Source organism: Schistocerca americana, chromosome X (assembly GCF_021461395.2).
Source record: "Schistocerca americana isolate TAMUIC-IGC-003095 chromosome X, iqSchAmer2.1, whole genome shotgun sequence".
Lineage (NCBI taxonomy): Eukaryota > Metazoa > Arthropoda > Insecta > Orthoptera > Acrididae > Schistocerca > Schistocerca americana.
Genome location: NC_060130.1, coordinates 917490948 through 917563036, shown reverse-complemented (window position 1 = coordinate 917563036; position 72089 = coordinate 917490948). Strand labels below are relative to the sequence as shown.

At 38.4% G+C, this 72089-nt stretch overlaps 1 protein-coding gene and 1 long non-coding RNA gene across 2 annotated transcripts; one reads left to right on the top strand and one right to left on the bottom strand.

Moving 5' to 3' along the window:
* Positions 1-27772: 27772 nt before the first annotated feature.
* Positions 27773-28526, bottom strand: LOC124556393 (craniofacial development protein 2-like). Its single transcript, XM_047130356.1, has 3 exons — positions 28467-28526; positions 28261-28383; positions 27773-28210 (listed from the first exon to the last, which is right to left on the bottom strand). Exons 1-3 carry the CDS (start codon positions 28524-28526, stop codon positions 27773-27775), a joined length of 621 nt encoding a protein of 206 aa, XP_046986312.1.
* A 16096-nt stretch (positions 28527-44622) lies between these two features.
* On the top strand, positions 44623-61694 carry LOC124554747. Its single transcript, XR_006968430.1, has 3 exons — positions 44623-44758; positions 44837-44932; positions 61366-61694. It is a non-coding gene; the product is annotated as an uncharacterized LOC124554747 (long non-coding RNA).
* Positions 61695-72089: the final 10395 nt, after the last annotated feature.

The window sequence follows — 72089 nt, the reverse complement described above, 5'->3', positions numbered from 1 at the left end:
TTTATTATACAAAAAATTAAATTTTTTTGCATTTTCAAATATGCGTCACGATGATGTGTTGATGAAGGACTGTTGACGATGATGTGCTGACAAATGAACATCGACAATAATGTGTTCATGACAATGTGCTGACGAAGGAGTGTTGATGACAATGTGTTGACAAAGGAGTGTTGATGATGATGTGTTGAAAATAATGCGCTGATAAAGGAGCATCAACGATGATGTGTTGACTATGATGTGCTGATGATGGAACATTGAAGACGATGTGTTGATGAAGGAGCATCAACGATAATGTGTTGACATCCTTTCATACAAATTTAGTATGAAAGTTACAAATTCCATCCATTATTAACTAAATCTAAGCATAAACCTAATTTTCGTTAGCCATACGTTATACCAGCTACAGCAGCTGCAGCTGTTCTTTCTCCTAGCGAGGCACTGCTGCTGAAAATGCTCTCATTTGCCACCTTTTGCAATTCTTTATCAGCATGCTGTGTATTTTCCATCTCTTTATTACCTCTGTCTGCAATATTGTGCGCTTTGAATGCTTCATCAGGTTTGTTTATTCCTTCATCCAATGCTCTAATCTTTCCTCTAATTTAGCAAAAGGTCCACAAAAGTTGTAGCCAGGCAGATGCATCACTGGCATTAGAAGGTTGTTTAACGCCCAGTTGACCAATCCTTTTCCATGTTTTTCTGACTTCCAAAATGTATGTGAGAGATTATTTAGAAAGCGAATCAAGTATGGGATTCCTTTTGGATTGTTCACAATTAAGTCGTTAAATTTACAAATGAGCATTTTCGTTATTACTACTTTTTCGTTGTAATAGCTATTTTTTCCAGCGTTTTGTTCACCATGAGTAACGATGAAACTATGAATCAAATCTTTAACATCATTCATTCAAACGTATTTGCTGTTTTTTTTTTGTATGTTTGTTAGTGAAACCAGCACCATCATGAACGATTTTGCGCTCTTTTTTAATATACATCCATATTGGTTTAATAATAACGTTCTGTTTTTCAGTAGCATTTGACTTTGACTTTTTTATGCTAGGATCATTGTTCTGAAATATTGCACTAGTCATTTTTAACGTAAATATATATGAATTGAGATCATCAGCTGTATAATCATCAGCTGACAAGCGATTTCGTGTCATAAGCTTCATCAGTCCTTAAGTGACTTTAAAGTCGTTTCCATCAACAGAAGTATCATCACTGTTAAAACTCACTTCAGAATTACCCATATAGTGTTTCCCACCAACAAATCTTAATCCAAATATTTCAGCTTCGAGCGAACCTTAGTATTTTGATACTATTGGCCCAAAATATGCCATTGAATATTCATTTATAGCCTTCATCTTCTGCTTTTCTTTACCCTCAGTTTCCTGCAACATTGGCTCGAGTTTTTATGTGTTTCTAGTGCAATGGCTTCATCAACAAATAAGCTTCTCGCAGACGATGATTCCATAGGTATGGATGATATTAGAAACATTTCATCAAAATTTCTGTCGTATGGTACTAGCTGCTTTTCAATCTCTCGATTTTTCTCTATTGCATCAATAACTTCTTTACCTGAAACATCTAATTTATCCATAACTGGTTGATCTTCTCTTTTATACTTCTTGTATTCAGTTATAAGTTTAACCTTCCACTCTTTGAAATGCTCTTTTAACTGCTCCAGTTTCTTTCTGTTCCTTTTTGCTTGCTTAACAAACTTCTGATCGTACTTTGCAAACAGTTCTTTATTATCAAAGCATCAGAAAATTTTTGTGTTGACATAGAAGTGTTGACATTGATGTGTTGATGTGTCGACATTGGATTGTTGATGTTTTGACATTGATGTGTCGATACTGATGTGCTGATGTTGATATGCCGACGAAGGAGTGTCGATGATGATGTGTTCATGATGATGTGTTGATGTTGGTGTGTCAACAAAGGAACGTTGACAATGATATGTTGACAAAGGAAAATAGACGATGATGTGTTGGCGTAAAAGTTAAGCATCCACAAGTGTCGAGCCCATAATAGCGAGTTGCCTAGGATTGTCTTCTTTTTTAGTAACCTTTCTACACAATGGACAAATAATTTGTTTTATCAACCATTTGTCAATACATTCTTTACGACAAACATACTTACAGCTCGTCAACACCAATTGAGACATTTTTTTCATCATCTAAGCAGACAGCACACTTATGTCGTTGTTGTTCTGTTGATAAAATGTCGTATGGTCTAAATAGTTTTCATATGAATGCTGGTGATAAATGGTGTTGATATTTTGTAATTACATTAAAGTCAACTTCATGTCGAAATTCCATTATGAAATTTTCTGACAGTTTTTGATATTTTGGTATTTCATTCCAGTCAACCTCATCTTGAAATGCCCCCATGAAATCATTAGACAGTTTTTGATTAATTGATATTTCCTCCCACGTTAATCTGTCTTGATATTCCCTCGTGAAACTTCCAGATAGTTTTTAATGTTGTGATATATACAGTCACCTTAATAGTCTTGAAATTACCCCATGAAATTTTCAGATAGTTTTTTCATCCTCGATACTGCATGCAAATCAACCTTATGTGCAAATTCCCTAATGTAATTTTTAGACGTTTTTTGACACCATGATAAGCCATATCAATATAATTTGTCTTGAAATTCCCTCATAAAATTTTCAGATAGTGTTTGCATCCTTGATATTGCATGCCAGTCATCCTTGTGCACAAATTCTCTAATGAAATCTTGAGACAGTATTTATCATGATGATATTTTAGACCAATTTATCGCTGAAATCTCTTATGAAATTTTCAGAAAGTGTTTGATAATGAGAAATGGCAAAACAATTAAAGGGGTGTTCTTTATTGCTGTATTGTTCAACCACTTCTTTGTGTGTTTTATTTGATAAATGCAACCCTTATAGATGAATAAATTTTTTTAATGCTTTGCAAAATGAATACAAGCCTTGAATATGCTCTTCTTCTACACTATAATTTACCGACTCTTTAGTCTTTGCTTCAGTAATAATATCGGTAAGTTGCTGCTTTTTCAGCTTTGAACAGCCTTGTAAGCCCATTTTTTGCTTCACTTTTTAGTGTTTGCATAGTTACCATTTATTATATAATATATATCACGCTCACAAACAAACGAACACACACACACACAAATACACATACAAAAGTCATATAGCCATATGGAGGAGTTGTTGCTTTTCCTTAGTGCACCAAAAGTGCGACAGCTTTTCCTTCATATGCCATAAGAATGGTAGTCTTTTCTTCCTGCAGCACAAGTGCGACCGCTGTTTCTTTGTGTGCCATAAGAGAGGCGGCAACCATAAGAGTGGCGGCTTTTTCTTTGTGCACTAAAAGTGGGGCCACATTTCCTTCTTCTTAATATTCCATAAGACCGACGGTTTCTTCTTCTTACTCCATAAGAGTGGCAACTTCTTCTTTCTGCACCTCAAATGTCATATAAGCATATGGAAGAGTGTCAGTTATGTCACCTTTTTCTTCTAGTAGCACACACTTAACATAATTTATTTAAACTCTTTTTCTATATATTTAGTGATTAAATTTTTTGTTTTCTTGTCTCTACTGATCATATTATTACTTTTGTTTTCTTGTCTCTAGTGATCATATTATCACTTTTGTTTTCTGGTCTCTAGTGATCATATTATTACTTATTAAGACAGCAACTTTTTCATTTTGTATTATTTCAGCTATAGTCTTGTCGTTAAGTTTCAGAGAAATTTCGTAATTTAGAGTAAAGTGTTTGATGTTTGTCTGTACATTTGCCATGCATACACCCTGTCTGCACAGCGTTTGTGCCATCATCAATATATATAATACAGTCTGTGTCATAGTATACAACTTAATCGGCTAATTTATCGAGCATGTCATACAAGTGAAGGCGAGCGTTAGACGTCGTAAATTCAGATGCAAATATGTTAGTACTTGTGTAATCTTCGACATAGTGATCACCGAAGCAATATGTCACTTCAAGTATTTCTTCGTTTAGCGTCAACACATTTGTTATTTCTATTTAGTTGTCAAGTAAAAGTTCATGCCAATGGTCGACACTGTCGATAAACTCCGTTTTTGTTGTGTTTTATCTTTGGCCAAACTTCCCTCATAACGTATTGAGGTAAATTTTGGCTATGGCACGGTTGCCGACATTAACATCGATATTGCTAATGTTGAGCTCAATGCCTTGCTTTTCCTTAATTACTTGTGCATATTCTTCTTTTGACTTGTAATCAACTTGGCATGCGCTGCATTCAAGCTTCATTTTCATATAGGTGCTCGCTACTTGCGCTTTCAAAATCGCACACTTTATAAATGTCTTGTATTTTATAACCTATTTCTATAGCCTTGTTTATTTCTATTGTTGTCCACATGCCGGTAAATGCTCTTTCTCCAAATTAATTTGATGCGGCACCCATCATGTAGGATATTTTAGTGCTTCTTCAGTTAAAGAGGAGATTTATGTGTTAAGTTATCGGTTCAGTCAATGTGGAGAAAAACCTATCGATTTTCTAAACACTGGGACGAGAACAGTGAGTTCCTACTATGAGAGCGACATTTTTCCCTTCTGTTATGATGACGAGATTAAAAGCGAACAAACAAGCAAAATTTTTACATGTAGAGTTTGACGTCAGTTTGGTGAAGTGTCTGATCAATGAATTTCCACACTTTGGATCCAAACGTTGTTTTATTATACCTCAACACGGAAAGGTGACAAGCCATAACCTAATAATCTCCACCCAGTATCTCTTGTACCGATTCTTTCAGAAGAAGTAGACTTCTCCATACTTCTCCAAATCTGTGAATAACTGTCTGCAAATAACAGTCAGAGTTTGGTGGATTCAGAACCGGTTTATCAGTAGTGACCAGTTGAAAACATTGTTTTCATTTATATTTTCCTCATTGGAATCCAGGTTATCCGAAAACGGACGCCTTGTGGGTTTCTACAAGGCACTTAACTCTGTCAGTCACATAATTCTGCTCCAAAACTACGGCTATGGTTTTAATATCTCAGAGCTGTCTTTGATGAGAGCACACCTAAGTGAGAAAAACAAATTTTGCAGGTTAACAATATAAAATCAAGCGTTTTGGAAGACACTCGGGTTGTGTCACTAGGTTTTGTATTTCGACATTTACTCTTCGCATTATATGTAGATGATTTACCTACAGTTATAATTCGCGCATCTACATTCTATGCAGGTTACAATACAGTAGCTACAGCAGCGACAATCGTAGGAGCTTTCAAGTAGCATATAATAGGGATTGTCTCAGAGTAGCCAGTGTTATTTTGGAGTCAATGAACTGCTTGTTAAACTACACATTTTCTCTTAAATTGAACCATTAGTGATGATAACAATAACTTTGCTCTTACTACATTTATTGGTATTCGTCTAGATTCAAAATTAATGTGGAAAACCCATAACGAATAACTAATACAGGGCTCAAAAACCTTTAAGGTGAAGCTTGCTTTTCCTATTACAAAGTGCAGTAAAGTTAAGAATATTCATTACTTGTTAACTTAAAGAGATTCAGTACATCGTCTGTACTGAAAATATGTTTTGCTTTCGTTTGTTTAGAGGATATCTCTCGATTAAATGTAATTCTGGTTCACTGGCTTTGAATCTTAGTGATATAGATTTATTCACTCGGATTATATTATGCACAAAGTTAAGACTATTGTATTTCACGTAAGCAGTTAATAAACTTTGTAGCATATCGGAAACTTTAAAGACTAGGACTAGAAGCTGTTGCAATGTACTACTTAAAAATGTAATCAACTACTTTCTCGTCTTAGCTTGGATCCTAGCAATTGATTCCTTCACCGTTCCCTCATACAATACGTTCATTCATGTATAGACAACTCTGCCACACTTTCTTTTTCGTTACACCAATTTGTTACAATGAAATAAAGTAAACACTAACGTTAGATCTTTCTTTGTATACACAGAACAATGAAAAACATCTTCCGCCTGCTGTGAGGCAGGTAATGTCCAAGGATGATTGCCTATCCAACATACAGGGAGAATCACCTAAAACTAGCACCTCAGATATTGCAGAAATGGGAATTGCTAATGATGTGCAGTTTTCACACAAACATACTTTTTTTAAATGGAATAATGCCTACTGAGATTAACAAATTAAAATGTCAGTGGTGTTTATTGCAGGATTCCAGTGTGAGTCATTTATTTGAAACTGTATTGTGAAAAGTTTCAACACCGACACCTCTATGCGCCATTCAATCTGGATAGTTGCTAGGTACGGTATGGTTATCTTTCCTTACGGTGTGCTTATGTGTTGCTTGAGCGCGTTGCAACTTGCTGCTAGTCAGTTAATGTGTGACAGTCCAAGTAGAAAATCGTGAGTGGACGATGGGATTTACCAATGCATAAAAACTAGACATTCTCGTGGTGTGTGGAGAGTGTAGGAAGACTGCAGTTAGTTCTTGTGCTTTGTATGTGGTAAGATATCCCAATACACATCAACCATCTCGACAATCATTTATCAACCTCTTCAATCAGTGATGTTAAAGTGATAGAGTAATTCCTAGGCCGGCCGCGGTGGTCTTGCGGTTCTAGGCGCTGCACTCCGGAACGGCGGGACTGCTACGGTCGCTGGTTAGAATCCTGCCTCGGGCATGGATGTGTGTGATGTCTTTAGGTTAGTTAGGTTTAAGTAGTTCTAAGTTCTAGGGGACTGATGACCTAAGATGTTAAGTCCCATAGTGCTCAGAGCCATTTTGAAGTAATTCCTAGACAACGTGACAGAAGGAAACAAGTGACGACATAGGAGGGGAAATTAATGTTGCAGCTGATCCACACGTTAGGTCCTGCTCAACCACATGAGGAAGTGCTGTGAGTCAACATGACATAGATTCCATGCCTATCACATCTCTTTCCATCAACAACCGCATAGAAACGATTATGGAGATTTTTTTATCTTCTGTACACGAGCATTAAAAGACAGGATACTCCAGATATATCATGTATCTTGTTTAGTGATGAAGCCACATTTGCCAATCATCAACAGGTAAACTGCCGAAACGTGCATTATTTGTCAGTTGACAATACCCATTGGCTTCTTCAGGTGGAACCTCAGCATCCATGCAGTGTGAGTGGTGTGAGAGTGTGTACCATGAGCTCATAGACCTGTTTTTCATAGACAGAGCACTGAATGCGCACAGGTATTGCAGCCTCCTAACAGACGCTCTTCCATGGATGCTAACAGATGTTCCTCTGTAGACTAGTAGGAACAAGTGGCATCAACATGATGGTCGTCCATCCTATACCGCTCAAAGTACTGTAGCATGTCTTTATGAACTGTTTTCAAGACGTTGCACTAGATCCAGAGGACCTGTCTCTTGGCTAGCCCATTCTCTACATATGACCCCTGTAAACGTCTTTCTGGGGGAAAGCTGAAAGACGCTGCCTACAAGGTCATACCTAACTACAACCGACGATATGCAACCACATATTACTGGAGCCTGCTCGGACATCTCCAATGAAATGATAGCACGTGTGCTGCATTCGTCCCATACCAGCCTGGAAGCATTTACTGCCGCTACCGGTGATCATTTTTAACACAACCTGTGATGATCAATTGCCTCGTTACTGGTCAGACTCCACAAACTTGTGTACGCATTTGTGTTGTTCTTTATTGTGTGTTGCCATACGTATTGTACAAGTGTCAGTGTGGGAACTTCACAGAATACGATAATTCGTAAAGGACCTGCACCTAAAACATATTACAAAAACCACTGACATTCTAATTGGTGTCACTTTTAGTTTATTAACAGTAGGCATTGTTCCATTTAATACAGTGTATGACTGCACAAAAAATACACTTTCTAAGCACTATTGCAATCTGTTGATTGGATAACAATACATTCCGCTGACTGCCAATTCATTGTCATAACCGCACGTGAATATCACTTTCCACTTCCGCAATATTTGTGATGCAAGTGATAGGTGATTTACCCCGTGTATCGAACGTGCGACTCGATGTCGACCACACGACTCTGGTAACTCGAATTATGGCAAGGGAACATAGTTTATCATTTTCGGTTGTGGATAGCACTGAGTAAAATCGTTGCAGTCTGGACTGTAGATCGTCTCACATGGTGAATCTAATTCCTAATTTATGTATTGAGAAGAGCGTCATTTTGGTTTCTTGTTGGATAAGAGACCATATGCTACAAGCGACAGCTTCCGAAAAACAGTCGTCCACGAACACCATGCACGACTACTACGGTGTCTGCCGGGAAGTCTGTTACGTCATAGTCACGAACAAGAGTGTTTCAATTGGTGGACAAACCATGTTGTCGAAACAGACGAATCACGTATAGCTAACAGAAAATGCCAGAGAGGAAGACTGATGAAAAGCGATGCTGAACATATCTGAATATTTACCAGCACTGACAGACAATCCCTCAAGTGCTTTATGGTTAGAGTTTACTGAAGGGGGAACAAAACTTAAGTGTCTCTGATACAGAACTTTATATTGCCAGGTACAAAAGTAATAACAGACGGATTCAAGTCATAAAACACCGTAAAGAAAGAAGGATGTCAATATGAATTTCTGAATCAGTCTGTTGAGTTTGTGTCATCGGACGATCGATCTGTCCACACACAGAATCGAACTGTTATGGAAATCTGTGAAATCGTCGACAAAAAAAAGAGAATCGTCCTGAAGATAGGGACTAGCTCTATTTCTTCCAATACCCGTGTTTCTACAACTTGAGGTTACGTGGAACAATTTATCCTCCTGTTACTTCCTGATATTTCTGACTGACATGGCAGGAGTGTACTCGTGTTAGGGGAATAAAGGGTTGCTGCCCCTGGCTTATCCAGCATGAGGAATAGTGCGTGAAGAAGATGTGGCAGACAAGTAAAGTTACTGCTTTCATTTGTTATTAAATGTAACTTAGAAAACGTTCATGTTTTGTCGTTGCTCTAGTAAACGCTATAAAGTGTATCTATAGTTCGCGCCACCAAAGTCGTGTGGTCAACATATATTATTAACGGCCAGTGCGTTCGATAGGCAGTCATCATCGGAAATTACCGTGGGACTCGCCTGGGAACTCTAACTCAAATGAGGTGCAAAATTCATAGCTATTTTTCATTTGCGTAAGTTACATTCTTATTAACACAGAATAAAGAACATTGATTTCTTACCAGATCCCAGAGACTATAAAATTTATGCAATGTAATCGCAGATGACTGCTAGAACGATCTTTGGCGCAACAGTTGAAGTACTGCCTCTTATTTTTGTAACGTTGGAGTACAGAGGCGGGACTGGCGAAGAAATTAAAGCATTGACCTAAAGCCAATACACGGAGCTTATTGTATCTCATGATGGCGACAAACAAGGATGATTCGGTAAGAAACATGTAGACTATAATTTGTAATTATAACTGTTTCAGTTTTTACGGTTGATAATTGTCTCGTTTTTTGCAGCCTGACCGCTTCATGCAGGAGTACGCGAGAATACGAGATAGATGCTTTAGTGATTGCAAACTCTCCACAGGATTGTATTCGGAGCTAACCCCCTTAGAGGTGAGTACAACTGAAGTAATTAATTAGTTGACGCGCAACAAAAGTTTTTAGTTTCAACTTCCTTTCTATGGACGTAATGACTGATACGATTGAAAGCCGCATCATTCCTTCTGCTGTCGTAAACAGACGTATTGCAGCACTGTTTTTATATTTACCAGCTTTTGTCAACTGAGTATATTACTTCGTCACTTCAGTAATGTCCACTGCGAGTCGTAATGGTTAATTATATACAGCATATTCGGAACTGTTAGACTCATTAACATCAAGATAATTAGGACTAGATAATTTCTAGCAATAAACAGAAGAGATCGAGAAATGAGCGTCAGTTGTATATCACAGAGTTATTGCTGAAAGTAATCTATTTCGGTAAAATGGTTAATCAATCGAAAAATATAGGTAATTCATAACCATTGAAATAGGCATAATTCAGCAATCGGAAAACATAAAATCAAACAGGGTAACGTATGTACTGCAACACAGTAATATCAGTCTCGTTGCAAATGAAACCCAAACTTCCCAAATTTGAAATTGAGCTTGTATACCACCAGATAAAACAATTGAAGTACTGCAAATAATTATCTTTGCTTCTAATCATTATCGGTGCTTCCTCTGTTAACGACAGAGGATAAACACATCCAGTACCAGTAACGTTGTTTTCATGTATGAACAGCGAGTTTGCAGTTCTGTTTTTCGGAAACATTTGCAAAACAAACTTCTGTGAGGAACCTCAAAATCTCATGGGGTTGGGAGAAATCGTTGTTATTACACTGTCTACCCAGGAATTCAGCATACCGTATCATTGGCTGTAAGAGAATATGAAGATAAATAGTTTCCTTAATGAGAAATCACATTTCGAAATCTTACAAACTTTATTTAAAAATAGTCAGTGTTTTTGACCATCACTTACCGGTTGGTTTCTTGGAACACTGTATTTTTTTTCATTCTCAGAATGAATAATTCCTGTAATCCTGTTTATGTAACTTACATATAGTTCATGTTCTTCATGACAGTATGGATAGCTATTGCAGCAAATGGGAAATCTTTCTTTTGGCAGAAACAAGGAGGGTAAATAACCATTATTTTGCAAATAATACGGGATAGAATTGTGTCCTTCATGTAAAGACGTACTGTACTGTATATAACTTAGGCATCTCAGAGAAGCTAATAAGGGGGCCAATGGCTGCCATTGGTCATGCCCTCACTTGTTCTTATAGAAAAGACGAATATACGGTATGAGAGATGTTAGTATATATGGGTGCCTGAAGTCAGTGAAGCGAACATAAGTGAATGAAAAATTTTTAAGCATTCACATGTCATCACCATCAAGTACATTAGGAGTGTACAGACTCAGACAGACGAGGACAGGGGTGAAACTTGCCTGTAAGTTTATGATTTATGCAAGTCATGGGGACAGGTCACAGGATGGCAGATGGTAAATTTTATCTGTCATTCTCTGAAGTGCAGTTACACATTTTAAATAACTGCATCACCTCTCTTCTTTCCTGAAGTACCTGTTTGGTTGTGATGGATACAAAGTTTGTTGACCAAAAATTAATGGATGGTGAAACTGTTGATGTATATTCTCGAATACTTTGCACTAGAACAGAACCATTAATCCCCTGCAATAATAGTTTAGAGTAGAAAGTACCTAATGAATGATATGGTGGGTGACACTGAGTGAACTTTGAGACACAGTATTGTAGTTAAATACCGGCTTTATACCACTCTATCCAATAGTTCACTGACTTTTCATCCAAAACTTTCCTCTGCATGTTTTCCTAATGTTTCTTGATTTAAAAATGACATTTTCCTCTAGTAAAGGAACTATTTTTAAACATCTGAAGTCTTAAAAAAAGTCGTCTGGTTTCTGTACCTAATACATATATATTTATTATGGCTATGTTTCAGAAGTTGTTAATGTTTCTACTTATTGGCAGGTGTTCTATGTCAAGTGGCCATTGGTTGGACCTCTCACCCAGTAATCGGTGGTGAGGAACTGGTGCTGAATTTTGGGGAGGGAGAAGTTAATCTCATATTTTGTTGAAGTTAATGTATTGGGAGAAATTATTACTGTAAATTTTCTCAGTAAATCACAAGAGGTGTCAGTTTTGGAAGTTGACACTTTTTCAGTTTCACTTGAGAAGGCTATATGTAGGATGAAAGACCCTACAAGGTGATATCATTGTCTACTGAAATGTTGAGTATGTCAAACACAGGGTACAGTGGAATCTGTATTCATATTAACGCTATGAAAGATGGACTACTATGTAATGCTCACTTGGCACAAAGAAATGCAAATTCTGCTTTCATTCAAATGACGGGAGTGGTGAATTTTGCTGACTTGAGATTGGATGATGATGCCAATAATTCTAATATCAATCATTAATAAATGCAACCCAATATGGGAATCTCATTAGACAGCAATTTTATGTCAAAAGGCAGTTATTCCCTTTGCAGAAAATGGACAACTTAACCTTTAAATTGTTCTTACCCATTGTTTCATTTTACATTGCCACTTGCAATGCTTTCAGTTCTGCCTAACGCTCCATGACTTCGAAATTTGTTTAACATATGAGTTACGATTTACTTACGAATGGGGTTCCTTTATGTGTTGTGCTCATGATACACTCTTGTTCCTCTCTCTCTTACGGCTAGTCTTTTAAGTATTGTGATGCTTTACTTTTATATGGGAAAACTGCAGTTTATTATTAATGAGCTTGCTGTTTACATGTCACTTTAATACAAATGTTTTTACTGGATGTTACAGTCCATCTGATCCAGGTTCTTACTGATTGATCATTAAGTCACTTTATTTCTCTATAGAACCTGAATGCTTTTGAACTAACATACATTCATGCTTTAAACAGAGTTTTTGAGGGATTTATTAAATGTGATATTTCTTATTAGTGTAATCAGATATTCAAGACATAACTTACATACATACCGGAAATCACAATTCTGTGCATCAGTTAGAATATCTGGCCATGATTGTTAAGTTAATAACGTTACAGAGAGTCAGGAAAAAGGGAAAAATATTTCCACTGAATATCATCAATAGTAATTCACAAAAGAGCAGAGGTTTACCGTAGCTTCTAAACTGTTTCTATTTGTCTGAAAGAGGTCATGCTGAATGTCATCACACACTTTGCACGTAAATTAGTCTGTAGCTTTTAATTATTGTTTGCAGGAAAATGCTAACTGCACAATGATACAGGTTTGAAGTAAAATGATGAAGAGGAAGGTGGTAATTGACACTTCAGAGTGGTTGCAGGCAGAAAGAAAATTTGTCCACATAACTGTAGACTGAATTTCTGGGAAAAATCATAGGATAATCACCAGTGAGATTATAGAAATTTTAAGTTGTTTAAAGAGATATTTTTCACCAGTTGAATTCTGAATGCTAGATCCTGCATATAAATTTCCTAATCTAGGAAGGAGGAGTGGTCTAAAGGGGCAATGAACAAACTAATTTTTGTTCTGTGGGGTATTTACTGCCAGCTTTCTGATTTTGTCTAACCCATAGTTTAATTTGTGTATTGTGAGACACGCAAATAGACAGCTGGATTGTGATTTATTGGAGTAAGAGTAATACATAATGTAATACATTAGTTGTCTGCTTTGACAATTGCACTAGATTTAATGGTGTATAACATATTCAAGAGAGGAATGGGTCAGGGGTAATGACAGTCTGTATGTTGTGTATGCCTTGACCCATCGTTATGTATGTAGCAGGATTTTTGGAGTTCAGTATAGATTAATTAAGCATGGATAGATTCAACTGGTGGTAGAATACAGCTAAGCACCTAATTCTGTTAAAAACACAACAAAAATTTTGACAAGTAGTGCTCTTCTCATATTGACAATTACAGGAATTACTTCCAAAATTATTTTATGTGTGAGTGAGTATATTAGGAGGAAAAATCCCAGTATTCCTTCTCTTACAGTACTCAGCAGCCTTTTGTGTACACTACTTATTATTAGAAGGGACCTATAGCCTTTGTAGTCTGGTCCCTTTAACCCCTACAAACCAAACAACCAACCAACCAACTCAATACAAAGTTTTTATGCAACTTTACTGGTGTCAGAAATCACTATACCAATGTATGTGTTGGAGTATTAAAAAAAACTGTTGAACTGAACATTAGTGTTAACTGGAATGAGATTTTCACTCTGCAGCGGAGTGTGCGCTGATATGAAACTTCCTGGCAGATTAAAACTGTGTGCCCGACCAAGACTCGAACTCGGGACCTTTGCCTTTCGCGGGCAAGTGCTCTACCAACTGAGCTACCGAAGCACGGCTCACGCCCGGTACTCACAGCTTTACTTCTGCCAGTACCGCGTCTCCTACCTTCCACCTTGGTAGAGCACTTGCCCGCGAAAGGTAAAGGTCCCGAGTTCGAGTCTCGGTCGGGCACACAGTTTTAATCTGCCAGGAAGTTTCATTTGTGTTAACTAATCATATCCAGTTCAAACTAGGTTCAACTAGCTCATCAGGTAATGACATGTCAATGTGCACCTGTATATCCCCTTTTCAGCAGTCAGCTTTGCACTAAATGTGGTACTAAGTGAATGTCTTACATAAACAGTTCAGCTCTTTACTACTGAACTTCACTGGATTCAGACACACATACACACGCACACACACTGATATATATCACCCCAAACTATCTGTAAGGTCACATTATATTCTTTATTACTTTATTATTACTAGATCTGTGTCATTTTTCATGAATGGAAAGACTGCTTCATGTCAAGAAAAATATTCATATATATAAAAGATGAAAAGTATTATTTCGTCCATTCACAATTGAGGAATGCTACAATGGAGCATAATGGGTACTCTTTCAGGTCCTGTCCAGTTTTCCATTTGAGTAGTCCTGTTGTCAGGGTTTGTACTTCTCAGGGCAATTAATTGAACATTTTTAAAGTAACCATTGGAATACTATCAGATAGTCAACAGCTTAGTATATCAGTTTTCCTACTGTTGTGAGTGTCATGATTGTGTATGTCCTCTTACTTGAAACTCCTTGGTTTTCTTTTATAATGATGAAGCATAAAAACACTTACTGCCAGAAGATTGTCATTATACCCAACTGGGTGAATATGGGCTTCCAGTGCTCGACTCTCTTGCTCGGGTCAATGATTGTTATTGCTATATTTTGTAGCGTTAATGCGGTCTTGCAACCTGCAGAGTGTCCCCTTAACAGTAGGCCATAATTGATTTGGCAATGAAATAATTCATAATACACGGTTTTAAAGTATAGGTCAGTTAATACACCTCTAAGTCTCCTCAGAAGGTATATTATGTGTGAGAGCTTGGAGTACACATACACTGTGTGCTCATTCACTAATATTTTACTATAAATCATGAATCCCAGCAGTTCGACAGTCTCCATATTATCGTGGTATTCCTTCGCTGATATCTTGAAGCTATGACTTTGAGTGTTTGCAAGAGATACATGTACTGAAAGTAGATCAGCTACTCATTTTTTTTCAGGTATATCAAGCTAATCTGCCTGCAACTCTCCCTACGGTCATTGACTTGTGTGTAGCAGAGGACTCATACAGGAGGTGTGTTCAATTACCCAATAAACTCATTTGCACAAGTGGTTCCCATATGTTGAAGAGCGCTAAGACCACGGAATCTGAGCATGCAAAAAGTCGTTTTGACATCCTGGTGGTTATCTTCGGTCTGAAACAGGTCTAGACATGTGGTTAGTCACATTATATTGTTTTAACGTCATATTCTCCCAAAGAACTCATTGACTGTCGACAAGTGAATGTTTTGGACAGATCTGCAATAAATTAAGTTCAGAGTATCTTTGGTATGTTCTGCAGAGCTATAAAGTGTCCCATTCACGTTTTATTTTTCTGTCAGAGCCATCTCATAAAGCAGAAAATGTGGCTCCTAATTGGAGGCTATCCTACACCAAACACAAGTTCTGTTTTGCTACAGCTGATCAAATTCAAGCAGCAACAGTGTTTGTTGTATCAGTGTGTTTCAGAGCTTGCTGACATCTGTGATGGATTGCAGTATGGTCGTCTTCTGATTGATTTGGATGCAGAACTCTTTGACTGTACTTTGTTAATGGGCCTCATTCACTACTGTAAGTGAAAGACAAGCAGAGTTTCACAAGTTCCCGTTAGAAATATTCGCATTTGTATGATAACATTACGCTCGAAATGCTCTCACTGCAGTGGCATGTGGACATTAAATGTAGTCTGCTGTTTCAAGTAAACCATTTTTCTTTGCACAAAATCTGGTGATCATCTCTTTTCTATACTATTTAAATTACTTCCGTCAGCTGGGATTGAATAATGTCCACCCCACTTGCTGGCACAGAGGGGTTGAAATCAAATGTGCACTCTGTTTGTATATCAGGGGGGGAGCCGTCATCCTAGATGTCGAATGGGTCCTTCCGGATGACATAAGGAGCACAGGTCACAGCTAACTGCAGATGATGGCTCATGCTGGTACAAACGCTGTTCGTCGCTTTGGATTGGTAGAGATGCTGTCTAGTTCCTGGTGGCTATGTTGACTGCAAGATAAAAGAAGAGGTTACCAAATTTTGCATCGTTGCCAGGGGCTAAGGCTCAGACTGTTCCATGACCACATAGGCTCAGATACCTTAACATGTGCCATGGGGTGGAGAGGTATTGGGATCAGTTTAATGTATCAGGATTCCATTACACAGAGAATATGGCTACATGGGTAGAGGGGGCTGTATGAAGTGGACTGGAGCCAAGAGGCTTTTGGAAAAATACAAACTGGTTTCAGTCTTTGAGGGTGCAGGTTAAACACAGAACGAGGGTAAACCCAGGAATGGTTGGTGTTATAATTGTAAAGTGCTGTAGTTATGTCAGGAAAGAATTGGAACTTCAACCTCTCATAGAAAGCACCGAAACAAAAATCTTCATAGGTGTTGAAAGCTGACTAAAGCTAGAGAGAAGTTCAACTGAATTTTTACCAACGATCTAACGATGTTCGGAAAGGATAGATTAAATTCAGTTGCTGGTGGTGTCTTTGTCGCTGTTAGAAGTAGTTTACCTTGCAGTGAAATTTAAGTAGATAGATAGTTCCTGTGACTTGGTATGAGTAGAGGTTATTCAAGAAAACCGAAGTAAACTAATAATTGGTTTCTCTTACCAATTGCACAGCTGAGATGATGTAATATGTCTGACTAAAATAACACCCTATACATGTACAAACCACTGTACCAGTATGTAATTCTCCGTGACAGGTACATCGGCCACCAAAATGTATTAGCATTGTTTGTGTTTAGCATTGTTACCAGGCCTGATAGCATAAATAAGGGGTGTGGGCAGCGTAAGATGTTAAGGGATCTCTGTGAAGGGCACGGGCTACCACATACTTGTGCTAGACCTGGTATCGGCACATGACAGAGTTTAAAAGGGCCTCGTTGTGGGTCTACATTGGGTCAACTGGTCTAGTCAAGCATGTGACCACCACAAGGGAGGATCGTCGTTCTGTGCGCCAAGCACACCATAACCCTTTCCTATTTGTACCTGCCTTCTGAGAACAAGTAATGGACAGTCTGTCATCTCTCACCATTGGTTGGAGACTAGCAGCAACTGTATTAGGAGCTTAGTGAGAGATGTCACCGTGAACTATCTATGTGATGTTGAGGTACTTAAATGGCCAGTACAGTTCTGAGGTATGTCCTCGAGAAACACGTGTGGGACTGGCTAGGACATCAACTCTGTCTCGGTGCCAGTATCCAGAATATCAACGACCATTTACCACAATTGTAGATTATAGTTTTATGACACCCTTCCAAACGGAAGCAGTGCATGCATCTGGACCAGACGGGGCGCAACGTCATACTGTTGAGTGAGCCCATAGTGCAAAGTTCTTTGTAAATTTGACATGATTTTGTAATCTCTGAAATAACATTATATATCCTCTCAATCCATAAAGTTCCAATTCGTTTCCTCCTCCACTTCTGTGTGCTTCACAAATGTAGTTTCTGAAGAGTTCAAGGAAAATTTGTGTCTCATTTAAAATAGTTACCAAACTCATACAGATATTGTTGTGGATAACTTCGTTCCACCCGTGATATTACGGTGAAAATACATTTATTTCTAAAGTCGGTGGTGGTTACAAAACATGAGAAATTGTTGTAAACGCTTTGTCAGAAAATTATCTTGAACTATTAGTTGAGGTGCCCTCATAAAGTACAAAATAATGGATATGCTAACATACTAGACCTCTTAGCCACAAATAATCCTGAGGAAATTCAGAGTGCCATCATAGATACAGGGGTTAGTGGCCACGAGGTCGTTGTAGGGAAACTACATACTGTAGTATCCAAATGCAACAAAAATATATCTAAATTAGCACACAAAATTTGTTAGGCACCTTCATAAGAGCCAATCTCCACGCCTTCCAAACTATGTAAAGTAGAGCAGGTACGGCTTACGAAAAAAGTTGAAGAAGGTCAAGTAGAATTCGAACACGATAAGGGTCAGCCTTCAGGATTTAGGAACATATAGTTTGCTCGAACATTATGAAATATCTCGAACAAAACGGTCTATTGACGCACAGCTGTCATATTCAGAAAATATCATTCTTGTGAATCACAACTGGTTCTTTATTCACGCGAAGTAGTGAGTACCATCGACAGAGAATCTCATGTTGATGTATATTTCTAAATTTCCAGATAGCCCTTGACATGGTTCCTCACAAGCATCTTCTGTCAAACAGTGTCTCAATGGACTATCATCCCAGTTGTGAAACATGTTTTGCAATTTCCCGCCAGAAATATCACACTAGTAATTCACGAGATGTCACTAAGGGAAACAGAAGTGGTATATGGAGTTCCCCAAGGAAGTGTTATAGCCCCTAGAAGCTCTTAATCTGTGTAAACAGTTTGGAGACGAGCTGAGCAGCCCTTCTAAATTGTTTGTAAATGTTGCTGTCATTTGCCCTATAGTAAACTCGTCAAAACATCAATTCGAATTTCAAAATAGTTTACGCAAGATACCTACATGCTGCGAGAAGTGGCATCTGACGCTGAACATCATAAGGTGTGAGCTGCTAGTACGCATCATTTGTGCTAAAAAAAATTCCTTTAAATTTCGGTTACTACTCAATTAATAACAAAATTTAAAGCTCGTCGTTACATCTAAATACCTTAGTGACTGTAATTATGAGAAGCTAAAATTGGAAGCTGAACCAAAGACTGTGGCCGCGCCTTGTAGCTGCGTTGTCTTGGGCGCCTTGCCACGGTTCGCGGGGCTCTCCCTGTCGGATATTCAAGTCCTCCCTCGGGCATGGATGTGTTTGTTGTCCTTAGCGTAAGTTAGTTACAATTAGATTAAGTAGTGTGTAAGGCTAGTGGCCGACGGCTTCAGCATTTGGGTCCCATATTAACTTACCACAAACTTCCAAATTTTCCAAAGACTGCATTTTATTGACAGAACACTTTGAAGATGCAACAGATCTACTAAAGAGACTGCCTACACTATGCTTGCCCTTCCTGTTCTAGATTATTGATGTCTAGTATGCTATCCTCACCAAACTAGATTTAGGTAGGACATTGAAAAAGTTCAAAAAAGGGCAACTTGTTTCCTATTCATCGCGAGAACAGGGGCGAGAGTGTCACATATATGGTAAGCGAGGTGAAATGGCAGGCATTATAACAAAGGCGCCGTACGTCGAGATGTTCTCTTCGAAATTTCAATTACCATCTTTCTCTTCGAACACAAAAGTATTTCGTTGTCTCACAACTACTTAGGGAGAAATAACCTTATTGAAAAACTAAGAGAAATCAGAGCTCGCACGGAGAGATTTAGGTGTTCATTATTGCCATCTGCTGTTCGAGAATTGAGCAGTAGAGAAGTAGCATGAAAGTCTCTGTTACGCACTAAAGTGTGAACTGCAGAGTACTCATGTATCTCCAAGGTGTTTATAGTAACGTGATCTCTTATTTGAGTAATTTGATTGATGTTTGTAAAAAATTAAATTGGGCGCTGTCGTTTAAATATCTTAAAAATATTCCTTCAATCTTTACTATATAGTGTGGAATTTAAGTTGTAAAATGTGCAAATAATTAGGTATAGCCCTATTTCTTTCTTCTGTTGTGACACAATCACTTGTCTGGTAATTACTCTCACCACAGAATCTGATGCTTCAAGTGTGTTTGCTCATTGGTGGATAGCCCGAGTCTATGTTTGTAAAACAGATGAAATTCATATAATAATACCTATCCTTCAGGATATTAAATTGTCCCTATTTCTTTCTTACATGATCATTTTGCAAAACTGACTCATCTTAAAAAACACCTTATTCTGTCATTCGACATCCACTGCTTGATAAAAATTATTCTTTGGACCTTCCCATCACTTAGAGTCTACATTATTCTTGTAGCCAACCACAAAGTTTGGACCGTTTTCCGAAAGTGGTCTCTTAAGTAACTACTATGGCCTGATGCACCCAATTAAATAACAAAGTAGTACTCTGTAGACAAAAATCCGAAACAGAATATTTTTACGTATGACAACCAATACAAGTCACCATGTATTATATATGTTACATTTTTTCCCACTAGTCATTCTGCATCTTCTCTCATTTGATAAAGGGATCCATTAATATCTCTAGAAAAGTGTCCAGTGTTATTTCCACTATAGCTCTCAAATTGAGAAATTGTTTTCTGACTCTAATTCTACCTCCTCCCCCCTCTCAAATAAGAAAAAGCTCGACTAGTCCGAACCTCACCAGCATAACAAACAACTTACATTTTTGCAAAAAACATTTGCTTAATGATCCTGTAAGTCTGGATGCATTAGCTTTTAACACAATCTGCATTTGTTGTGGAACCCAGATAAAGGAACAAACGAATGTCCACTTGGGTAATTTATCTTCTATCTGTGTTTACACTTGGCTCATGGCGTTACCAGTAAAATGAGGATGAACGTATCCCTTTCTTCATAACTATTCTGCATTTTGGGTTTGAAACAAGTTAATGGTACAGGCAGACACTGAACTAAAGAACAGAGTCAATCTATCATGAACTATAAAATACGAGAAAAACCTGAAAATGTAATAGTAAAATCGTTATGCTCAGCACCACGATCTAATCATTATCGTGTGCTTGATATCGTAAACATCACTGTTTGTTTGAGATTGTTACTATGTTAGGATACTGGTAATGTGAACTTTGGTATCCCACATCTCCAAAGGCGATGGTGTAATTGTGCAATCTCCAAAGAAGTTATACAATAACAAAAATTATATAATGGCAAAGTAATAGAGAGGCCTAAAAATTTATTGTAAGAAATGAGACTAAAAATAAGCGTCACAGTATAATAAAAGTTTCAAAAGCAAATTTATGCGGTTGTGACAATAGACCCTAAAAAGTTGTTTCATTTCGTGGTATTTCGGTAAAATTACTGAGGACCTAGCAAACGCGAACTGTCATAGGGTAGGTGTCAATGTACCTGCATCACATTTCAAGCACTGATGTCCTCACAGCTAAAACAACACGACTAAATAAGTATCTACTTGATTTACTTGTAATGGAATGTGAGAAATATACTTAGGTATATTCATTCAAATAGTAATTCTTCTCTTTGTAATGGAATTTTCTCTTATCTCTTAAAGGATGAGAAAGTTACAGGTCTATATGCTAACTCAACTCATATCCAGAAATAGCTAAGAAATTGTTTTATTAGAACTGAAAAGCTTTATTGATAAATTCTATTTAATATCAAAGTAACAGCATGATTTCATAAAAGTAAAATACAAGACCACAGCAGACATGAAATCTCAGCACAACATTATAGTTTTGCATTATAAGAATTGGCACTGCTTCTGTTTTGGTCTGTCAATATTGTGGTGATTCTTCTGGAATAGCTGGAATTCTTGGGGGATTACATTTTAGCTGGAAAAATCAGGAAAATCTCAGGGAATTTTGTACAATTTTTTACCTAGAATTAGAATTTAACTATATTGAGTTTTATAAACCACGAATTTAAAATACTTCACATTTCAAAGTGAGTTAATTATGTGAGTATTATTGCATAGAAATTATTTATGTTTAAAAACTGCAGTGAAACTGTTGCTGGTAATGTTGTTGCTTGTGGAAGTATTGGGCCTATTGGAAACTGGCATCCAGATTTTGACTATTTTGGTCTTAGCATTATTGTTCACATTTACATAGAAACCTTTTAAACACAGATCAATAAACTGAAAAAAATTGCTCAGTGTATCTCAACTTTACTGTGAAATGACACCCCCTCCACTCAATGTTAATTTATCACAGACTTCTTACGATGCCTTGTTGCTTCACATACCTGGAATCCTCAGAAAAATTGTTTTTCAAGTTTTGAGTAGACACCCTGTTCAAAATGCTTTTATAACTGTGGTTCTTCAACTACTCCTGACAAAGTTTATGATGAAATAGTCCAGTGGTGAATCTCTGGAAGCCAGTTTCCAACAAGCAAAATATTTTGACAAGCAGCCACATTGCCAGCCACTGGCTGAATAATTCAGTGAGAAGAATGTCTGTTAAAATCTACAGAAAACAATGAACGCCAGTTACTGTTATATTTTTTGTATTAATGCACAAGCCCCTCATGTGACACCTTTAGTAATAAAAATATGTCTTTCATTTCACAAATTTAATATGTATGATTTATTGTCTCACTAAAATACAACATATTATATAAAAATGCTATATGTTCTTCTAAATAAAACAGCTTCAACACGTGTGAAAACTGCCAAAGACGCAGTCACAAAGTTTACCATGATTTTTATGAACATTATACCTATGTCATCATGAATGTTACCCAGCAGGATATGACTGTCTGTTGGGCTGCAGTCATAATAACTTACAGATTTATAGTGACACATTAAACAAAATTCAGTTTTATTATGTGTGTTTACTGTTCGTCAAATTCGGTAGAAACTACCTGTGGTACTGGGTATTTTTGTCAGATGTAACCTACACACCATCCAACACATCTGACATCTTGTTACATGTATTTTATAACATTGTAGGATAAAGTTTATAACATATTATTTTGCAGTATGAGAATGAGTGGTGCCTATGACTGTGTTGTGTTTGAAAGAAAGATTTTGACACTCTGTTACTACTGGTTATATTTGTTTTCCAGGTTTGGTGTATAAAACACTGCATAATAAATCGATTCCGAGAAGGAATGAAGGCAAAAACCAAGAAATCAGGAAAATTAGATAATTAACCCACATGTTACGTGTCTTAATAAAAAAAAACAGTGTTTAAATAAAATATACTTCACAGTTATCTCACTCTTCTGAGTGGAATACGAGTAAACTGTACACTCTGCAATGTTTTCAAAAAGTGTACTACTAAAATTTGTTCAAAATGTTTTTGTGTTCTACATTTAAGTATTATAGTGAATGTTTAAGTAAGTATCTACTCAGCACATTACAGAAGTATGTAATGTAATTATCTGTAGGCATAGATATTTTCTCATTCTCCTAGAGAAAAGAGAATTGCTCCTTTAAAGACTAACACCTTGCTAAATGTAATAATTATCAATAAATGTTACTTCATACATGTGTAAAGTTGAAGACTTTATTTTCATATTTAAATCTATAACTACATTTTAGCATACTTTCAGAGGTAAGGTATCAAGTATCTGCTACGGAAATTCTGGTAGTAATTGTTAAAAACTACGATAAGTGTGATATCATGATAGCAAAATTTTAAGAAGTGTAGGATTTATTACCAAATTAGAAAAAAATACAAAGCTAATGAAGAGTGAATAACATTGTAATTGTTTTCAGTTCATTAGTGTCTTGTTATGTTTTGCTAGCACTGTGCCCTTGTGAACACATACATTTTTATAATGCAGAAACAATGTGTCATTTTTATAGTTCTTCACAATTTCATAATAATCTTTATATTTTTAACTTGACTCAATCAGATAAATCCTTCCCATGTTGTAATATGGTCTTTAATGTTTAACTCTAAATTCTTCAGCAATCAGTAGAAATCATATGAAAATGGATTCATTTCTTCATAGAGTATTTTCCAATTTAATTAATACCATCAAATTTTTGTAGGTGAAATGAATCCACCTGTGAAATACAATTCTTGAAAGTCTGCTCCTACAGTGCTTTCAATGCACTCACATTTTACAGGCACAAGTCTATTTTAGTGTTCATATAGGTGGAAGTCAGTTGGCAGTGGCTGATTTAGGAGAAGGGACCAAACAGTGAGGTCATCAGTCTCATCAAATTAGGAAAGTATAGGGAAGATATTTGCTGGGTCATTTCAAAGGAACCATTGTCGCATTTGGCTGAAGCGATTTAGGGAAATCATGGAAAACCTAAATCAGGGTGCCCAGACACAGGTTTTAACTGTTGTTGTCGCGAATGCGGGTCCACTGTGCTAACCATTGTACTAGCCCACTCAGTGAAGTCAGGAGGAAGTAAATATGAATAACTCGAAATTAAAACAATCCATAGATAATAAATAAATCAATATGTCCAACTATTTACAGACCTTTACATATCTATAAACACTGACTGGAGAATGTAGAATCACCGTGCCATTTTTCAATGTATCTGCTCCAAGTTTTGGGTAGGAGGGCTTTACAAAATGCTGAAATACAGAACTATTATCTATTCAATAATAACATAAAAGACATGGTATTGGAGTAAGTTAATTTGGATATTCTGTAAAGTAGTTATTTTGAATAAACAATAGCAGTACATTCCTTGAACGGCTTTTATGCCAGTCTCTGTTTTTAAGAGTTGATTTGTGACTGTGTTCTTTTCTCTCCATCTGTTATTAAAACCTGTTAAAATTTTTTTGGAACCTAAATTTTACATTTCAAATATTTCGCCAAGAACCACACTTTCATTCAGTATACAGTTCTGAACACATAAAAAGTAGGACGAGACATAGTAACACTGTATTGTGAGTTACCTGTATTGTGAAATCGGAATGATAATACCACTACATCAGACGGTAGTAATATTTCCTGAATTGCAAAATTTTGAAAAAAAGAAGAACTTGCAGGCTAGGCTCTACTAAAGCTGCTTTTTGAAAATTTCAAATATAATGTAGTTAGGGATCAGATCAAAGGAGGTACACACTTACCAATAATAGCTATTCAAAAGAACTGGTAATTATTTTTCCTTTTACTACAAATATCTAGTGTTAGTTATAGAAAAATTAAATAAAAGGAAATCTTATGGTAATTTAATATGTGGTGACTTTAACATAAATTTTCTCTCTGAGGACACTAGCCATTTAAGCTTCAAATGTTTTATGAATAGCTAAAACTATGACTAGATGTTCACATTTCCGACTAGGGTAACAAACCATAGTAATAGCAGTCAGGAGCTAGTTGTAAGTAATATCAATTGCACACTATCCTCTATAAACTTGGGATTCTCAGGCTATAATGCATTAATTATTCAGGCTACTGTGCCATGAGCAGACTTCAATCCAAAAAAAATTATTGTACAGATGAGAAACTTCAATAAAAACAATATGCACACTTCGCTCTCTGATATGCAGTTCCGAAACTGGCAACCTGTAGAAGATGTTCAAACTGTATACAACAAATATGAAGCATTACTAGACATTTTCTGCTAGTATCTGAACTATCACTTCTCCTTACAAACAAAAAAATATGAACAGGGGTGGAAAACCCTCCATCTGGATCACCCTAGGAATCGGCAGATCATCTGAAAGGGAAAGAGAACTTGTCTCTGTTAGCAAAACTGAACTTGACAGTGGTGGAGAATTTAAGAAATACTTTACTTCAGATAAACAGATATTTAGGGTTGTAGTTAGTGATGCCATAAAGCTACAAAATGGTAACCTCCTCAAACAATTGTCAACTAAAAGCAAATGCATGTAGCATATCATTAATTCGAACACTGGTAGAAGAAAACAACAACCAAGTGTCATTAATGTAAAAGTAAATTGAAAATCATTTTTCAGTAATAAAGTAATATCAGATGTATTCAATCACTACTTCACAAAACCAGTTGAAAACCTGACTCGGCCACATCAAGAATAATCCTCTTCTTCCATTGCCATTACAACCTGGGTTGGGACTTGGCTTCCTCAATAATTTTCTGGCATTTCTCTCTGGACTTCGCCGTGGACCACCGGTTATGGCAACCGACTCGGGCAGCGTCGTCTCCAGCCGTCGCTCCATCTCAACCTTGGTCACCCTCTTGCTCTTCTTCTTCCAAGTTCACTGCAGCAGGCTTTCCTTGTGGGATCTGCCTCATCGAGTCACATTACGTGTCCAGCCCATCTCAGTCTACACAGCTTCATGAACTTGACCACATCATCCTCCTTATGATAGCCATAAAGTTCGTCATTTCTTCGCCTTCTTCAGGTCCCATTTTTCATATACAGGTCCTAAAATTCTCTTCAATATACTTCTTTCATGTGATCTCAGTTTGTTTTCACTCTGCTTTGTAATTGTCCATGTTTGTGAGCCATAAGTAAGTACTGGGCATATCAGCGTTTTGTAAAGTCGGCCATTAGTCGCTCATGATAGAAGCTTGTATTTAAAATGCAACTTTCCAAAGTAGCATCGATTAGAAGCACTTATGCGAGACATAATTTCAGTAACGGTGGTGCCGTTTGCTTCTATCTTTGAGCTCAGACAGGTGAAACATTCCACTCGCTCAAATGTCATCCCATCAAGGGGTATCGCGGGCTGTAAGGGTTGGTTAGTGCCATTATACATATTCTTCGTCTTTCCTTCATTAATCCTCAGGCTCATCTTATCTGCACTCAGTTTTAGAGCTGAAAATGCACTTTGTAGATCTCTAAGTGTTCTGCTCATTAAATCCAAATCATCTGCATATCCCAGGAATTGAACAGACTTATAGTAGATAGTACCTCTGAATACCCGATTCGCGTACCACTTTCTCAGGTGCCAGGTTGAAAAGTAGGCACGAAAGCCCATCTCCTAGCCTTAGCCTAGTTCGAGTGGGAAACTGAAGTGATAGCCTTGACAGTACTCGCACGGTACACTGGGGGCACTTTAGGGTGACCTCTATTAAACGCACCAGTTTTCCAAGCACTCGAAATTTCCGCATTGCCTCATAAGGTTTGGCCCAGTTTATTGTGTCATATACAGATTTAAAGTCAATGAAAGGATGGTGCACACCAACATTGAATTCATTGGTCTTTTCTACTGTTTGGCGGAGAGTAAATACCTGGTTTACAGTTGACTTTTCTGGTCTGAACCTGCATTGATAGCTTCCAATAATATCTTCTGCTATAGGTGAAACAGGATATTTGATAGTACTTTACATGTAATATTTAAAAGCGTTATGCCTTTGTCGTTGCTGCATTCAAATAGATCTCCTTCCTTATGCTCCAGACGCACTATCCCTACATTCCATTCTTCTGGCAACTCTTCCTTTCTCCAGATGAAGCACACAATCTTGTAAATCCTGCGAGTTAGCTCAACTCCTCCAGCTTTCAATAGTTCAGATCTTCTAGTGTCAGTTCCTGGTGATTTTCGGTTCTTGAATTTGGCAATTGCTTTATTGTTCACTTCTCCTTGGGAAGGGGGAGGTACTATGGCAGCATCTTCTGGAGCGACTGGGATATCTTCAATAGGGGACTCTGAAGATTCCAACAGTTCACTGAAATACTCTACCCAACGCTCCAATGCCTCTTCATCATAGGTTAGCAGTGTCCCATTTCTACTTTTACACAGGTTGATGCGCGGCTTAAATACTCTTCTTTCACTATCAGTTTTATGATAAAATTTTATAACATCATTTGTTTTTCCAGCTGTCTCCAGTTCTTAAATTTGCTTTCTTTTTCACTCCCTTTTCTTTTTCCGATGTAGTTTCTTCCCTTCTTTTCTTTTATCTTGATAATTTCTTACCGCTAGACGAGTATACGAATTCTCAAGCATTTTCCTGTATGCCAAATTTTTCTCCTGACTTATTCTCTTGCATTCTTCATCAAACCAGGAATTCCTCAGCTGTTTTCCTTCTTTCCCTAGTACTTCTGCTACCTCAATGCCTGCATCCCTGCAAGTGTTCCATCCTGATCTAGATTATCACTTACACTAGAGGTATATAATGCAAGATTGTCAGCAACCTTCTCAGAGTACATTTTAGAGTTGTCTTCATATTGTAACTTCGATACCATATACTTACTTTTAGGTGTTCCTTTGAATTTTTTTGCATTGGATATTCGAGCTCATAGTTTCGCAATTACAAGGTAGTGGTCTGAATCTACATTAACTCCTCTGTAAGTATGCACATTTACTACGTTTGAGCAATGCCTGCCATCAATAATTACGTGATCAATTTGGTTGAAGGTAAGCTGATCAGGTCTCCACCATGTTGCTTTATGAATCTTTTTGTGTGGGAACGTAGTGCTACCTACAGCCATGTTACGCGACAGTGCAAACTGAATCACTCTGTGGCCATTGTCATTTTGGTATTCGAGGAGGCTGTGCTTTCCTATTGTTGGGAGATAATCGTCTTCTTTACCGATCTGTGCATTTTTAGTGTTATAGACAGGGTATCTGTCATAAGTTCTCTCGAGGTTCTCAAAGAAGTTGTCTTTATACTGGTCATCTAATACTTCTGTGGGTGCATGTACATCGATCAACGAGTAGTTTGAGAATTGGGTCTTCAATCACATATGTGAGATTCTATATGTATTCCAGTGACTCCACTTACTAGGAGTTTAAACTTTTGTCTTACCGTGAACTCTGTACCAAATTCATGGTGGCTCTCTGAACCATGTAAGAAAATTATCCAGCATCCCATATCAAGCACTCCATGTCCAGCCCATCGTATTTCCTGTAGGGCAATTATGCCTGCCTTTGTTTAATCAGTCGATCTAGTAGTAACCTCAGGGCCACCACCCTATATAGTGATTGTACATTCCAGGTTCCAATAAACACATCAATTTTTTCATTTTCATTTGCCTTTAACAGTGCCATGTCGTCGTCCATAAACCCATCTGGCTTGTTTATTCTGAGGTTTCTGAACAAGAACTTTTCACAGGGACGGGTTGTTAGCCGCTTGCTCAACCCCCAACTCGGAGGATCAGGATTTATACGAGATTTACTCATTTAGCTGGCTTCACTATGCCTATAGGGCCCACCCTGCCCCATATAGTGCGATACAACTTGTCTGTCTCCTTTTTCAAGACCCCTCTGGCTTTGGTGACTCTGCCAGTAGCTACGCTACCACTGACACAGCTTTTGACTTCATCAGAGCACGCAAATTGTCCCGCCCGGCACTGAAGGTGCCTTCAATATGGCGGTGTCCCATGGGAGGGACCTCAGGAATAAGTGTCTCCTAAAATTAGAACCAAATTTACGACCTGACACACTGTTCTTAATGCTAACATCAGAAACAGAAATAGACAAAATAATTCTAAGCAAAATAAAGTAAAAAACATCTACTGGATGAGGACAAATCCCTCCTTCAGAACTGCAGTAACCTTATCAATAAACCATTGCCTCACATAATAAAACCTTCATTCCTGGATGGTACGTTTCCTAATAAGCTCAAAATTGCAAAAAATATACCTGTTCATAAAAAGGAGAGTAAAGAAGATCCAAGCGAATACGATGGCAATCAGACTTAATTCATTTCCAAACAAAGCAAAAATCTTTTCACCTCTTCAGTTCAGATTCCAAGGAAAGAAAACTACTGCTAATGCAATACATGAATTATTAACTCTTACTCTGGAGCTCGTCAACAAAAATCTTCCAGCTATAGGCATTTCCCAGACCTCACATATGTCTTTGACATGGTTAATCAGAGCATCTTGCTACAAAAGACAAATCATATTCCTATGGAATAAGAGGAGTCACCCATGACTGGTTTGAAAGATCAAGAGCAATATGTTGAATGAAACGAAATCAATCCATCAAGAAGTGCCAGCACTCCACATTCTTCCACACAAACCATAAAGCAAGGTATTTCCCACAATTCAGTATTAGGCATCACGTTGTTTTTATTTTACACATAACCTATCAGAAGCCAAAACCATTGTGTTTGCTGATGACACCACTGTTCTCATATCGGCTACAGAAGAATCTCTCCAGTCTGCTGTGGAGAGAACCGTAGATCAATTAAACTCATGGCTTAAAGTTAATGTGCTGATTCTTAATGTGGCAAAGACACTCAGACTAACTTTTCTCACTGCCAAAATGGAAATCTAATGGTACCAACTATATCACTGGACAACAATAATGTTGAATTTTAAATGAAACTAAATTCTTAGGGGTTTCCAGAACTGATACCCTTACTTGGAAAAAGTACATTGATTTAACTATCAAAAAGTCTATAAAGTACGTTTTATGATAAGATCAATAAGGAATGTATTATGGTCTTTTCCAGTCGATACGTAATTATGTAATATTTTCTTCTGAAAGTTCTGAGTCAGTAAAGTTATTTAAACTTCAAAAGAAAGTAATCAAACAATTTTATTCAATCAGCAAAGAGAAACATGCAAACCACTATTTAAAAAGTTGAATGTATTGACCCTTCCATGCCAGTAAGTACTAGAAATATTACATTCTACGAACAAAATATGAAGCCAACAATTTATATTATCTAGAGTAGTAGAGTTCAGAATATTCAGTCGCTTTTGATTTAGAGAAGTTCAGAAGATACCCTGAACCGAAAGTTATTTTTTCGCCAATTCATAACATACGCTGTACTGAAAATTAATTTTTTCTTCTATGTTTGAGGGAATAACTTTGATAAAATACATTTCTGACACATTTGAGTGTGCATCTTAGTGATCTAAACATATTCAGCAACCTACACTACGTAATCAAAAGTATCCGGACACCGTCAAAAACATACGAGTTTCATATGAAGTGCACTGTGCTGCCACCTACTGCCAAGTACTCCATATCAGCGAACTCAGTAGTCATTAGACATCGTGAGAAAGCAGAATGGGGCGCTCCGTGGTACGCTGTACGCGAGATTTCTACATTCCTAAACATCCCTAGGTCCACTGTTTCCAGTGTGAGAGTGAAGTGGAAACATGAAGGGACACGTACAGCACAAAAGCGTACAGGCTGACCTCGTCTGTTGACTGACAGAGACCACCGACAGTTGAAGAGGGTCGTAATGTGTAATAGGCAGACATCTATCGAGGCCATCACGCAGGAAATCCAAATTGCATCAGTATCCACAGCAAGTACTGTGAGACTTAGGCGGGAGGCGAGAAATGTTGGATTTCATTGTCGAGCAGCTGCTCATAAGCCACACATCACGCCGATAAGTGCCAAACGACGCCTCGCATGGTGTAAGGAGTGTAAACATTGGACAATTGAACAGTGTAAAAACATTGTGTGGAGTGACGAATCACGGTACGCAAGTTGGCGATCCGATGGCAGGGGGTGAGTATGGCGAATTCCCAGTGAATGTCATCTGCCAGCACCTGTAGTGCCAACAGTAAAATTCGGAGGCGGTGGTGTTATGGTGTGGTCGTGTTTTTCATGGAGGGGTCTTGCACGCCTTGTTGTTTTGCGTGTCACTGTCACAGCACAGGCCTACAATGATGTCTTAATGACTTTCCTGCCCCCCCCCCCCCCCCCCCCCCCCCGCTGTTCAAGAGCAATTTGGGGACGGCTATTGCATCTTTCAGCACATTCGAGTACCTGTTCATAATGCACGGTCAGTGGTGGAGTTGTTTCACAACAATAGCGTCCCTGTAATGGGCTGACCTGCACAGAGTCCTGACCTGAATTCTATAGAAGACCTGTGGCACATTTTGGAACTCCGACTTCGTGACACGCCTCACCGACCAACATTGATACCTCTCCTGAGTGCAGCACTCCATGAAGAATGGGCTGCCATTCCCCAAGAAACCTTCCTGCACTGATTGAACGTATGCCTGTGAGAGTGGAAGCTGTCATAAAGGCTAAGGGCGGGTGAACACCATATTGAATTCCAGCATTACCGATGGAGGGCGCCACGGAACTGTAAGTCATTTTCAGCCAGGTGTCTGGATAACTTTGATCACATAGTGTATATCGCTATGGCGTATTCGTAATCAAGTCAAAATCGGACAGCAAGGTCGTCACTAAAGTACAATACTTAGAGCTAAAAGCGCTTATATTACTGACACCAAACAACAGACAGAACATAACAGAACAGAGCTCCTGGTTGGAGAATGGTGCTATTCACACAAACATCGAGTATTCCAGAATATACAAATATTACAAGCATAATAAATTCGTAGAACCTTCCAAAAATGAAGAATACTAAATAGCAAATAAATTCTGCTGGTCGGTTGTTTTTTTTTCTTTCTTCTCAAAGTAAGGATTGTGGCAAAGTGAACCATGGTCGCAGACTGTTCCGATCCCTCCCCCCACAGCAATCGAGGAAACTGTAGGGAATATGGAGAAGAGATAAAAATAATATCAATGAGTTATTTGTTTATGCTTCCTTCTTTTCCCTTTTTTAAATTATTATTAATATTACCGAAAATAGCAGGAAACCGACAGTGCAGGGAGGAGGGAGCAGCAAGTCGCCAGACTCAGTGAGACTATCAAGACATAGGTTGTCCGGCCCCGGTAGCTGAGTGGCCAGCGTGACGGAATGTCAACCCTAAGGTCCCGGGTTCGATTCCCGGCTGGGTCGGAGATTTTCTCCGCTCAGGGACTGGGTGTTGTGTTGTCCTAATCATTACCATTTCATCCCCATCGACGCGCAGGTCGCCGAAGTGGCGTCAACTCGAAAGACCTGCACCAGGGGAACGGTCTACCCGACGGGAGGCCCTAGCCGCACGACATTTCATTTCAACACATAGGTTTACAGAGAAGAACATTCTGACGACCAGAGAATAACCGGTTCTAACGGTGGAAAAGGAATTGATCAATTCCTCACTCCAGTAAAACCTCAACTCTGCGGTGGGTTAAGAGCGACACTACAAAGGAAATCGCAGAAAAATTGCCTGTATTTCGGATTGCGGATAACTGCACAATGGCGCTCATCAGAGAAATGCCAAAAATCAAGGACATTTTTCTTTTCATCACCAAACAAGTAGTGAACTGCGTGTCCATTAGTGGGAAGTAACCCGAGTCCAGCAACAGGAGCAGGTGTGAAGGTATCTGACGAGAAGTCATATGGATAACTAGGACCAGCATCTGTTGCACCAAGAACCAAATATCTATTGCCGATCCACACACCAGGCGATGCTCGTCTGTGTCCAGAACATCACACACAGTGGAATGTCTGCAAGGTGAATCCCGTAAAGAAGGGGCCAGCATGCTTGCTTTCCACTAACGGTAAGGTATCATGCAGAATAGATGTTAGTGGCAAGATACGGAGTACACACCAATCGCCAAGTGGCACACTAGTCGATGTGGGATGCTTCCTCTCAGTCACATTTACTGACCAGTGCTGCTGAAGAAAGCCATAGATCCCTTTGTGGATGTCAAGAGTGTTGGAAACATTACAGTACAGACATAGCTCAGTTCGAGGAAAATAAGGCAGAAGTAAAAGAAGGGCAGCAGGACGTCTGAAAGCTGGATAGGGCCTGAGAGAGAACATGGTTCAAGGATTTCCAGCAGCAGGTTGCAAAGCCACATAGGACAACGGCAACACAATACTGTCTGAGAGCTGACACAAAGCGCTGTCGTTCCATGAAGGACATGATACTGAGCCAAACCGGCCCTACATAATGGCAGGGCGAATGTCTCCTACCTTATCTTGAACAGCAAGCCATGGCAAACATATGAATGTAGTGCTTCTAGGATGTGGTGGGCCACGGACGGCGGAATAGGAAATGTCTCTGCCACGTGGGGGGTATGTGACGCCAAATAGACATTTACATGTGCTGTCCATTGCAAAAGATCGATGACGTGTGAACGATGATCTAGGAGCCCAGCTCGTATATGGGCAGTTGGCGCCGGCAGTTGAGGTCAATGGTGCACCACAGATCACTTGTGAAATCGAGTCCTAAGCTTTGGATAATACCAGCTACACGCAATGGAGGAGCGCTGTCTGCAGGAAGGCCTGCACCTATAGTCACGGTGCTCAATTTATTGACGTTAAGGCACGTAACAGAAGCTCTGCCATAGGTGGTAGCCATGTCAGTCATTCCCTGACCTTACAATCACAAGAAAGAACGATGGCGAGGTCATCCGTATAAGCAGTGCAATTGAACATATGGCCACCAAGAGACATCTCAGACACACGTTGATGGAGACCACAGAGCAATGGTTGCACGATGAAAGCACACAACAGTACAGAGAGCAGCCAGCCTTGATGCCCCGAATGACAGATCAAGATGGGAGGAGTGAGTCAGCCAGTCTAGGGTACTCGGATGAAGCACCACGAAGGAGACGCATTACGATGTCGATGGTACTGTCAGAGTATCTTGTGTTGCTGAGCATCCCTCCCAGGCAGCTGTTATCGACCAAATAAGACACCTTGCTGGATTCAGGAGCTGCCAATAGTCCAGGCACATGACAAGCAGGTGCAGAAGTAATCAAGTCCAGATTGCGACAGAGTGCAGTGTAAATGTCATTGGCATCTTCCAAAGAAGTTTGGTCAGGGGAAACAACATATCAGGCCATTCATTTAAGCTGTGCAGGCACAGATGGGTAAATATCTTTGTGTCGCTATTGAGCAACGTCAGGGGCATAAGGAAGTAAACTTGTCTATGACATTGTCTAGCATTACTGTTTTCCATTTTATTTGCAAATAACATGCGTACAAGTTTACATGTACTGTGCTGTGCTGTTTATTTACATGTGCATTCCTTGTTTCCTGCAAGGAAACAAGGAGGATGAGCCTGATTACTAGGAAGTCATGCTGCAGGATTTATTTACTTCACTTGTTCATAATGTGGCTCTGTTGTTCATATTTACATTGTCACATGACAGAACGTGCTATGAATCAAAGACAGAGCCATTCATTACTCAGTGTTATTCAGAGATGAACAGTACAATACGTTGGAGCAGTACTGATACAGTGCAATTTACCTGTATTATTCTGCGACTGTTCTCTTGAGTGTAAATATAATATTACTAATTGGGTTTAGAAGAAGCTACTATTTCGGAAGTGTTTACCATTTTTAATTTCCCTACTGCAGGCCATGCTGCTGTTTGTAGGCTCTAATAAAGTCTTGTTAATTACCGACACAAAGGACTTGAAACATATATCTAATTTTTCATGGAGGCTTCATATTAAATCCTAAAGTTGATCAAAACCTTTTGTAAGCATCTTTTGTGATAACTGTTGACTAAATTGATATAGATCTGTGGGTACCGTATTTGCAGCATCTTTTGCATGACACACTTCTTTTCAACAAAAGCTATACCTTAAGGGTACGTTTCGTACTAGATGAGTGTAGCAATGACAATGGTGTGGCTATTGATTGAAATTGACAAGGATGCTACTATTCCCAAAGGTCTAAGTTTGCTTTGGGGTTTTACTTGATTCAAGTTTACACAGATTATGTTAGAGTAGCCTATAAGCCCTTGACATAGGAAGATTTGTTTACATTTTCCAGATCACTTTCGACCACACTCAGAAACAGCACTCTAATGGTTGAGTTGTGTTGATGAAACAACATAAATAAAGTGAAGTCTCCTTACAATGAGGCCACACAGTAAATATGCTGTGAGGATGATCAGATGAAGGCATGTGTAATATTTAGCAGCAGGTCAATGGACTAACTGCAAACTCAACTATTACCATTATTGTATTTTAGATAGAGTACGACATGAACTGACAGGCTTCCAAATAGGTTTCAGTACAAGCATTCTGCCTCTGAATGACACATGTTAAGTGTTACGGTATAAGCTCTTACTGTTAATGGTAAAGTATCAATAGTAATTAATCCAGATTGTTACTGTTAATGTAGGGCAATATCTTAATATTCTTCTCATTATCCAGAATTGCCACAACAGAAAGTGAATTATAGATAAATTGTATGGTACTGAAGTGGCAGATAGGAAAGTTTATTTTCAGAAAAAAAGTTGTATAATATTTAATATTCCCAGGGGCTTTAGTGATTACACATATTAATTGCACTATTACTATCAAATGTGCGATACCTGTTGTTTTGAAACTGCTGCAAAACAGAGTTTGACATTTCATAGTAAAACTTAGCACATTAAATTAATTATGGTATGACACAGTTTTAAGTAGCGCAGGTGTCCAACGAAAAAAATAGAAAGTAATGTATCTTGCATAGTGGAAGCATGAGATGAATGGAAAAAAAATTCGGTTTATTTCTGCATCTTTCTGAGGCATGAAACTTAGTATGCAATAGAAACTTTTTACAAAAACCTAATAAAGTGTCTGACATTAGAAAACTGTAAATGGAAAGTGAGGCCAGAGTTGCACAGATAAGAAATATAATATTCCACAGGTATCAATTCTAGGATCACTTATATTCAATGAATATGCAAATAATATGCCTTCAGCAGTTAGTTACAATGTTTTGATGTAAGATCAGTTGAGGGAATGGCCACAATTTTACAAAGTGAATGCACAATTTGTAACTTGTAACTGTCTAATAACAACTATAAAGTTATATTAATATCTTAAATATATTTTATTCCATAGCACAACATGCATTCTTCAAATATAGAATGAATGAACTGAATTTTCGTCATAGTTAAAGGAAGAAATGAAAGCCTAGTGTGCCTAGTTACTACTGGAAATTGAGGTAACTGGCCTGTAGCTGTCTTGGTTTCTTACAAACTAATATTTTATGGAATGTGGATAAGTGATCCTATTGGTAAACATCTAAACCACACAAAAATTACAGCAGATCATTTGAACCAAACAATATACAGGTTACTAGCATTGTAAGAGCACTGTTAGAGGACAGTAGGGTGTGAAAATAATTCATATTTTGGAATGACACAGTTTTAATTAAGGAACAAGAAGTAAAATTAGAGATAAAACAAAAATGTTAATAAACATTTGTTAATTCATTCAGTGCAGATGTAGAGAAAATCATTAGCAAAGTTAATTGTCTACCTCTCAATCAAGTAGAACTGTATTTAATGGACGTTGACTGCTTTCTTACTATTTATTTTTTGGCAGTGAAGAGTGTTTTTTTTGTGTACATAAACTTCATTGTTTGGGTGTGATGTTAAGAAAACGTGACATCTTATACAGAATCCATTTTATTTATCACTTTTGGTATGTACTGCCTGACATTTAAACTTAATTTTGATTACCTGTGAACTTTTAGTTAAAATACTATGTTCACACGCACATATACACACACATACATACACACACACAAATATTAGTGTGTATTTACAATATTTTTGAGTTGTTCGAAGTTTGCCCATTTTGTATTTATTTCTTATTTTGTATATATCTCCAACATCAGGCTGTTTCTATTATCGTCATAACGTAAGATTTTTTTACGCAACAACTGGAACTTTTAAAGAGCAGTTGAGCTCAGATAATACTTGGTATACTTCCTCTGAAAACTATGTGGAACAGACATTTCAAAATCCCTTTAATAACTGAAATACGTTACTGGCAGATTGAATGACTACTAATACATCTGATATCTTTGAGGATGTGCACATTGAAACTGGTATCAATGACTATGAGGCTGTAGCAGTGACATTAACTACCAAGTGTGTAGAGCAACTGAAACAAGGACAAAGGCTTACATGTTTAGTGAACTACACACAGTCAGTAGTGTTAAATGTCAAAGAGAAAGTGGAAAAGTTAAACTTGGGTAGTAGCTTGTAGAGGATCTATTGCTCACGTTTAGAAGAACAGTTGATCAAAAACTGTATAGATATGCACCTAACAGAGGAGTTCTTTTTGAGAGGGTCCCTTGATATACAGTCTTTGTAAATAAAATGCAAAAGAGCAAAAAGTACTGCACAAAATGTGTAATAGATAGGAAAGGACACCTGTGTCTAGCCTTGGTCATTAAGAGATGCCTATATGGTAGCACTCAAGTTGGAGATACCCAGTTTGAATCCTGGTGGTGGCAAAGTTTTCCTCATCACCAAACTTTATACCAATACCCTGGCTCAAATTACAAACCTCTCCACAGTGTTTGTTGGAGTGATTAACTGTGAAACTTGACTCTGATCTGTCCATTGAGTTTGATGAAAAAGCTTTGTGGGTCCATTGGTACTATTCAAGAGGAGAAAGAAATTCTGGTCATAAATAAGGCTACTTGTTGGTGGGTCCAAAGTTTATGCAGAGACAATCATGGATGAAAGAAGAATCAGAATTTGGGGCAGCAAAGCAAAAGTGTACCTAGTTTAATTCAAACACTGTTATAAAATGCGTAGTATAGATATTAGTGATAGTGGCATTGTGAAATAGCGGAAATCACTCGAATTTAACAAGTCCAAAGTGCCTGATGGAATCTCTGTGAGATTTTATATTGATTGTACAAATAAATTACTCCCTTTCTTAACCATGATATACAAATGGCTCCTCTAACAAAAAATTATCTCCTATAGTTGGATGTAGGCAATAGGCCACTTCTGTTTACATGAAAGGTAGCAGAAGTGACTTGCAACAGTACCTTCCAATATCATAACATATTCTGAGCTCAAAAGTAATAGGCATTTTAGACAGAAAGAGTTGCGATTTTCTCACATAAGGTACAGAAATTCACCCATGAAGTCAATGTGGCAGATGAAGTATTTCATGACTTTCTAAAATCATTAGAAGTAAGACCTCACCAACACTGTTTAACGAATATGCAAGGACATGGGTTATCGAATGAAATTTGTAAATGGAAAGAACACTTGTAGGCGGGGAAAACGCAGCCTTTATCTCGGATGGGACAAGTGTCCCCCAGGGAATACAGTGGTACCCTTGGCGTTCATGTTTATATTAATAACATGGCACTCAGTATTAATAGTAACACCAGAGGTTTTTGTAGATCCCGCCTTGTGATTAAAAATTTCTTCTGCTGAACGAAGAGTAACAGTTGGTGCTTTATGTAATACGAGTGTTACTGGGACTTCCATTACATCTTTTCTCGTCTTTTCCACGATAAGAATGAATCCAGATTTTTTAAACAGAACACCTCCTGGCACCATTGGAGTAGCTCATGAATCAGGGTGGATGGCGGCTAAAAATTTTCTGAAGTTCTTTACCAGTCATGCTTACTCGAGCAAACAAAATACACTCCTTATTATAAAGGGCAATCACGCATCACATGCCACTCTGGAGTCATTTGACTTTTGTAGGAATAATAGGATATGCCTACTAGGACTTTCAGTTCATACAAGTCACAGTTTGCATCCATTCGACGTGTCTTTCTATTGTCCACTGAAGACTGCCTGTTCTCAAGCCTGTGAAGATTATTTAGGCCTACTGTCTAACCCAGGAGCCATGATTACAATCCACGAGGTAGCTGGAATATTTGGCAAAGCATACCTCAGAGTGAGTAGTATACAGACTGCTGTGAACAGGTTCGGAGCTACTGGCAATGAGCCTCTAGACAGCAAAATTTTTATGGATGAAGATTTTCAAGCCTAATACACCACTAATAATGTTGAAAACAATCAACAGGTTGCTCTTGCCACTGGTCAGCAACTCATTCAGTCGGACTTTTCTTAAGACCGCACGATGTCAGCAACCCCACCGAAACAGCCTACCATTTCCTCAGCTGTTTCTCCACAGCCATCAAATTCCTCGACACTCCCTCCACACTCAGCACTTTCTTCCGATGGCCAGCAAAAAAACAGCCAGGAAACTAAGGAAGAAACTGGCTTCTTACAACATTTCTGGAAGCCCTGTGAAACGAATTCTTGAAAACAAGAAGGAAGAAAAAGATTTGCTAGAACTGAAAAGACAAGAAGGATTGAAAAGAAAATCTGAAACACTAGCTTCAAAGAAATCCAAGTGCCCAAATGACCGAAAATTAAAGGAAACTAGCAAGTAACTGGACTACTCATCATCTGATGAATCAACTCAACGAATTCTTTATGTGGAGGAAGACGGCTCTGATACTGAAACAATATTAGAAGAAGTTGTCGAAGACTGCATTATTTGCGGAGAACATGAAAAGGAAGGGTTGTGGTATCAGTGCATCATGGCAAATCTGGGGTACATGCTGCATGTTCTGGCTGCGATGATGGTGAAGCGAAAGACACGCCCTGGAAGTGTGATTCTTGTGTATGAACTGTATTGCCTGCGTAATTAATGTTATTCTAAATTTCTGTTGTGAATAATATTTCACAACTGAGTTTCAGTATGAGCAATCTGGTATTGTATTTTTGGTGTTGCATCTTTGACTTTTATGCATTATTTCTCTGAATTTTTAAAAATTTTCCCTCTTAATGTAAACGTCCTACCCCCATGAACCATGGACCTTGCCGTTGGTGGGGAGACTTGTGTGCCTCAGCGATACAGATGGCAGTACTGTAGGTGCAACCACCAAGGAGGGGTATCTGTTGAGAGGCCAGACAAACGTGTGGTTCCTGAAGAGGGGCAGCAGCCTTTTCAGTAGTGGCAGGGGCAACGGTCTAGATGATTGACTGATCTGGCCTTGCAACACTAACCAAAACGGCCTTGATGTGCTGGTACTGCGAACGGCTGAAAGCAAGGGGAAACTACAGCCGTAATTTTTCGCGAGGGCATGCAGCTTTACTGTATGGTTAAATGATGATGGCGTCCTCTTGGGTAAAATATTCTGGAGGTAAAATAGTCCCCCATTCGGATCTCCGGGCGGGAACTACTCAGGAGGACGTTGTTATCAGGAGAAAGAAAACTGGCGTTCTACGGATCGGAGCGTGGAATGTCAGATCCCTTAATCGTGCAGGTAGGTTAGAAAATTTAAAAAGGGAAATGGATAGGTTGAAGTTAGATATAGTGGGAATTAGTGAAGTTCGGTGGCAGGAGGAACAAGTCTTTTGGTCAGGTGAATACAGGGTTAATCGAAAAGGGATAATGCAGGAGTAGGTTTAATAATGAATAAAAAAATTGGAGTGCTGGCAAGCTACTACCAACAGCATAGTGAACACATTATTGTGGCCATGATAGACACGAAACCCATGCCTACTACAGTAGTACAAGTTTATATGCCAACTAGCTCTGCAGATGACGAAGAAATTGATCAAATGTATGATGAGATAAAAGAAATTATTCAGGTAGTCAAGGGAGACGAAAATTTAATAGTCATGGGTGACTGGAATTCGAGAGTAGGAAAAGGGAGAGAAGGAAACATAGCGGGTGAATATGGATTGGGGGAGAGAAATGAAAGAGGAAGCCGCCTGGTAAGAATATTGCACAGAGCATAGCTTAATCATAGCTAACACTTGGTTCAAGAATCATAAAAGAAGGTTGTATACCTGGAAGAATCATGGAGATACTAGAAGGTATCAGATAGATTATATAATGGCAAGACAGAGATTTAGGAACCAGGTTTTAAATAGTAAGACATTTCCAGGGGCAGATGTGGACTCTGACCACAATCTATTGGTTATGAACTGTAGATTAAAACTGAAGAAACTGCAAAAAGGTGGGACTTGAAGGAGATGGGACCTGGATAAACTGACTAAACCAGTGATTGTACAGAGTTTCAGGGACAGCATAAGGGAACAATTGACAGGAATGGGGGAAAGAAATACAGTAGTAGAAGAATGGATAGCTCTGAGGGATGAAGTAGTGGAGGCAGCAGAGAATCAAGTAGGTAAAAAGACGAGGACTAGTAGAAATCCTTGGGTAACAGAAGAAATATTGAATGTAATTGATGAATGAAGAAAATGTAAAAATGCAGTAAATGAAGCAGGCAAAAGGGAATACAAACGTCTCAAAAATGAGATCGACAGGAAGTGCAAAATGGCTAAGCAAGGATGGCTAGAGGACAAATGTAAGGATGTAGAGACTTATCTCACTAGGGGTAAGATAGATACTGCCTACAGGAAAATTAAAGAGAGCCACTTGTGTGAATATCAAGTCTCAGATGGACACCCAGTTCCAAGCAAAGACGGGAAAGCAGAAAGGTGGAAGGAGTATATAGAGGGTCTATACAAGGGCGATGTACTTGAGGACAATATTACGGAAGTGGAAGAGGATGTAGAAGAAGATGAAATGGGAGATATGATACTGCGTGAAGAGTTTGACATAGCACTGAAAGACCTGTGTCGAAACAAGGCTCCGGGAGTAGACAACATTCCATTGGAACTACTGACGGCCTTGGGAGAGCCAGTCCTGACATAACTCTACCATCTGGTGAGCAAGATGTATGAGAGAGGCGAAATACCCTCAGACTTCAAGAAGAATATAATAATTCCAATCCCAAAGAAAGCAGGTGTTGACAGATGTGAAAATTACCGAACTATCAGTTTAATAAGTCACAGCTGCAAAATACTAACGCGTATTCTTCACAGACGAATGGAAAAAGTGGTAGAAGCTGACCTCGGCGAAGATCAGTTTCGATTCCGCAGAAATGTTGGTCCACGTGAGGCAATACTGACCCTACGACTTACCTTAGAACATAGATTAAGAAAAGGCAAACCTACATTTCTAGCATTTGTAGACTTTGAGAAAGCTTTTGACAATGTTGACTGGAATACTCTCTTTCAAATTCTGAAGCTGGTAGGGGTAAAATACAGGGAGCGAAAGGCTATTTACAATTTTTACAGAAACCAGATGGCAGTTATAAGAGTCGAGGGGCTAGAAAGGGAAGCAGCGGTTGGGAAGGGAATGAGACAGGGTTGTAGCTTGTCCCCGATGTTATTCAATCTGTATATTGAGCAAGCAGTAAAGGAAACAAAAGAAAAATTCGGAGTAGGTATTAAAGTCCATGGAGATAAAATAAAAACTTTGAGGTTCGCCGATGACATTGTAATTCTGTCAGAGACAGCAAAGGACTTGGAAGAGCAGTTGAACGGAATGGACAGTGTCTTGAAAGGAGGATATAAGATGAACATCAACAAAAGCAAAACGAGGATAATGGAATGTAGTCGAATTAAGTCGGGGGATGCTGAGGGAATTAGATTAGGAAATGAGGCACTTAAAGTAGTAAAGGAGTTTTGCTATTTGGGAAGCAAAGTAACTGATGATGGTCGAAGTAGAGAGGATATAAAATGTAGACTGACAATGGCAAGGAAAGCATTTCTGAAGAAGAGAAATTTGTTAACATCGAGTATAGATTTAAGTGTCAGGAAGTAGTTTCTGAAATATTTGTATGGAGTGTAGCCATTTATGGAAGTGAAACTTGGACGATAAATAGTTTGGACAAGAAGAGAACAGAAGCTTTCGAAATGTAGTGCTACAGAAGAATGCTGAAGATTAGGTGGGTAGATCACATAGCTAATGAAGAGGTGTTGAATAGAATTGGGGAGAAGAGGAATTTGTGGCACAACTTGACAACAAGAAGGGACCGGTTGGTAGGACATGTTCTGAGGCATCAAGGGATCACAAATTTAGCATTGGAGGGCAGCGAGGAGGGTAAAAATCGTAGAGGGAGACCAAGAGATGAATACACTAAAGAGATTCAGAAGGATGTAGGTTGCAGTAGGTACTGGGAGATGAAGAAGCTCGCACAGGATGGAGTAGCATGGAGAGCTGCACCAAACCAGTCTCAGGACTGAAGACAACAACAACAACAACAACAAATGTAAACGTTTATATATTTGTCAAGTTACCCACCCCAATTCGTCATCTTACCCCTTAGGTGGAGTAAGTTGACGAAAATTACACCTTTTCTGAAAAATATATTTCATATTTCTAGAAGTGATAACAGCATTTAAATATTTTTTATTCAACAAGAAAAATTAAAATAACTGTCCCTTTAAATTTCAGGTTCTTAAACCACGTACGAAACCGTGGGAAAAATCTGAAGTTTATTTCGTCATCTTGCCTCACCTTCCCCTACACAAATATTCAGTCTATTTTGAATAAAATTTGAAGTGGTTTAACGACTTACTAATTTCTTTAAATGTTCAGAAATGTAAAACTGTGCGCTTCATAAATCGTAAAAGCGTTGAATCCCGTGACAACACAAATTATACATAACTGGAATCAGTGACCTAATAGAAATACCAGGTTGTAAGAAATTATGGATCAGTATATGATATAGGCTCAACTGGCAGACTTGAGTTCAGTCATAGGAATTCTATGAAAATGCATTCAGTCTAAAAATGAGATTCCTTACAAAATACTCATGCGACCCATCCTAAAATACTGCTCAAGTGTGTTGAAACCAACAAATGGCCACAGGTGTGTCTGACTAGCGGACGCTCATCGCCGAAATACCTGTACTGAAAAATCTGTTAACCCTAGAAATCCTGCTTACAAACATTCAATAATCAGTGCCAAATGAGATATCTAGGAATATACTGTATCTACCAATGCATCACTCCCGTATGGACTGCGAAGATAACGAACAACGCTCACAGAAGTACGTATTCAGGCAGTCAGTCTTTCCGCACTCCATACGAGAATGGAACGAGAAGAAACCTTAATAGGTGGTACCATTGGAAGTACTCTCTGCTGTGCACTCCACAGACTACATAATTAAGTAGATGTAAATGTCCTAGATTTCCCATAAAGTATACCGCTTATTTACCTTAGCAGCGTAGCATCCCTGGAGTAAATGAGTGCTTTCGTATTCATTTATTTAACAATTTCAGTATTCACTACATTCAAGTGTCTCGTGTTGGAACTTAATATCGATGATCAAGTTGTAATAACGTTAAGACATCGAGAGCTACAACTCAGAGATTAGTACGAAATGTTGTAAATCCTTACATTACTACCAGTTGTATATAGTTCAGACTATCAGTGGTGAATTCTTTTAAAGCAACGTGCCAAATAGACAGCCCGTCAACGCCTCGTTTGTAATTAATCTGTGACATACGCATCACTCCACATGCCGGAGATACGGTATTCCTTTTTACGATTGAAACTGGTAAGCGTATCTGTTGACATTTTAATGTATTTCCTCTTCGTATCACTCACGTAAAATTGATGTGTAACTTCATTACTGCACGAAAGCATTACTTTTTACATTTCGTTAGGGTGGACAGTAGTACTGTGTCAGCTAATAAAATCTTTGGCGCAACAGGTTAAGTATTATCATTCGTTGATTGAGCGCGAAGAAGGGAATATTCTGTGTCATTGCGCTGAAATTGTTGTGGAAGTTGGAGACTTGTCTACATATATGGCTGCTATTATTCTTCAGAAACGTAAATATATTTGATTCCATCTCGTCATGGCCGGAAAGATAGATGACGCAGTAAGTAAACTGAACGATTATTAATACGAGGACCGGCAACTTATTGTAATTTGTTAAAAATAATTTATTTGTTTGCAGTATGAGCTACTACTTAAAATGTACCGCAATATTTCGATGAAATGCCTTCTGTCTTGCGTACCAACGCAAACAGAAATGAAGCCGAGACGTGGAGAGGTAATTATTAAAGATAATTGATTGATTTATAACTTAGAATTCAGGAACGGAATTACACAGTTTAAACGATTTTTCAACGTGAATGAAGGGTGATAATGTTTTATATGTCGTAAATCGCGCAGTTTCTGAGGAAGAAAGTGCTTCTGGATAATTTATTATGCTCACATAGTTTGACAGCAAAGTGTGTAATTTTGCCGCTGCCATTATAGGCAGTGTTTTATTTTAATATTTATGTCTGGGTGTTATGGTAAATTAATTACCTATCCTACTTTTACATTCATTAAAGCCAAAGTTGGTAGAAAGAAATTTTTCTTTATCGGCCAAAACAAATTTCCTAAATTAGTCTAACATGGAAATAAAACACTATAAATAAAATTGATTAATCAGGTAACTTCTTAATCTTAGAAATTTAGCAAACGGTACGCCCAGCCACAGTGACAGAATATAATGAAGATTTTATACTGTTCTGTTTATGAAGAGTAGGAGTTGCACATTCATGGAGCTGATTTTTCAACTGTTTCTCTCACAGGTATGGCATATAATTTCGTGCAAGGTGATGCTGTTTGGATCAGCAAAGACGGTTTACGTATTTCTTTACTGCAATATTGGACGATATTGGATTTGACTTAAACCTAGTGTTTATAAAGAAAAATAATTTTTGTTTGTATGTAATACAAATTACAAGAACTATGAAAAGAAAAAAAAAATGTTCTGATAATGCACAGCACAAAAGCCTGATACTGGTACTTACACTCTACATCCACATACTGCATCCACATACTGATAAATTTCATACATTTTTACATCAATCAGGAACATTGGTCTCTTCATTTTCTATCACAGAAAAATAATGTTCTGACACATATAACACTGAGATTAAGTTTAACTTTGCAGATTACAGATCTGAATTTGTCTATTCTAAATACAATCAAATGCACTAAATGAATGCCATCTTTCAACTCTCAGAATATGCAAGCAGCAGGGGTTCCCTACATATTCCTTACTAGATGCATTAAAATATCACATGCAGCTGTAGCTGTATGTTAAAAATCATTTGCAGCAATAAGTATCTGCTACCAGAAACAGAAATCATTAGTGTGGTGATCACACTATCCCCTCTGAGTAAAGCAGTATGTACAATTTTGGTGATTTCTGAGGCAAATCTGTATACAGGATGAACTGTCAAATTCACTAAATTGATTAACAGATTTTTTATTGATTTTTTTCCTGTTTGGAGTGTGTAAACCTTGCATTCACTTTTTTTAATCAGCAGAGAAGTGAATATTAAAATAGTATAATATATTCAGTACCACTCATTCAAGAGGACATAACATCAATGTATTTTGTTGCCACATAAATTTCCATTGCCGGAGGTTTCTCATTCAGAAAATTCTTACGCACGTCACACTGTGAGGAACCGTTCAGTGCTTAGTTTGGTTTATTATTGCATTCTGATGCAGAAATACAAAAATAAATCTTTCTCCTTGAAGTAATTATAAACACGAACCTGCATTTGACACATAGCAAAATGGTTCAAATGGCTCTGAGCCCTATGGGACTTAACTGCTGAAGTCATCAGTCCCCTAGAACTTAGAACTACTTAAACCTAACTATCCTAAGGACAACACACACATCCATGCCCGAGGCAGGATTCGAACCTGTGACCGTAGCGGTTGCGCGGCTCCAGACTGTCGAGCCTAGAACCGTTCGGCTACTCCGGCCCACAACACATAGCATCAAATGGACTTTAATAAATATAATCTTTTTTCTAATTTAAGACAGGTCTTTCCTGAAATTTGGAACAAAAAAGAAAATTTAAATTCAGATTAATTGAATATTGGAGCCAGAAGCAAAAATTAAGTAAACACTGTGGATATAGGGGAGTGCTAAAGTGCAATATTTTATCGGTGTTAAGTATTGCGAGTGCAAATATTGGTTCTGGTGGGCAAGGATTAAGATCAAAAGCAAAACATCTAAGCATTCTCATGCTGTTGTTGAAGCAGTCAGTTGGGATATTAATCACAGAAACCAGAGGGAAATTGGAACCCTCCTCCTGCCATCTGTGGCAGAGTTACTTGCTTCAGTAAAATTGTTCCAGTAGTTGCTAAATATAAACCTACTTCCCTTAATGACTTATCAAATTTTGATTATGGGACTGTTGTTTACTATTTCTCTTCCTGTGGTAAGTTACCTTATGTGTGACCTCACAGCTGAGAGGAACATTTTCTGAGTACTTTCGCTAGGTGAATATAATTTTTATAAGACCATCTGTTAACAAAATCATATTATATTTATCACCAAATTACAAGATGTATACAGGAAACACTGCCAGTTTGGATAATGTGAAACGTAAAGATAAGAGTGCCACATGTAAAATTAAAGAGTGCCACAGGGCTTCACCAGCACTCATATGATGAAAAGTAAATTTGGAGTAGGTTGTACAGTATAGTAAATTATGTACGTTAATTTTCAAGCACAGGTGATGAGCAATATTGTGCTACTTAATCCAAGGCACAACAATTTGTGTGTATCTCAGAATAAGCAGAATATTTGTCTTTTCTGTCTTGAGCATAATGATAGTGAAGATAATGGTAGTAATAACAGTAATAAGTAAATATATCCAGTATCAGGATTATACATCATACTATTAATACATTTTACATTCTCTGTCATTTTCCTCAGTTATAATTCATATTTCAGCAGGAGAAAATCTAATCCTTATTTTATATTTGTTTCTTTCCGTATTCGTTGTTCACCATTAATGTGTTTCAACCTCTCTAGTATTCCATGCTCTCTGAATTATTTTGAATCTGTTTATCATGTTCCATTACAATTTTTCACTTTATTTCATTTCAATTGATCAATACTTTAGAGGTAACCAATTTACATCATTTATCTGACAGAAATAATACCAGATGCCAACACTAGCATTCATCTGAGAACAACTTTTAACTAGTTTTTTATTAGTGGTTTACAGGAAAGAATGGAATTTCTGAAGCTGTTAAAATTCATGGAGGAAGCTGTGTGAAAGAGAAAGTATAAGAATATCTAAGAGTTGTAAGGTGTGAGGAAAAAGAAATGAGAAATACAAAGTGAGTACTTGAGAAGAATTAAAAATTGTGAGTCCAGTAACAAAGATAACATCAGAAGAGAGAGAAAAAAAACAGGATCAAAATAATAATTGGAAAATAGAAAATATACAGTGAAAGCAAATAGTGATAAATGAAAGAACACAAGATCACAGAAACTCGAAAGTATAATAAAGGAATGCATAATTGGGCAGGAAAGGGAAGAGGGATGTCCTTGGCAGTGGAAGTAAGAGTAACATAGATCACTGCCATGGAACGTATGGGATTGCAAGTTGTTCTAGAGAAATAATTGCAACCTGCACAGTGCTAAGGATCAAGTGGTGCTTGGCATTCTAAATGCTTGGTGGCAGAAGCAACAGCGGAAATAATAATTTTTGGGCTGTCTGCCCGAGAATACAGGTCTACATCAGGGGCATGACACAGTCCTTCAACTCACATCTGGTAAGCTGTGGTGGTGACTCCTCCCTCCTATTTTATGAAAAAACCTTTGTTGCATTCCCATCAGTTGCAGCTAATGATCTTATGGAAGTAACCACAAATTCTCTACATCAAGACCTACATATTAACTTAAGTAAATCTCAGCTGCTAACATTTAAAACAACCAGCTTTCATCAAAAGACACAGATAACTTTAAATTTCTTTGTTCATCTGCTGAAAAATCTTCGTTGAATAAACCAAATTAATTCTGTATGTGAGAAAACCAACAGTGGACTGTTTCTGATAAGCCAGTGGCCAAAAACAGTTCCCAGCCAAACCTTAAAAATTGTGTAATATGAAACAAAATATACGGAATAGAATTATGGGACTGTGCAGCAGACATATACCTGAATAGAATGTAGACATTAGGTTAAAGCATGGACAAAGGTCCAGATAGTCCTGTTGTGAATCCTTTGCCAAATGTAAATATTTGACAGTATCTAACTTACACAATGCATTGTTGTTGTTCTGGTCTTCAGTCCTGAGACTGGTTTGATGCAGCTCTCCATGCTACTCTGTCCTGTGCAAGCTTTTTCATCTCCCAGTACCTACTGCAACCTACATCCTTCTGAATCTGCTTAGTGTATTCATCTCTTGGTCTCCCTCTACGATTTTTAGCCTCCACGCTGCCCTCCAATACTAAATTGGTGATACCTTGATGCCTCAGAACATGTCCTACCAACCAATCCCCTCTTCTGGTCGAGTTGTGCCACAAATTTCTCTTCTCCCCAATCCTATTCAATACTTCCTCATTAGTTATGTGATCTACCCATCTAATCTTCAGCATTCTTCTATAGCACCACATTTCGAAAGCTTCTATTCTCTTCTTGTCCAAACTATTTATCGTCCATGTTTCACTTCCATACATGGCTACACTCCATACGAATACTTTCAGAAATGACTTCCTGACACTTAAATCAATACTGGATGTTAACAAATTTCTCTTCTTTAGAAACGCTTTCCTTGCCATTGCCAGCCTACATTTTATATCCTCTCTACTTCGACCATCATCAGTTATTTTGCTCCCCAAATAGCAAAACTCCTTTACTACTTTAAGTGCCTCATTTCCTAATCTAATTCCCTCAGTATCCCCCGACTTAATTCGACTACATTCCATTATCCTCGTTTTGCTTTTGTTGATGTTCATCTTATATCCTCCTTTCAAGACACTGTCCATTCCGTTCAACTGCTCTTCCAAGTCCTTTGCTGTCTCTGACAGAATTACAATGTCATTGGCGAACCACAAAGTTTTTATTTCTTCTCCATGAATTTTAATACCTACTCCAAATTTTTCTTTTGTTTCCTTTACTGCTTGCTCAATATACAGATTGAACAACATCGGGGAGAGGCTACAACCCTGTCTTACACCCTTCCCAACCACTGCTTCCCTTTCATGTCCCTCGACTCTTATAACTGCCATCTGGTTTCTGTAAAAATTGTAAATAGCCTTTCGCTCCCTGTATTTTACTCCTGCCACCTTTAGAATTTGAAAGAGAGTATTCCAGTCAACATTGTCAAATGCTTTCTCTAAGTCCACAAATGCTAGAAACGTAGGTTTGCCTTTCCTTAATCTTTCTTCTAAGATAAGTGGTAAGGTCAGTATTGCCTCACGTGTTCCAGTGTTTCTACGGAATCCAAACCGATCTTCCCTGAGGTTGGCTTCTACTAGTTTTTCCATTCATCTGTAAAGAATTCGTGTTAGTATTTTGCAGCTGTGACTTATTAAACTGATAGTTCGGTAATTTTCACATCTGTCAACACCTGCTTTCTTTGGGATTGGAATTATTATATTCTTCTTGAAGTCAGATGGTATTTCGCCTGTTTCATACATCTTGCTCACCAGATGGTAGAGTTTTGTCAGGACTGGCTCTCCCAAGGCCGTCAGTAGTTCCAATGGAATGTTGTCTACTCCGGGGGCCTTGTTTTGACTCAGGTCTTTCAGTGCTCTGTCAAACTCTTCACGCAGTATCATATCTCCCATTTCATCTTCATCTACATCCTCTTCCATTTCCATAATATTGTCCTCAAGTACATCGTCCTTGTGTAGACCATCTATATACTCCTTCCACCTTTCTGCTTTCCCTTCTTTGCTTAGAACTGAGTTTCCATCTGAGCTCTTGATATTCATACAAGTCGTTCTCTTATCTCCAAAGGTCTCTTTAATTTTCCTGTAGGCAGTATCTATCTTACCCCTAGTGAGATAGGCCTCTACGTCCTTACATTTGTCCTCTAGCCATCCCTGCTTAGCTATTTTGCACTTCCTGTCGATCTCATTTTTGAGACGTTTGTATTCCTTTTTGCCTGCTTCATTTACTGCATCTTTATATTTTCACCTTTCATCAATTAAATTCAATATTTCTTCTGTTACCCAAGGATTTCTACTAGCCCTCGTCTTTTTACCTACTTGATCCTCTGCTGCCTTCGCTACTTTATCCCTCAAAGCTACCCATTCTTCTTCTACTGTATTTCTTTGCCCCATTCCTGTCAATTGTTCCCTTATGCTCTCACTGAAACTCTGTACAACCTCTGGTTCTTTCAGTTTATCCAGGTCCCATCTCCTTAAATTCCCACCTTTTTGCAGTTTCTTCAGTTTTAATCTACAGGTCATAACCAATAGATTGTGGTCAGAGTCCACATCTGCCCCTGGAAATGTCTTACTATTTAAAACCTGGTTCCTAAATCTCTGTCTTACCATTATATAATCTATCTGATACCTTTTAGTATCTCCAGGGTTCTTCCATGTATACAACCTTCTTTCATGATTCTTAAACCAAGTGTTAGTTATGATTATGGTGTGCTCTGTGCAAAATTCTACCAGGCGGCTTCCTATTTCATTTCTTAGCCCCAATCCATATTCACCTACTATGTTTCCTTCTCTCCCTTTTCCTACACTCGAATTCCAGTCACCCATGACTATTAAATTTTCGTCTCCCTTCACAATCTGAATAATTTCTTTTATTTCATCATACATTTCTTCAATTTCTTCGTCATCTGCAGAGCTAGTTGGCATATAAACTTGTACTACTGTAGTAGGTGTGGGCTTCGTATCTATCTTGGCCACAATAATGCGTTCACTATGCTGTTTGTAGTAGCTTACTCGCATTCTTATTTTCCTATTCATTATTAAACCTACTCCTGCATTACCCCTATTTGATTTTGTGTTTACAACCCTGTAGTCACCTGACCAGAAGTCGTGTTCCTCCTGCCACCGAACTTCACTAATTCCCACTATATCTAACTTCAACCTATCCATTTCCCTTTTTAAATTTTCTAACCTACCTGCCCGATTAAGGGATCTGACATTCCACGCTCCGATCCGTAGAACGCCAGTTTTCTTTCTCCTGATAACGACATCCTCTTGAGTAGTCCCCGCCCAGAGATCCGAATGGGGGACTATTTTACCTCCGGAATATTTTACCCAAGAGGACGCCATCATCATTTAATCATACAGTAAAGCTGCATGCCCTCGGGAAAAATTACGGCTGTAGTTTCCCCTTGCTTTCAGCCGTTCGCAGTACCAGCACAGCAAGGCCGTTTTGGTTATTGTTACAAGGCCAGATCAGTCAATCATCCAGACTGTTGCCCTTGCAACTACTGAAAAGGCTGCTGCCCCTCTTCAGGAACCACACATTTGTCTGGCCTCTCAACAGATACCCCTCCGTTGTGGTTGCACCTATGGTACGGCTATCTGTATCGCTGAGGCACGCAAGCCTCCCCACCAACGGCAAGGTCCATGGTTCATGGGAAGACACAATACATGACAAAAAAAAAAAAAGGGAAGTACCCAGAAAGCACGGACAGACATCAGTGTAGCTTTATACATGTACACACTATCAATGGGTATATAAATGACTGGAGTTGGAATTCTCTGTAACAGGCAGAATGACCACTAGTGTTGTCCACACTTATTGTTGTTACCATCCTTGTCAGGGTATTCTAGGGACGTGAACAATGTCAACTATTCAGTGGTCACTGTGAATGACATGTAAATGCTGTGTGCTTGCATGCGACAGCATTATCAGCAGCAGACAGACTTTGAAAGAGGCCTCATTGAAGGTCTCCATTTCGCTGGCTAGGTGAATGATGAAATATCCAAATTTGTGGGGCATTCAGATGTGGTATGGCCTGAAGCTGGACTACATTGTAATGTGTGGCAGGCATACTCATTGTTAAGATCCTGGTAGACCACGTCTGACCACCCAGGGAGGATTGCTGTATTGTGTACCAAGGACTTCACAACACTTTCACATTTAAGCCTGCCATCCGAGAAGAAATAATGAACTCCGTGCAATGTTCTGTGTCATCCTGCACCACTGGTCAGAGACTAGCAGGAATAGGGAATTATCATCCCTTGCACAGGCTGCCATTAACACCACAACAAAACCACTGCATTTGGAGTGGTACTTGCCCAGGAAAAATGGACTGCTGATGAGTAGTGTTGCAGTGTATTTCATTATCAAACACAGTTCTGCTTTGTGACAAATCAGTGTTGTTGGTGAGTGTGGTGACACCCCAGACAGAGGTTACATTCTTCCAGTGTGTTGGGGAGGCACAGTGGTATTACTCTTGTTGTCATTGTGTCTGAGGTCATCAGGTATGACTTCAGTTCATGGCTGATAGTGATTGACAGAAATATGACAGCACAATGGTGCTGCCATTTTTCATCAGGACAATGTTCACCCACACATGGACTATGCCACTGCAAAGTGTGTGCATGATGTTGAGCTACACCAGTGGCCAGCAATATCCTGAGATCTGTCCCCAACACAACATGTGGGACCAGCTTGGAAGTCAGCTCTGTCCCTGTCCAAGTATCCAGGATATCAAGAACCATTTATAAAAGCTGTGCATCAGCTTGCTCCAGGAAAGAATACAACAGCTTTATGACATGCAATGGATTTTTTTTCATAGATCATTTTACATGAGATATCATAATGATGTTGAAGGAGTCATTTTACATTCGCATCTCAAGTTAATTTGTACATAGTGTTACATTCTGAACATTTCTAAGAGGATATTTTTTTCACAAAAAGAAGAAAGATATACAGATGTGAGTTAGTATTTCCTACCCACCATCTTTTGCACATTAAGGTAATAGGAATTCTTCTAAGGAATAGAAGAAGTTGTTAAGGAAAGAGTTAGAAATTTCCTCAGTTTGTTATCAAATTTTATTTTGCTATCTGTCAGATATTTTATGTCACTGGGTAAATAGTCAGAAGTTTTTGTTGTGGCATTGTGCAGCACTTTTTCTACTGAAGACAACCTTAATGTGGATTAATGAATGTGATTTTTCCTTCTGGTATTGGAATTATGTACATCAGTGTTCTTGTTGAATCATAGTTGGTGATTTACAACAAATTTCATGAGGGCATAAATGTGCTGTGAAGCAGTGCTCACAATGCCCAACTCCTTAAACAGATGTCTACAAAATGATTGTGGGTGAGCACCACATATTATTTTCACAGTATCTTTTAGCACAATGAAGACTTTCTTCCTTAAAGATGAGTTACCCAGAACATTATTCCATATGACATTACTGAATTAAAATATGCAAAATAAGTCAACTTACTGAATTGTCTCTCCCCAAGATTTTCAGTTATCCTAAGCACAAATGTGGCAGAACTAAATTGTTTTAGCATTTCCGAAATGTATTTTTCCAATTTAAATTCTCATCAAGGTGGACTTTTAAGAATTTTGAAGTTTTGACGCTGTTTTTTATTTTCTTGCCATGTGTTACACTTACCATTGGTGTAGTGCCTCAAGATGTGCAGAACTGAGTATGTTGTACCTTTCTAAAACAGAGGGTGTGACCATTCACAGAAAACCAGTCAATGCTACTTTTAAGAACTCTGTTTACCATTTATTCTGTTTCTTTACATATGCTTAGACTGATTACAATACTAGTGTCATCAGCAAACAGAATGACAGAAGATCATTTACATACACTACTGGTCATTAAAATTGCTACACCAAGAAGAAATGCAGATGATAAAGGGGTATTCATTGGACAAATATATTATACTAGAAATGACATGTGATTACATTTTCATGCAATTTGGGTGCATACATCCTGAGAAATCAGTACCCAGAACAACCACCTCTAGCTGTAACAACGACCTTGATACGCCTGGGCATTGAGTCAAACAGAGCTTGGATGGCATGTACAGATACAGCTGCCCACGCAGCTTCAACACGATACCACAGTTCATCAAGAGTAGTGGTTCAAATGGCTCTGAGCACTATGGGACTTAACATCTGAGGTCATCAGTCCCGTAGAACTTAGAACTACTTAAACCTAACTAACCTAAGGACATCACACACATCCATGCCCGAGGCAGGATTCGAACCTGCAACCGTAGCGGTCACGCAGTTCCAGACTGTAATGCCTAGAACCGCTCGGCCACTCCGGCCGGCCATAAAGAGTAGTGACTGTCATATTGTGACGAACCAGTTGCTCGGCCATCATTGACCAGATGTTTTCAATTGGTGAGGGATCTGAAGAATGTGCTGGTCAGGGCAGAAGTCAAACTTTTGCTGTATCCAGAAAGGCCCGTACAGGACCTGCAACATGCAGTCCTGCATTGTCCTGCTGAAATGTAGGGTTTCGCAGGGATCGAATGAAGGGTAGAGCCACAGGTCGTAACACATCTGAAATGTAACGTCCACTGATCAAAGTGCCGTCAATATGAACAAGAGGTGGCCGAGACGTGTAACCGATGGCACCCCATACCATCATGCCAGGTGATACGCCAGTATGGCGATGACAAATACACGCTTCCAATGTGCGTACACTGCGATGTCACCAAACATGGATGCGACCATCATGACGCTGTAAACAGAACCTGGATTCATCCAAAAAAATGACGTTTTGCCATTCGTGCACCTAGGTTCGTCATTGAGTACACTATCGCAGGCACTCCTGTCTGCGAGCTGATAGTCTCTGCTGCTGCAAACGTCGTCGAACTGTTCGTGCAGATGGTTGTTGTCTTGCAAATGTCCCCATCTGTTGACTCAGGGATCGAGATGCGGCTGCACAATCCATTACAGCCATGCGGATAAGATGCCTGTCATATCGATTGATAGTGATACGAGGGCATTGTGATCCAGCACGGTGTTCCATATTACCCTCCTGAACCCATCGATTCCATATTCTGGTAACAGTCTTTGGATCTCGACCAACGCGAGCAGCAATGTCGCGATACGATAAACCACAATTGCGATAGGCTACAATCTGACCTTTATCAAAGTCGGAAACATGATGGTACACATTTCTCCTCCTTACACAAGGCATCACAACAATGTTTCACCAGGCAATGCCAGTCAACTGCTGTTTGTGTATGAGAAATCGGTTGGAAACTTTCCTTATGTCAGCACATTGTAGGTGTCACCTCCGGTGCCAACCTTGTGTGAATGCTCTGAAAAGCTAATCATTTGCGTATCACAGCATCTTCTTCCTGACGGTTAAATTTCACATCTGTAGCACGTCATCTTTGTGGTGTAGCAATTTTAATGGCCAGTAATGTATATGAGGAACAGTAGTTGACGTAACACTAGAACTTGGGGAGCCTCATACATTATTTCTCCCCAGTCAAAATTATGTCCCTGGACTAGATTGCTTCAATTATTAAGTACAACTTTCTGGTTACATATGACATTATCCATTAGTTGGTTATACCATCACTCCCCATAAATTATCAATTTACCCAGGAGAATACTGTGATTCACACAGTCAAATGCCTTAGGGGGGTCACATAAAACACCACCCAGCACCATTTTGTTATTTAATGCTTGTAAAATCTGGTGAGTGAAGTTGTAAATGGCATTCACATTAGAGCAATCCCTCTGAAACACAAATTGTTATTTGCTAGGAGTGCTGTTAATGCTATGGAGAGATACTGTTCTTGAATACATCACCTTCTCAAAAATTTCGGAAAATGATTTGAGCAGTGAAATAGGTCATTAGTTATTGACATCTCTCTTATCACCTTTCTCAAAGAGGGGTTTAAGTGTGGTATAGTTCAGTCCCTCTAGAAAAATGTCTTGAGTTAGTGATATATTACATATTTCAGATAAGATTGGGCTTATTACATGGGAACAAACTTTTGTTACTTTATTGGAAACATCATCAAAATCAGATGACCTTTTATTTTTGAAAGAATGCATAATTTTCTAAATTTCAGATGGAGAAGTTGGTGAAACATTCATATGATTGATTTTGTGAAAGTTACATTTTCAACTCACTGCTGTGGTTTTGCTCTTGAATTGATTGTCCCTCTGCTTTCTATTATATTTAAGAAATGATTATTAAATGCATTTGCTAGCTGTGACTCATCATTCATAGCACTTCTATTCAGTTCAATAGTAATTTCATCTTGTTCTGTGGCTGGTTGTCTTGTCTCTCATTTAACTGCCTGTAATATATCCTTAAGTCTGTTGTTGGAAGTACTGATTTGTGACATTATGTGCATGTTCCTTGATTTTTTTAAGACAGTTTGAGTATTTTTTGTAGTGTGCAACTCCTGCAGGATCCCTTCTTACTCTTGCCAAAAGATACATTTCCGTTTTCCTTCCAAAAGACACTTTAATGCCTATAGCGGGCCACGGTTTTTTATGTCGCTGTTTAGTGTTCTTTCTGATTACCATGTGCGGGAAGCTATTTTATATAATGATATGAATTTATCATGGAATAGATTAAATTTTATGTTAGAATTTTGTTCGTTATAAATTTCGTCCCAGGGCATCTCCTGTAAACTGTTCTTAAAGACATTTCTCATACCATAAGGCACTGTGTTATTTATCCTAATAAGCACTGCATCATGATCAGAGAGAGCATTTGTTACTGGGTAAACAGTTATTTTTGTGCTTTGAGCATCAAAGAAAATATCACTAATTAGGATCCTGATGCCTTTATCTACCTGTGTTGGAAAGTTAATTACTGAGATCAAATTTTAGGTTCCAAATAAGATTTCCAGATTATTTTTCCTATCAGAATCCTTAAAAAATCTACACTGAAGTCACCACAGACTATCAAATGCTTGCTGATGCCTGACACATAGCACAACAAGGAATCCATTTTCCTTATAAATAGTTCATAATTTCCCAGTGGGGACCTATATACAGTTACAATTAAAATTGAAATTTACTTGCTCAATGTTTTTGAACTTGTGTTCTGTCTTAATGTATGTAACAACTCCTCCTTTTACCATGTTATTTCTGCATGCTTAAGCTGCAATAGTGTAATCTTTTATATGTAACTAATCTAATCCTGTGGTTATATGGTGCTCAGACAGGCACAGAATGTTTAGGATGTCTATCTTTTCAGAGCTTCCTAGATTTTCCAAACGGACAAGATGCTCTTCTGCCTTGCTACTCAGTCCTGTAATATTTTGATGAAGTAAACTAAACTTTTTTTCTGTGTGTTATTAAGCATTTTGTAGGGCTCTCCCGTTATTATCACTTCTTTCAGAACGTGGTGCCTGAATCTTGATTCTAACCTAAAAATGGTACCCCTCTGACTCCAGGAACCACAAGGATCTTGCTATGAGTCTAAGTATTACGGTGGAAAGATGCAAACAATCTGGAGAGTGTTTATGAGTTATTTTACCTGGGGTCATATTACATAATGTGGAAATACACTTCTGTGGATAATTAATGGTTGGATGTGAAGATCAATAGTGAATGCAGCTCAGGGTAGAGACATGTGGGTCAAGTTAACTTTCTCGTATTTTCTTTGAAGGCTATGATGAGTCAGTCAGGTTGGTTAAGATGCAACAATTTATCATTTCTAATCAGATATCCACAGATAGTGAGGGTACTGGGTATGGATCTTATATGTTAATCATAGAAGAGTGCAGTCTCAAACTTCTACAGTTGAAAGAAGAGTGCTGGGTGGGATGCTGTTGTGAGTACCTAGTTACACTTGAGAGCACCAAGGAAACATCATTGACAATAACACATTTATTAGGTGGTAATACAGGATTGTTTTTGAAAGCACTACACCATAGCTAGGCTGGAGGGACAATACTTTGTCAGCAGCAGAAGGCCAGTGGGTGTTCGACTCATAACACCACCAGTGCAGTGAAGCATCGGGTGGTGGCTATTATGTCACAGGACAGCGTTTCTTATCACAATCTGCTTTGTCATTAGATAAGATTGTTCTCCCAGCTTCCAAGATGTCATTATGCCTTGCTTGCACACTTGGGCACTCGGTCATTCCTCCGTGGTGTAGTGGATCCCACGTTTGTCACAACTTGCTCAGCATTTCCCCCTAGCTGGCAGTGTACTGGTCATGGACACAGGTGGTTTGGCTTCCAGTAGCTGTCAAGGTAGGACTTGGACAAATTTTTAGTATCTGCTGGAGATAATATCCTGGGGCATAGCAGTCAGATGATAATTTGGAAAAGTGACCCTCTGTAGGTGGTTGAGGTGTATGATGGGCATACAGATTGATGTAAAGCCATCACTGAGATGTAAGTAACATCAAGAAAGTAGTGTTGTTTGGAAAATGACTGAATGAACTGGATATTGGATCAGATTTCATCATTCTCATTTTACTACCATTTATTTTCCTCATTCTTCTTCCCTTTGTTGAATTCTTCTGAAAATCCTCCTCGTTCCTTCATTGTAAATATACTTTTATTTCCTTGTTTTTCTTTTTATCGTTTATGATCATCTGATCTCTGACACACACTTATATCGATTGTATAATGTCTTGCACAGATTCTACAGACATGACATATCATGTAATGGAATATACACTACAAATGATGATGTTCTGGAGTAATTTTGATTGTGGGATGTTGGTAATTTATAGAAAGGTCCAGGATTCAAATAAACAAAATAAATATTTAATTACATAATTTTGTGTTTATTGTTGATACTTAAAGGTAGTCACATTAGCTACAAAAGGTCTATTGGGCTGCTCTTGACACACTGTGATTACATTCTTTACCTTGTTTTAGGAAATTGAAGTTGAAGGTCTTTGTGGTCTTGACTCATAGGAAGTGGGACAAACTTGGTGGTAACATGGTGCATTCCAAGATGCTTTGTCAGGATTTCACGACATGATCCAATTGAAATGTTACATTCTTCTGTAAAGTTGTCGGCAATCATTCCTTGACTGGCACATACAGTTCCGTTGATTTTCCTGACATGAGTGTCCCCAAAGCATGTCATGAACAAGGGTCACCTTTAACTTCCATCCAGCCACTTTTGATCTGCCTCAACTATTTGTGACACTGACTATGGCTTAAGCACTCATAACTGTAGGTTTTCTGCATCATTTGGTGTGCCTCTGTAAAGGTTTTCGTGAGTTTCACACTAAATTTAATGCAGATACATTGATCCTCTAACTCTGTCATTTCCAAATTTGCAAACTGTGTGACATACTGTTCTGTTCAGTATGGCAGTGAACAATAACTGATGGACATACAATAATGAAACTTCCAGAAGTTATACATGAAATACAGGTATGTGCAGGAATGCCAACCACATTTCTCTCCAACACACCACTGGTGCAAATTTACGAATGTTGCAGAATTGTTTGAACAGGCAACGTATTTTGGGAGACATGTTTTATCAGATAGAAATCAATTATTTTCTTCTCTGAAATAATCACCCATACATATTTTTGAACATTCACTTACTCCTGGTTTCTCATTTTCATCTTGGTATATTGTTGTGAAATATTCCAAACTGTTTCCTAAGGGAAGACATAGCAAAACTGTAACTTCTATCTGTATAATGCGAAAGGAAGATCTAGCTCACTTACCTCATTTGTTTCGTGTTTACCACAAATTTTGTTTGATGTACATCTTTAGATCTGAAACTGGGAAAAAGAATGAAAGAGTGCACTACTGCTAAAATTCTACAAGTATACAACCAGTGATGTTATTAAATATGCAGGAATATACAGCCAAAGAGTACCCACAAAAAAAAAGAAACAAAAAGGTGCAACGTACAGTTGGTCCAGTATGGGGAGAGATACTACAAGGAAACTTACATGGTCAACTGCATGGCAATATGTGCACATGTCCATGCCCCCATAGATGGGAGAAAAGCATTCATAATCTGTGAAAAGATTAAAGAAATTATAAACTAATTAAAATAAAGACTGATAGTACATGGATTAAGTATATGATATAGACACATTGGAATTATTACACAATTAGGATAAAAATGTATAATGTATGTGGAAACGGGAAATTGTCACAAAACTGTGCTGCATACACTAAGCTGAGCATTGCTGCCCAGTACTCTCTATGCATTCTTAAGACAACATATATGACAAACAAGTTGCTCTCATGAATGTGGAATGAGTGGTAATTCAGATATCTGTAATATAAGAGACCATCACCATAAACGTGTAAGTTAACTATCACAGGAACATTCATTTTGGTCATTCTAAATCTTGTTTATATCATTTATTTTGGTGGTAGATGTGTCTAATTTCTCCAGTACTGGTACTTGTTGACTCTTTATTTAAAATTTCAATATTACTGTTTATGACCTTGTTCTATGGTTATCTGTTTACAAAAGAAAAAATGTAGTAAGTAAACCAGACAGTGTTTTTACATTATTCAAAACTGTTTCAACCTTTCATTCCTCTCTAGATGAATGACCTACTAGATTTAGGACTAACACACGACTTTCAGTACACAATTTTGTCCACACTTTTAGAAACATTGTTGGACTTAACATTCTGTATTGTAAATATTCAGTGAACTAGTTATCTAAAATATATTTTCTTATAAAGTAGTCTTTATAAAATTTTTCCTGATATGTAAGTATTCCACTACATCACTTTGTGCTGCATTTGAAAGAAAGATTGTGGTTATTGTCCTAAAATTAGTTACATATGTTTTCCAGGTTCTGTGTGCTGAATATTGTATTACATGTGAAATGCAGCAGTTGAGGAAATCTGTAATCAACAAACTACCACAGACAAGGAAGCAATAAAAATATATATGGATACATGTTTTTTCATACACTTAGCAAATGTTCTGAAATGTTAATCAATAGTAAATGTTGTGGAAAATATTATATTTACCAATCAAAGTTGATTCACATCTAAGTATTGTTGCTGAGTTCAGTTTAACCTTTCATCCCATAACTATATTTTCAGTGCATTCATCTCTCTACATTTGCTTCTGTATCAGTAATCTGTGAATAATCTTAAAACTCCTTTATTTAGAACCAAAGTAAATATTACAGGATGCTTTTCAAGATATTACATATTCCAGATGTAACCAATATAATTGTCCTATCCGTGTAGAAATATAAAAGTGAACAAATTCTATGGATTATACTTTTACTGTGACTATTCATGGCATGTAATTTTATGAAGTGGTTTTCACTTAAACTAGTTTAGCTAGTCTGCACTCTGTTGTTAACATTATATTTCTGAATGTTTGATTTTGTAAAGAAATTTTCACTTTAACTGCTTGATTAACTTTTGTATTTATAACAGAAGTCTTAATGGAATTTTTCACTCAGCAATGTGAAGGAAATGAATCAGTTTATGTAAGTTATACAAATGTAAATAATTGCCATTGGTTTTTACTGTTCAGTCCAAGTGGAAAACCTAACAAATATAATGCTAATATTTTTTCTAAGAAATAAGTTAAAAAGAAATATTAAATTTTAGGACAGTGCAATTCAAAATGGTAAATAATGTAAACTTGAAAGGCATTAGACTGATAGTTAGTTATTTAAATGTTCAGTGGATCATAACTGAAAATTCTTGCAGTGATGGATGATGAGTCAGTTCAACAATTATACTACACTTTCATAGTATAAATGACTGAAGACGAAAGATCGCTTATGTGTAACAGAACAACAGTTTGAAACTTCTTCCTTCATAACAGGCATTTCTTATCATGTCAAGCTGCTCTATGCATTGGCCTTTGCAGTCTGCGAATCTGAATTCTCAGTCAGGGAAGCACAGTTGGATTTCATATTGTAGGCATGTTAATTAAAAAAAAAAAAAAAGAGTACATGGCAGTAGAATTCAGGGGCAGTTTATTCCCATAACTTTTATAATGCTGATGATGTCAAATGTCATAGGTTCATGAGTAGTGCATTATGATGTGAGATTTGTTCAAAGTATTTTCATCGAGGGGCTGCAGCAAGGAAGCCATGGGCTTTCTAGCGAGATCCTCTACTGGAAATACAGAATTTTTAGCAGAAATGAGTTGATAGAGGAGCAGGAGCATAAGATAAGTAATCTTAAGGTGCATTTACAAAACACAAAGGAGGAACTAGATAGGATGGGAAGGCTCTGAGCACTATGCAACTCAACTTCTGAGGTCATCAGTCGCCTAGAACTTAGAACTAATTAAACCTAACCAACCTAAGGACATCACACACATCCATGCCCGAGGCAGGATTCGAACCTGCGACCGTAGCGGTCACGTGGTTCCAGACTGAAGCGCCTTTAACCGCATGGCCACACCGGCCGGCGGATGGGAAGGGTGAAGGGCACTGGGGAATGGCAACTGTCAGTTGGTAAGAAGGCAGCTAGGAGGAGGAGATATTCCAACAGTTGTACTTTGCTTCTAACCAATAGATTTTTACCAGCTGTCAGTGTTTGGCAAAGAGGAGCCTCTTCTAGCGATAGCTGTAGGAAACATGCAGCAGTCCTCAGCAGTTAGGGAGCCTAAGCCTGTTGCAAATTTTAACAGAAAGAAGAAGGTTCTGCTGGTAGGTAGTTCACATGGCAGAGTTGTGGGCCAGCAGTTGCAGGAAGAGTTGGGGAGTGAGTGCCAGGTCACCAGCATTGTGAAGCCTAATGCAGGGCTGGCTCAGGTGATGGTTAACGTAGGGGAGTTATGTAGGAATTTTATGACAGACCATCAGGTAGTGACTGTGGATGAAGCTGGGAATAGTCTTGATAGGCAGGGGAGTGATATAGGTGGTGACCTGGTAAAGGTAGCTACTCAAACTGGCGGCAGTAGTGGGCACTTTGTGCATCTGTTTCAGCATCATGATAGGCCTCATCTTAATGCTGCTGTTAGGCATGTTAACATGTGTTTGTGGAAGGCACTGATGGTGGAAGGCATGCTCTGCACCTCAATAGGTATGGGAAGGGAAGACTGGCAAATCTCAAAGTGACAGTATAGTGAGCAGTGGAGGGATCACTCATGGAAAAATTCATGTAGTAGTTGGTGTTCAAGTTGCTTCTTTTTTTGAATGAACTCAGCTGATAGATATTCCTCCTTAAAGGAAGGTCCTCTACCAAAGGAATCACCTTCAAAGGAGGTTAGGTGTCCATTTAAGGAAGGAATATGCTTATTTCATCAAAATATAAGAGGTATTAGAAATAAAGTTGGTGAACTGCTTATTGATGTCGACTCAGACAATATTGGTCTATCAGAGCACCACTTAAATAATTTGACAATTCAGGGGCTTGCTGGCTGGTTTTCAAGAACTTCTTTGTGGAGTGGGGGAGTGGCCATGTTAGTGAAAACAGTATTTCCTTTGTGTCCGTAGACATATCATGGCACTGCACTGAATGGGTATTTGAATGCTGTGCAGGGGCAGTTGAATTTAATGTAAGTTAACTTCTAATTGTTGTTATTTATAGGTCCCCTAGCTCTGATTTCAGAGCATTTCTGCTCAAGCTAAAGACGCTTCTTGGTTCATGTTATAGAAAGTACCAAACATTAATTGTATGTGGTGACTTCAATATTAATTTTATATGTGATTTTGCAAGAAAAAGTATGTTGGAAGATCTCCTAAATTCATATGACCTGATGCAGACTGTGTTTTTCCAACCAAGGTGCAGGGTAACAGTAGCACAACCTTAGACAATATTTTTATTCATTTTTCATTACTAGATGGGCATTCTGTTAGTACAAGGGCGAATGGAATTTCAAATTTTAATACTACAGGTTTTTTGTACTCAAACAAGTGCTATATATAATTACAAACTATGTAGAAAATCCAATCCATCAGCAATAGTTTTCTAAACCTCATCAAGGAACAAGAGTGGCAGGATTATTTATAGTCCCAATAACACAGATGACCAATATAATGCTTTCCTTAACACATTTCTCATGTTCTTTGGAAGATGCTTTCTATTAGAACAATCTAAACAGGGCACTAGCAGTAAACGGCAGCCTGGGTGCCTGACTAGTGGGGTAAGGATATCACATAGAAGTAGAACAAAGTGGGAATTATATCAGAATGTTAGAAGTAGCTACAGCAGCACATTACAAACAGTATTTAAGGTCCTTAAAAACTTATTTGGTTGGCAAAGAGTATGTGGTAAGCTAATAAAATAGCCAATTCACAGGATGAAATTAAAACCACAGGGTCAGTTGTAAAGGAAGTGTCTGACCAGGAGCACAAGGTCGATGATATAAAGTCAATTCATATTAAAAATATTTCTGTTACTGATAAGTCAGATATACGTACAGTATTTATAAAGCACTTTCTGAGCATTGCTGGTGAATTAAATAAAAAATTAGTTTCTGCAGGTAATTATATAACTCTCTCAGAAAATGCCTTTCCAAGACTGATATCTGAAATACTACGACTCTCATGGAAGTGATGGAGTACGTAGCAGAATATTAAAGTACTGTGCTGTGCGTGGTAGCCCAGTGCTTAGCCATATTTGTAATTTTTCCTTTAAAAATGATCAGCATCCTGAATGATTAAAGTACTAGGTAGTAAAGCCACATTATGAAAAGGGAGAAATGGATAATGTAGACAATTTTAGACATATTTCTATGCCATCAGTTTTTGCTAAAGTTAGTGGAAAGGCTCTGTAGGTAAGGATAATTAATCATTCTATTTCACATAATTTGCTATCAAATGTACCGTTCAGTTTTAGAATTCAATTCGGTTTTACAGAGAGTACTCTACTGCATCGGTTCCTTACTTAGCTTGCATTTATCGCAAATCTCTTACCCAACATAAAGTCCCGAGCAACTGGAAAAAAGCACAGGTGACGCCTGTATATAAGAAGGGTAGAAGAAGGACAGATCCTAAAAATTACAGACCAATATCCTTAACATCGGTTTGTTGCAGGATTCCCAAACATATTCTCAGTTTGAATATAATGAATTTGTTTGAGACAGAGAAGTTGCTGTCCACGCATCAGCATGGCTTTAGAAAGCATCGCTCCTGCGAAACGCAACTCGCCCTTTTTTCACATGATATCTTGCAAACCATGGATGAAGGGTATCAGACATATGCCATATTCCTTGACTTCTGGAAAGCGTTTGGCTCGGTGCCCCACTGCAGACTCCTAACTAAGGTATGAGCATATGGGATTGTTTCCCAAGTACGTGAGTGGCTCGAAGACTTCTTAAGTAATAGAACCCAGTACGTGGTCCTCGATGGTGAGTGTTCATCGGAGGTGAGGGTATCATCTGGAGTGCCCCAGGGAAGTGTGGTAGGTCCGCTGTTGTTTTCTATCTAAATAAATGATCTTTTGGATAGGGTGGATAGCAATGTGCGGCTGTTTGCTGATGATGCTGTGGTGTATGGGAAGGTGTCGTTGTTGAGTGACTGTAGGAGAATACAAGATGACTTGGACAGGATTTGTGATTGGTGTAAATAATGGCAGCTAACTTTAAATATAGATAAATGTAAATTAATGCGGATGAATAGGAAAAAGAATCCTGTAATGTTTGAATACTTCATTAGTAGTGTAGCGCTTGACACAGTCACGTCGGTTAAATATTTGGGCGTAACATTGCAGAACAATATGAAGTGGGACAAGCATGTAATGCCAGTTGTGGGGAAGGCGGATATTTGCCTTTGGTTCATTGGTAGAATTTTGGGGAGATGTGGTTCATCTGTAAAGGAGACTGCTTATAAAACACTAATACGGCCTATTCTTGAGTACTGCTCGAGCGTTTGGGATCCCTATCAGGTCGGATTGAGGGAGGACATAGAAGCAATTCAGACGCGAGATGCTAGATTTGTTACTGGTAGGTGTGATCATCATGCGAGTGTTACAGAAATGCTTCAGGAACTCGGGTGGGAGTCTCTAGAGGAAAGGAGGTGTTCTTTTCACAAATTGCTACTAAGGAAATTTAGAGAACCAGCATATGAGGCTGACTGCAGTACAATTTTACTGCCGCCAACTTACATTTCGCGGAAAGACCACAAAGATAAGATAAGAGAGATTAGGGCTCGTACAGAGGCATATAGGCAGTCATTTTCCCTTGTTCTGTTTGGGAGTGGAACAGGGAGAGAAGATGCTAGTTGTGGTATGAGGTACCCTCCGCCATGCACCATATGGTGGATTGCGGAGTATGTATGAAGATGTAGATGTAGATGTAGAATTGGTTTAATATCTGAAAATGGTATATTCTTGTTTCTCTGTGACATACTGGATGGATTAAATAAATGGTTTCAAACGCTAGGCATCTTTTTTGATTTAACTCAAGTGTTTGATTGTGTTGATCACAAAATATTATGGTGAGAATTGCTATGATGTGGGGTCTGAGTGGGGCACAGTTAAATGGGGGGTGCCCCCCGGGATTAGTGCTGGGGCCTCTGCTCCTTATTTATATAAATGATTTGCCCTCTAGTATTACAGGTGATTCTAAAATATTTCTGTTTACTGATGACACTGGCCTTGTAGTAAAGGATGTTGTATGCAACATTGGCACTGTTTCAAATAGGGCAGTTCAAGACATAAGTCCATGGCTTGTAGAAAATAAACTAACGCTAAATCACAGTAAGACTCAGTTCTTATGGTTTCTAACACACAAGTCAACAAAATCCGACATTTTAATTTCAAACAATGGGCGTGTGTTGTTGTTATGGTCTTCCATCCAGAGACTGATTTGATGCAGCTCTCGATGCAACCTACATCCTTCTGAATATGCTTAATTTATTCATCCCTCCATGAATTTTACCCTCCACACTTCCCTCCAATACTAAATGGATGATCTCTTGATGCCTCACAATGTGCCCTACCAACTGATCCCTTCTTCAAGTCAATTTGTGTCACGTTTTCCTTTTCTCTCCAATTCTATTCAGTACATTCTCATTAGTTACATAGTCTACCCATCTAATCTTCAGCATTCTTCTGTAGCACCACATTTTGAAAGCTTCTATTCTCTTCTTATCTAAACTATTTTAATCATCCATGTTTCACTTCTATACATGGCCACACTCCATATAAATACTTGCAAAAAAGACATCCTGATACTTAAATCTATACTTGCTGTTAATAGATTTCTCTTCTTCAAAAATGCTTCCCGTGCCTTATATCCTTATATCCTTTCTACTTCAACCGCCATCAGTTATTTTGCTCCCCTGATACCAAAACTTGTCTACTTCTTTAAGTGTCTCATTTCCTAGTCTAATTCCCTCAGCATCACCTGATTTAATTTGACTACATTCCATTACCCTTGTTTTGCTTTTGTTGGTGTTCATCTTATATCCTCCTTTCAAGACACTCTCCATTCTGTTCAACTGCTCTTCCAAGTCCCTTGGTGTCTCTGCCAGAATTACAATCTCATTGGAAAACCTCAATTTTTTTTTTTCTTGTCCATGGATTTTGATTCCTAGTCCAAATTTTCTCTTGTTTCCTTTACTGCTTGCTCAGTATACAGATTGAATAACATTGGGGATAGGCTACCACCCTGTCTTACTCCCTTCCCAACCACTGCTTCCCTTTCACGCCCCTGACTCTTATAAATGCTGTCTGATATCTGTACAAATTGTAAATAGTCTTTCTCTCTTTGTATTTGGTCCCTGCCACCTTCAGAATTTGAGAGAGTATTTCAGTCAACATTATCAAAAGCTTTCTTTAAGTCTACAAATACTAGAAACATATGTTTGTCTTTCTTCAATCTGTCTTAAGTTTAGGGTCAGTATTGCCTCGTGTGTTCCAACATTTCTATGGAATCCTAATTGAACCTCCCCGAGGTCAGCCTATACCAGTTTTTCCATTCGTCTGTAAAGAATTCATGTTAGTATTTTGCACCTGTGACTTATTAAGCTGATAGTTCGGTAGTTTTCACACATGTCAATGCGTGCTTTCTTTGAGACTGGAATTATTACATTCTTCTTAAAGTCTGAGGGTATTTTGTCTGTCTCATACATCTTGCTCACCCGATGGAAGAGTCTTGTCACTGTTGGGTCTCCCAAGGCTATCAGTAGCTCTAATGGAATATTGTCTACTCCGGGGCCTTGTTTCAACTTAAGTCTTTTAGTGATCTATCAAATTCTTCATGCAGTATCATATCTCCCATTTCATCTTCATCTGTGTTCTCTTCCATTTCCATAATATTGCCCTCAAGTACATCGTCCTTGTATAGACCCTCGATGTACTCCTTCCACCTCTCTGCTTTCACTTCTTTGCTTAGAACTGGTTTTCCATCTGAGCTCTCGATATTAATACAGGTGGTTCTCTTCTCTCCAAAAGTCTCTATGACTTTTCTGTTGGCAGTATCTGTCTTACCCCTTGTGATATATGCCTCTACATTCTTACATTTGTCCTCTAGCCATCCCTGTTTAGCCATTTGCACTTCCTGTTGATCTCAAGTTTGAGACGTTTGTACGAGGGTTGTTTTTTAAGTAAGGGCTGTTCGCGCGTATAGTCCCGTAGTTTGTGAGGACGCTGCAACAAGCCACCGCGCCACTTGCCGGCATCCTTCCCGTTCACACTGATGCAAGTGCAGCTCTGTAGCTGACGTGTACGCATTGCTGTGCTACTTTATAATGTTTACGATTATTGAATTGCCCGCCGCATGTGAGATACGGTCAGTGATACATTTTTTGACCGCGAGAAGCCTATCAGCTGCAGAAATTCATCGTCAGTTAACAGAAGTTTATGGCTTGAATGCAATGAGTGAAGGTAAAGTGCGTCAATGGGCTAGAGAGTTTAAAAATGGCCGTAAAAACGTCCATGACGAAGACGCTCAGGCCGGCCCTCTGTGATCACTGATGATTTGGTGGCTGCAGTCGAAACAAAGATTTGTGAGGACAGAAGATTCACAATTTCCACTCTTTCTTTGGAATTTCCACAAGTTTCAAGATCGGTTTTGTACAAAATTGTGTCTGAAAACCTAAACTTTAAGAAACTGTGTTCTCAGTGGGTACCCAGACTCCTCACAGAGGACCACAAAGGGAAGAGATTTGCCACTTCATTGGACTTTTTGATTCATTACGAGGAAGAAGGGGATGACATGTTGAGTCAAATTGTCACTGGAGATGAAACATGGGTATTGCATATCACTCCCAAAAGCAAGCGACAATCGATGGAATGGCAACACACAACCTCACCCGTCAAGGTCAAAGCCAAAAAGACGCTGTCAAAGTGCAAGATTGTGGCAACTGTGTTCTGGGACTGGCGCGGTGTTTTGCTAGTGGACTTTATGCCATGAGGAACGACAATCAATTCAGATGCCTACTGTGCAACTCTAAAGAAGCTCCGCAGAGCAATTCAAAACAAAAGGTGCGGCATGCTCAGAAAACGAGTTTTGCTCCTGCACGATAACGCTAGGCCTCACACCTCTCAAAAGACTCGGGATTTGATTGATTCTTATGACTGGGAAGTTCTGGACCATGCACCATACAGCCCCGACCTCGTTCCTAGCGATTTTCACCTTTTCCGGTACTTGAAACACCATCTTGGCGGGCAGCGCTTCAGTGACGACGATGAAGTGAAAGCGGCCGTGAACTCTTGGCTATCGGAGCAGGCGGCTGAATTCTTTGAAGAGGGAATTAAAAACTTTGTTGTACAGTATGACAAGTGCTTAAATAAACAAGGCAACTATGTAGAAAAATAAGTAAAAGAGTGTAGAATCAGAAAATAAACGTTTTCTTACAAAAGTATTTGTATCTTTTTTTAAAAATAAAAATGGCCCTTACTTAAAAAACAACCCTCATATTCCTTTTCGCCTGCTTCATTTGTTGCATTTTTATATTTTCTCCTTTCATCAATTAAATTCAGTATCTCTTGTGCTACTCAAGGATTTCTACTAGCCCTCGTCTTTTTTCTGACTTGATCCTCTTCTGCCTTCACTATTTCATCTCTCAAAGCTACCCATTCATCTTCTACTGTATTTCTTTCCCCGTTCTTGTCATTCATTTCCTAATGTTCTCTCTGAAACTGTCTACAACCTCTGGTTATTTCAGTTTATCCAGGTCACATCTCCTTAAATTCCCATCTTTTTGCAGTTTCTTCACTTTAAATCGACAGTTCATAACCAATAAATTATGGTCAGAGTCCACATCTGCCCCTGGAAATGTCCTATAGTTTAAAACCTGGTTCCTAAATCTCTGTCTTACCATTGTGGGCATATGATTAGTGAAACTGAAAAGTTCAAATTCCTAGATGTTCAAATAGATAGTAAACAGTTGTGGAAAGCCCACATTCAGGATCTTGTCAAAGTCTTAATGCTGCCATTTCCACTACTCATATGGCCTCTGAAGTAACTGATACTTTGACACAAAATGTGATCTACTTTGCTTATTTTCTTTTGCTTAAGATGTATGGTATTATATTTTGAGGTAGCTCTTCCCATTCTCGAAGGATATTTTTGGCTCACAAGGGGAGGCCGGCAATTGTGAAATTCAGATTCGATTCATACTGCGCACAATAAAAGCTCATGGCCAGAGGTGTAATGTGGCAAAGCACCAAGATGCACTTCTCAGCCGTTGTCAAGAAAATCGACAATTAAAAGAAACCGTTGCCGTGAAATACTCTCTATGATTATTAGTTTTCTACAGCGTTGTGGCGCAGCAGTAAGAGCTCGCATTCGTTATCCAAAGGTCGCCGGATCGAATCTCGCGCCATGCAATTTTTTTATTATTAGTTTTTTGTAATTCAAATATATGCATGTTGGTGAAGGTGGATCGCTCTCCAATTGTACCGCCTCCATTTTTCTGTTTTTTTAACAGGGTGTACCAAAACTCTCCCGTCCGCAGTGATTTTCGACGATGTTATAAGTTGCGCTAGGGACCGCATCTACCTTCTTTCGAAGTTAGCAGGCAACTACGCTGTTATGCGGCGGCTCGTTTCGGCCCATTCAACATCTGTCCTTCAAGTGTAACGAGCGAGTAACGGAGTTTATATTTCATACTTGCCACAGCGAATTTGTGTTCGTGCGATCTCATTTCCAATTCGAACGTTTGACTTACGTTATACGTATTCATTTCGGAATATCGTTTCTACGTCTTCCATTAACTATACGTGGTTAACATTATGAAGACAATTAATAACATTTGTGAAATACAACTTTGCGGAAAACATAATGATGTTCGAAGTCGCCAGTTTTTCCACGACAAACGACTTTCAACAACTTATTATATGCATAATTGTTGCAACTGATTGCCGGGAAATATATATATGTATATCTGAATTACAAAAAACAAATACTAAAAAAAAAAAAAGTTGCATGGTGCGAGATTCGAGCCGGCGACCTTCGGATTACAAACCCGAACGCTTACCGCTGCGCCACGTGGCTGTGGAAAATTAGTAATCGTAGAGAGTATTTCACCGCAACGGTTTCTTTTAACTGTCGATTTTCTCGACAACGGCTGAGAAGTGCATCTTGGTGCTTTGCCACATTACACATCTGGCCATGAGCTTTTATTATGCGCAGTATGAATCGAATCTG

Coding starts and splice junctions, on each gene's coding strand:
- LOC124556393 (XM_047130356.1), bottom strand. CDS start 28,526: ATGGCACTGTTAAAGGCAAATGAAAATGAAAAAATTGATGTGTTTATT. Junction 28,384..28,466: donor TGTTTATTGGAACCTGGAAT/GTACAATCACTA, acceptor ATTGCCCTACAG/GAAATACGATGGGCTGGACA. Junction 28,211..28,260: donor GACAAAAGTTTAAACTCCTA/GTAAGTGGAGTC, acceptor ATGTGATTGAAG/ACCCAATTCTCAAACTACTC.